The sequence below is a fragment of the Notothenia coriiceps genome, unplaced genomic scaffold (assembly GCF_000735185.1).
Source record: "Notothenia coriiceps isolate Sejong01 unplaced genomic scaffold, NC01 NC01_scaffold00008810, whole genome shotgun sequence".
In the NCBI taxonomy this organism is placed as follows: Eukaryota; Metazoa; Chordata; class Actinopteri; order Perciformes; family Nototheniidae; genus Notothenia; species Notothenia coriiceps.
Window position 1 is genome coordinate 1 of NW_011341511.1, and position 64,180 is coordinate 64,180.

Consider the following 64,180-nt stretch of genomic DNA (forward strand, 5'->3'; position numbering starts at 1 on the left):
CAAACTTTATTTTCACTCAAACAGTACAGGCACATATGATATATTGCACAGCATAAAGAGATCATGTAAATTGTGCATTATGTAAACAACAGACAACTGTTGGCTCCTGTGGGCATGACCTAAATAAGGCAGTTTATTTTGGTTTTAAAATGCTGAGATATTTACTGCAGAACTGTAACCTTCCCTCAACAAAATCGTCAACAATTTTCGGGAGCATGTGGGCAAAGTAGAATGTGCGCAGCCTTATGATATGCCTTCAGACTGTCCATTGCTTTTCCATCTATTGCCATGGATTGAACGAAGTAGGAGCAAATTTTGCTGTACGTTATGCTGGGCCACGTCGTCATGTTATCCTCCCAGTTTTGCACTGAATTCGGGTGGGGGAGAGTAACGCCATCTCCAGTCAAAGAAGTAGAATCGTGTTCCCAAGCTAGCATCACTGTTAGCATCGAAATCGCTGTGTTTACACCAGTGCCCGTCTGACTGTTTACACCGGTTTACACCGACAGACGCTGTGCAAAAGACTTCCGGCGGAAATGAAGTGCATTTGTGTAGGGTTATGGCGCTACCCGTGGTTTGTCGCGTAAACTTGTCTATAGCAACACGTCATGTTTATGTGAAAAGGGGTGGGGTCGATATGACCCGCTGGCGGAAATAGGTAACAACAACAGAGGGTGCTACATAACACATTATCAGGTGTGTGTGTGTGTGTGTGTGTGTGTGTGTGTGTGTGTGTGTGTGTGTGTGTGTGTGTGTGTGTGTGTGTGAGAGAGAGAGAGAGAGACTTGGCTTAATGAAGCGTGCTGTGTGTGTGAGAGACAAGAGACTTTACAGCATGTGTGTGCCCCCCCGTGGTAAATGATTGCCCCCCCATTCGATTTGTTCTGGAGCCGACCCTGTCGTATGTGAGTGTATTTTTATACCGTGTGCAGTGAATTGTTCTGGACTGGCTGCGTTTCCTGGTACATTCTGTAGCTACACAATAGCAGAGAACATCCATTGCAACAGATGCCCGTCCGGCCTCATGTGGACTTCAGATGTTTTGAAGAGAGCTGCTACAAAATAGAGAAATTCCACAGAGTAAAAAACAATAATTCAACAGCAGCAGACACTGCAGCTATGACAGTGTATGGGGCGAGCGCATCAGAGGGAGTCGAATAAGCAGGATATGGCTGAGGTTTGTGTGAAGACACAAACAGCGGGTCACTTCAAATGTGTACAGAGGTTACACTTCTATAGCAAACATGGGATCGGTTTCCAAGAAAAATAAAGATAGATGGTCTTAATTTCAGTTTCCGTCTCCCAGGCTCCACATAGGGCCTTGACATTGGGTTTCTGAGCACAGCATGAAACCGGCTAACACACAAGCATGCACTCCAAATCACTTCTGTATGTTACTTTCATGCTCTGAAGTTGTTGACAGAGAAAAAAAGTTCCCTAAATGTTTTAAAATTAAGAAAAGAAAGATGGTGTACTTACTGTATGGTCTTAAACAACCCTGCAATAATTGAAGCAAATATTGTTCCACATAGTTTTAAACTCTGTTGATATCCCACAGTTTTGTGGGATATCAGGTCATATCCATTACGAGGGGATGCAGTGCAAGCTTTTCCAATCAATCCAGACTTTTAAAAAGTGTCACTGTTTTACGAACATGTATGGAAAACAATGGCTGCCTTGAGAAAAAACATTACAGCATGCAATTAAAACTGCTCAGCAAAAAGTCTAAATTGCATACTTTGTAATAAGTTTAGTTTGTATTGACTACTTGCAAACAGACGGCCATGGTTTCCAAAGCAAAAGGTCTTCTGTTTTTCTTTTTACATGCCATTAACGTGCAACTATCCGTTGAAGGAATGAAAAATGTGACATCTATACAGCACATAGCGCACAAATCAAGCGTGCTGTCTCCAGTAAAGAAGAGGTGTGTGGTGCAGCTGGACTGACAAAACAAGGATTCAGAGCTCCTTGTTTTGGCTGTGAAGCTTTCAGTGGCCCATTAACCCCTGCATGTCCCCTTCCAGAGAGTCACACATGTTGTCCTGACAGTCATTCCTGTTCTGTCTGTCTGCCGCAGCAAGACTGGAGCCTGATTCCAAACACCAGCAGATTGACAGGGGGGGGGGGAATTTTCAGTTGAGAGTAAAAATCAGGAGCAGATTTGGTATGTTTCCCTGAGGCGTTTCATGTGTCAGCAGCTTCCACCGGGGTGGAGTGCTTGTTCACTCATATGATACATGCACATACACATGCTGTCTGGAGCTAAATATATAACACACCTTAGAAGAACAAAATCATTATTGACTCATATGTGGGCATTTCTTTATGACTATATACGGAGTTATGACTTTTTGTATTATCACATCTGGGGCTAGATATCACACACAGCCATTGCCAAAAAAGCAGCACTGTACAGTACTTATCGTGCAAAAACCCCCAAACAATCCCTCAAATTGCCTTACCAGAAGTAAAATGGGAAACAAATTATCTTCACGATAGCAACAGGGCATAGTGAGAGAGCATATTTGGCACCTTAGATCAGTCCGAATCATCAACATCTTAAGTGATTGACTTGCATGCCAATGAATGAAGTTTAATGGTGCAGAAAGGCAGAGTTGAGAAGAAACATTACAAGCTCCATTGAGGTTGTAAAGAGACAACTGGATGCATATTGTAGTTCACAATGCCAGTTGTCACATAATCTGTTTTTCTAGAAAAGTCTTATTTTTCTGCTGTTGCTGCCAGATAATGTCAGGAAGATCATATTTCTGGGAATTGGATCAATTGAACTGACCTTAAGGAATCCTCAAATACAAACCTGAATGAATATATTCCTAAAGGCTTTTTCTGGCTGTATATACCGTTTTATCATCTGGATTTATGACCTGCTGACAAAATATCACATGTCTGAATGCCACTGCCAAGGGTTCACACAATGACATTTACTCACACAAATACACCCACGCTCGTTAATGGCTATGGAGTGGCTATATTGTACACCTGGAGGAGTTAGCTTGGATAATCTTGCTATGTCCACCCAGGGTGCTTCCCTATAACTGTCACTCATCATTTTGTAGTGGGCCTAGAGTGGCTTGCAGCCCGGTAGCAAAATTGAAATATTACGCCTCCTGAGTTTAATACCATCTGCCCTACTGCAAAACTCCTTAGCTGTGACAGGAAATATTTAGACAACAAGAGTAGCTATGTTGAAATCACAGGGCAGTTGGGACCATACAGAGATGAGAACAGAGAAAGAAAGAATAACAGTTTTGCACAGAAGTATGTGAACTGTCCTGTTGTAAAAATCCTACACGTTGGCCAGCTTTGTTCTTTCAATCATTGTATGCCTCTCAAGTTTCCCATTATTCTTTCCTGCAACAAAGAATATGACGAGGCACAAACACTGGGATTTGTGATGTCAGAACAGAGCTTCAGTGATTTAGTATCGCACATCCAAACAGTCAGGACACGGATTTGAGAAAATTACAAAGCTGTTGAAGAAAATGTCATGTTACCCTGGATTTTAAATTAGTCTTGACTAGTATCTTATTGTTTGGCTTGTACATGCAGCTCTCAAACCACATATCCCAGTTCATAAAGCAAGCTTTCTGTTATGGATTTGTGGTCTTTCAACCCAAGCTGAGGTGATATCACTAAGGTTAATTATTTCCCCAAACATTGTAAGTGTTTTTACAGGTTGAGTATTACTTCCATGAAGAGTAAACTGATCTTAATTTGTTCAATTAGTGGAATGTCTCTTTATTTTTTCTGCATTATCGGCTAGTTTTTTTTTTACTGTAAGACGTTTTGGGGCCTCTTTGGAAATCAAAATGACTTTTTCTGGTAATTTATTTTCATCCTGGCAATAATATGAGACTTCAATAATCAGTGTAAAGGAATTAAGCCTGTTTCTACTTCTCCAGAGGGGTCAGGGGCCGGAGCTGATCAACACCGAAAGCTGGTAGACACTTGCTGCGTTGGGCTTCTCAATCACATGCTTTTTATTTGTACTATTGGCCTGTACTGCAGCTGGCCTTACAAAGTATTGTTCTTGCAGGCAGTATTGATCAGAATAACCAGAAAAGTATGCTGACTTGCATCCTGCAAAATGCAACCGGATTCAGTTGGACATCCTGGTATTTCGACTCTGTATCAGGACATCTTAAATCTTTTAAATGTTTCTGGAATACTAAATATCATAGAAATGTATCACTTAAGTGTCATTCAATTTTATGTAAACTTGATTTTGCCTTGGCTCACTATTGCTGTCACTCCCAGGTTTTTTCACACCTTTAATACACAAGACTTGCTACCTTCTGTTAGCATTCGACAGACATTGGGTCAAATTATCATACGGAGGTTACCTGTTTCAATTAATATGTCTATACTTTCCCCCACCATTTCACTAGACGGTATAACTGTAATGTTATCATGCTTTGATTGGCTGTTCCCCTTCCCATCTTTTGGTTTCTTCCCTTTAGGAGTCATGCCATTTTTTTTTAATCCAGGTTCTGATTTCTACACACATTTGTCCAGGGTTAACTGGCCTTCCTGGAAATGGATTGATTCTGTTAAATGCTTTAACTCTTCATTTAATAACATAACTTTGGTTTAAACTTGTAAATTTGTTAATTTCTTACCCGAAGATGAAGTATGGAATTTCCACCTCAATAAATAGTTTGGTAGTATGGTTATAGAAAACAATTGTCAAAACAATGCGTTAGAACCTCAAAATAATCACAAATTTGTCTTTGTCTAAATCAGTTCTTTGAGGAAGGTTTTTCATCAATCTTTTTCTATTTTCTTATGCAGTAATTAGCTTCCTTAATACAACTCTCACTACAAATATCTGGAGATAATTTGAATCAAATGAAACACTTTTTCCTTCTCACACAATATAACATCTACATCAAATCAGTGATGAATTACACAGTATAAATATAGAGTTACATCGTTTGATAAACTGTAATTAATGAACTGGTGCCAGACGAAGAGACACAAAAGCTCACATCTTATTCGGTGCACTCTATCTCGAACGTGGCTCAAGTGTTTCCAGCAGCGCTCGGGTGCACCATTTAAGTGTTCATTATCATCAAGCCCTACGTCAGTGGAATAACAGAGCAGGAGCGTTTATTTTCTCAACTCGCCTCCATTCATCAATCCTCTGTATCCCTGCTACTGCATGTACCCTCACGTCACATGTGTTTAACTGCACGTCCTGTGTGTTTCCTCCGTGTGGAGTAATCAAAGCAGTTGATCCAGACGCTTCAGACAGTGTTTGGGTCCTAATCAGACTGCAGGAACTCCCGCTTTTCTGTGGTAGACGCATAATAATCCCATGTCACTCAGATATGTCTGTGCAAACACTCATGTGATTTCATAAGCCCCCCTCTGCTTTCCACATACATAAACAATCTTGCTTTGATTTCCTCTCTTCTTTTTTGTCTGTCCAACTCTGTCTTATGTCGGCGTACAGTGCAAACACTCTCGCACATACGGGAGCAGAGGCGTGAACCTATTTCCACCTGTTTCTGATTACTGTAATTGGCCAGTGAGGCTGAGGAAATGTGTGACAGCTGAATCTGGGCTAGCAAAACTGACCCTGGTGAAAAACGAGTGGAAAAACTAGGAGAGCACCTAAATGAGAGAAGTCACAGTGGCATTAGGAGTCAGGGTTTGCTCCCTTTGTGTGTGTGCAAGACCGGTGAAGTTTCTTCTGTCTTCTGGTGTGAATCATTCATCTTTAGCACACACGCACAGACGCACGCGCACACACACACACACACACACACACACACACTCTCACACACACAGACACACAGAGAGACACACACACAAACATACATTCACACACACACACACACACACACACACACACACACACACACACACACACACACACACACACACACACACACATACAGATAAATGTAACAGATCCCCAGAGCCTGACTAACTCACGGTGATGCATGCCAAGAGTGAGGCTGGATAAATGGAGCTCAGAGGTGGTGAGTCAAGAAAATATCTCAAGCCAGACAGAATCAATCACACTCCAAGAGCTGGTACCGTTGAAGCCTTTCCAATGATGCCCTTTCACCACAATAAAAACTGTTTGATTTGGTTGTACCAAACATCAATGGAGCTGGGAAAGAGTGGAAGTAGTTATTCAACCACACATAAGGAGACCTAGAAGCTAGGAAATGGAAGTATCTATGACATTATGTGAGGAAGAGATGAATGGTTGTACCAAATTGTATGGCAATCAGTTCAACCATGGTTTAGACATTAAACTCAAAATTACAAAACCTCATGGTTGCACATGAGGAAAAGTCAGAGGAATACCAAAGTGGTTATTATTATTTGTCTGTTCAATGTGAATGTCTGTAGTATTTATGGCGATCAATCCAACAGTTTGTGAGATGTTTCAGTTTTGAAGTAGTAGAAACCCATTGACATGGCCAAGAAGAGCAAATCACCCACTTCCCGCTTCATTGATTTGTATTAAAAGAAGCCTACTCCACCTACAGTACCAGAACATTCAGTAGGTTGTTATCATATATTAACATAGTTGATCTCAGATACAAATACAATAATACGCCAATCCAAAGTGACTGTAGTAGTTAAAAAGGAAAGGTTGATGCCATACCATAAAGAGCAACAAAGACCACTGAACATTTTTTTAAAACCAAATTGTTGCACATTGACTTGTGACAATGTTATTTTTTAACGCCAAACCAAGATTTTCCTTAACCTTACTAAGCAGAATGGATTCCTAATCCTTAAACAAGCGCTTTTGTTTTGATTCCCAACATTAACAGTCTTGGTTTTTCATACTTTAAGTTTCACTTTAGCAATATCTGGGTACGTGCAGTTTTCCCTTTTGAATAATAGTGATAACAACCAATAAAAGCCATCCAACAACTGCTAAAACTTGAAATAGATGTGAACATTTTTTATTTTTACATTTCCTCAGCAACACATTTTGTGAACAGAACTGTTACTGAAATGCCCAAGTTTTACAAGACATCCTATATTATTCTAGATCTTGTCGGTACGGTATTATGCCTCATTGGGCTTGTAGCAGCTTATACTTAATACAAACATATTGCTGCTGATAGACTGGTGACTCACAAAGGCAGACTTTGTACAAGCGCTCAGACATTAATAGCTCTAACATAATATTTAGTGGTGACGAAGAGTGAATCAGATTCTTCAAGTGTTTTCTCCACCTGGGAGGATCAAACCACAGAGATAGAAGATAAGGGAGGCTTCCCTCCAGCAGGATAACAGAGTGGACCTTCGGCCTGGCTGTGTTCCCCGGGAGTCCCCTCTCTGTCTGAGATGGATTCGTCTGTCTGGCCGGCCTGTGCAGGGTCACCTGGGGGTTGTGTAAATACACACTCACTCTGGGTGGGAAGGAAGCTCAGAGGGATTTTCCATGACTCCCCCCGGTGAATGGAGCGTGCCTAGCCAGGCGCATGCATCATCCTCCTTCCCGATCGCTGCCGTTGAGGTAGCATCACCTGGGAGTTGGGAGTGTTCACCTTAGATTTATCTTTGTTGCTTCTGGGAACCCTGGATTTCTGTCACCACACCGACAGCATTGGGTTTCCATATGATGTGGTTGTTTGTTGTGATGGAGATTCTCATACTGATGTCATCTGGAAGAGGGCCAGGGGGAGCGATCTAGTATCTCTGTTTTTGGAATAAATGTCGAAATATAGCATCAAACTTGCCAGAAGCACTTCCTAATCACATTATCATACACAGGATATCTGTGGTTAGAAATGTAAACTACTGACTCTTATGCAATATCATAGCCATTGTTTAGCAGTAATGCCAGGGTATACCCTTAATTAAATATATAAAGCGCTGTCCTCTGACTTTATGATCAGTGTGTTTCATAAAATAGGTTTTCTGATTCCTCTCAGTTACGCAATCCATCAACTTCTGAAGATTCATCTGCAACACTTGCTGTCAAAGTGAATTGCTTATTTTGACAAAACCCTCACACTTCATCTTGCCTTCTGTCACAGTGGGTCCAAAGACAATGTTTCTCTAATGTCTCTCAGCAGGAGATTAATCTCATAAATAACCCTCTGCTTTACTTTGTTTACCCCATCCGCATCTCCTTAGTGACAGGCCTGTTGCCAAATTGTTCCTCTCATAGCCACACTGACGTGAGTGAATATTAATAATGTCATTAGAGTTAATGGACCTTATTTATGGGTTAAGATCTCGACCCAACCCTGAGCTCCAGAAACTTCTGCAGAAGTCGAGATGTGGTTCCTGTAAAAGCTTTACTTTGGAAGATGTTACATTTTGTTCTTCTTCATGTCATGTTGCTTTTTATGACTGGATGAGAAAGTGGTGAAAGATAGACGCTCTTAAAAGATATAAATCTATTTTGCTCCCTCCCGTCCACCTTTTTCCTAAGAAATGCTTCCTTCAACTCATCTTCCCCACTTAATACTTTCCCCCTGCACTAAGCTAAGCTCTCGAGTTAAGGCCACCACATAGGTGGTTACCTTCTGACATGGTAAATACATGACATCATGACCAGCATATGCTCCTGATTGATGTCTGTTTTGGTAGCCTGACACACAAAAAGGCCTTGGTTAGTAAGGGTCATTCTTCGTGACCTTATGTGTGTGGTGGTTTCCCGCATGGACTAATATTTACACCGGAGCCATGGTCAGTTAAATAAAACAACACAATTAAACACACGCAATAAAGTTATCAGCGTATTCAAGAAGCAACTGACCTTTCTTAATTAATCCAACATTATCATCATGTAGTATTCAGTAGTTACGTCAGATTTATCATGAAAACTCAGATATGTTAAGTGTGCAGGCCAAAAGTATTTTCTGTTTGTGATAGTATCAGTTTATAAGGCTTAAGAACTCACCTTAGCGTTGAAACTGAAGCCATTATGCTAGCAAGCCTGCCATCTAGTGTGAGAGTCTGGCACTGCAACTTCTCAGGGTTTGAAAACAAAGCACTAGAAAAATTGACAACAGACACTAAAGCAGTAAGCATATATGTAGAAACTGTAGAGAATTGCTTTATTTTTGCTTTACGGTATCTATGGAGTCTTTGTCTTCCTCTTTTTCTGAAATGGTTTAAACCCCTGTGAGGTCCTAGTGTGTAAAGCAACACACTTATATAAGATCCTGTCTTATACGAGCAGCATGTGGGCTCAGTGGGGACTGGCATGGAGAAAAGGCAAAAGTGGTTTTAATAGTCTTTGCTGTATGGTTTGTTTTCATGTCACAGGTCTGTGGTCAATTAACTTTACTGATCCCATCATTATTAAAGCAGGGATTAGGCAAGGAATTGTTTTGCGGGTGATTTTTTCACATGTTGGAATCAATTATTACTTTTAAGTAAAGTCAAAAGTTAAGACTTTAAATCTGTTTGTTTGTCTTGAGTGCATGCTTGCTTTTTATGTTACAACTCAAAATGTGCTAATGAATAATAAAAGCTTTATTGCCCCTTGAGGGTATTATCTTTACCCAACAAACCCTGTAAAACATCTTTCACATAAAACAGATGCATTGCAATTAAAACAGGAACATGTTTGTTTGTTTTTTAAGGGAAAACAAAAAGGTTCAGAGAGGTCAAAGGTGATTAGAGGAGACCCTAATATTGCTTTACTTCAAAAGTTACAACTTGTCACAGAAAAATTAATTAATAATCAGTAAATAAGTTGTCACACAAAATGAAATATCTCATGGACGGACCACAGTAGGATGAGATCTTAGGAATAACATTCATATTTCATGAAATGTCAGCGACGTCCAACCTGATTACTCTCTGGTGATGACTTGCATGTGTGAGTTCCCTCTGCAGGTCAGCCTGCATTCCTCTGGCTCAGAGTTTCGTGATGTGGCAGAGGAGTAAAATAGTCTTTATATCTCCTCTTATGTTTAACATGCTTTTTGTTCTTGGTACCAAACTCACGTTGCAGTGTTAAACAAGGTCACAATTAAATTGTCTTGAAAAATAAGTACATTAAGGCTTCAGAATAAATCTTATTCCAGCCTTTATGTCTTCAAACAGCTTAAAATGTTACATTTCTGGTACTGAGGAATAACTTATATATGTGTTCTCCTGCCAACTGAACATGAATTATCAATCCATTTTTTTATTCATTTAACACATGGGAAATGACGTTAGTAGAGAATTCATTCATAAACAGTAGGAGGCACTTGGGCTTAGCCAAAGAGGCCTCTAAATATTACAATCCCTTGTCAAGGTATAATTATATTTGCATGAAAAAAACAACTTTGGAAATTGCATCCAGTGCATGTACGTGCTAAAATTACATCATTATCTCTTACATTAAAGGTGGGGTAGTTTTGAGAAACGAGATACACTTTTTGTCATATTCCATGGAATGCTCTTAACATCCCGATAGCAATGAATATCTTAAGTGCTTTGACAATAAATCCATAAAAAAATGTCATCTGTGGAAGCCGTAGTACTGTAAAAAGCACGACCAATCATTTGAGCCGGCCCGGCTAAAATAACTGGATGGCCTACCTGCCTGTCAGCCTTCCATCTGTGCACAAATTTATCTCGTGCCCTCATTGGTCATGTGCGCGTTTGTGTGTGTTGGAGGAGGGGCTCTGTAAGGAAGTGGCAGATTTTTTCCGGCTGTATATTTTCAAATTCAAGCGCACTCGAGCTGGTTTCTCCAAAATGACCTACCCCACCTTTAAATGTAATCTACTTAGACTCTAATAAAAAAAGCGGTGACACCAAGGAAAAGGCCAGGAATGCTGTAGTCGTTCCTGCTGTTGGAGCTGGATAACAGCGGGGAGGACATGGTGATGGTGATTCCCGGCCTACAGCGATCACAGTTTTCTCCACAGAAGAAGCAGGCTTTCATGTTGAGCAGAGCATCTGAGTTGTATGTTCGTGATGCTGTTCTCGCTGTGATACGGAGGAAATTATAATAATATTAAAGATAATCAGTATCTGTGTTCATCATGTGTTTTTTTTTAACTGAAACTCTACTCACTTGGTTCAGAGTAGTCGTAAACCTTCACCATAGCATCCTGCACGCGGGCCACTTTGTATTTTCTGATGAGTGGAAGTATGATGCAAACCTCTGACTTGTTAAGCTGCAAATGGGAAGAGAAAAATGACTGATGTATGGTAAAACACAATACAACATTTACTTATTTTATTCTTGTTATATCTTGTGAACATGTAAAAGTATCTGACATAGGACATCTTTATTCCTTTTTAACTAAAGAAGCTTATGGTGGCAGAAAAGTCAGTTAAAACTGCGTGTAAAAACGCCACATCACACAAGCAAATATAATTAAGCTCAGCTCGGCATAGCTTAGCTTTACCCACTATAGCCATATTGCTCCTGTGTTGACGATATCACATATTAGTACTGATATCCTGTAGCTACTAGCTAGACTGCCTTTTTTTGTTGAATTCAGGGTACTACAGTATCCCTCATGTGAGTTTTCCTTAAGAAAATGTTCAACATTTCCTAACACCTTCAATTGTACTTAAGAAAGCAATGGTCCTTTGCTGACCATTGGGGTGCCCTTATTACAATGGAAACCAAGGTCATCTTGTCGCTAAGAGTACACAAATTACAAGTATTCCGATAAGTATTCCATTAATTAATACAATTTAAGAAAAAGAAAGCGCTTTAAGACACCATAAAACATCATGTTGGAAGAAAAAGAATAATGAGAAAAAAAGAAAGGGAAGAGGATCAATTTATTGATTTAATAATAATAAAGGTTTATATAAAAAAAAACGATTTGGGCTATTCAAACTAATTTCAATAATACTAAAAAATATTTATAGTTTGTTTTGTATTTTTACAAAAATGGTGGAGGTAAAATTGTTGAAGTTCGGGTTTGACTAAATAAAACTACAATGTGGCCCAACTAAACTTTTGGAGTCAGAAATGACAACTTACTGAATCTAGATAGAGGCTGACTTTCTCGGGCAGGATGTCCATCTTTCTGATGAGCTCTGTTGGGGCAGCAGCTCCAGGAGAGAGACTGAAACCACTGAGCATGCCCACGTCCAAAATCACCATGCCAGTATGAGATACCCCCGCATTGTTCTTTAATCTGCAGAAGACCAAAGCAAGGGCTGGTGATTATTTTGCAGAACATTTGACATGGTTTACAACATAACCTAAAACATATTAGAGAAATACAGGCATATTTAGCAACAAAAAATGAATTATTTTGATATGTCTGTCTTACCTCGTACATATGGATAACATCACGTGATTGTGGTCTTTTTCCTCAGAAACATCAACATCTAATGTGAAAGCCTCCTCCTCTTTGGCAAGCTGGAGGATCTGTGAAAAAGCTTTGCTCTCCAGGTTGTAAAATATGTTCATCTGGAAGGATTCAGGGAGATGTTACAAATACTTAGATTTAGTTGCACAGAGCTGAAGTTTGCAATACCGCTTGATGCTCCAGTGTGATATTATATAAATCTGTAATGTAGATGTTTAAGTTGAAATGCCTCAAGGTCAAAAAACAGTATCTGTTATAGAAATCTGCACATTCCATGAAGCAGAAATGAAATAAAGATTGAATCTCTGTTTGTTTTGAAGTACTGAATCAAGGAAGGTTCAAAACAGGATATGTGGACGTATGGAAAAGATGACAACAGGTTGTACTGTTATATAAAACAGAGAAAACATTAACCTTTCACCAACGTCTTCCTGTGTCTGATACTATCTGGAGTCACTAAACGCAGACAGGACGTCCAGCTACAGTATGTGTTCCAGATGTTAATTGCTGGGAGTCCATTTTTATGTTACATTTGCATGTGGCTGTTTTGGTTTAGCATTTACAATGCAGCATATTGTGCCGAGTGAAGCTGAATTGTGCACAGCTGCTATGTTCAATTTATTCTGGTCATGCTTCATTTTCTATGCTGAATAGGTTTGAGGTATGAAAACAAGCCTGCAATGTCGGGGGTTGTTTGGTGGTGATAAATGTTACTTAAGCATGATGGTAGGAAACATTATTATATAAAAGCTGCAAACTCATAAAATCTGTAGGATACTATTCATAAGAATGAGTAAGATTTTTAAACTGTACCTGAAATATTGCAAATCCTCTTCCTTCCATGTATACATTTAGGTTTATATCTGTATCAGTATTCATCTAGAGTAAAAGCAAGCAAACAAAGAATGAAGTGGAGTTAATACAACATCATATAAAACATTCAATGAATCATATCATGTATAAATTAGACAGAAAACATGGTATTACACATAGAGCTGTTACCTCTCGCCTCTGATAGGCCAGATAGGTGGAGGAGTTGATGCTGAATAGTGATGCAAACTGAGACTCTGGGGCGGTTATGTTGAGCCTGAGGTCGATGGCGTTGGCTCCACTGAAGGCAGCGTAACACGCCAGAGCCTGGAGGGCGACTACTGTGTCCTGAGGAAGAGTAAAAACTACATGAATCTGGATTACATCAAATTATGTTTTGTTTGGTGCAGAATAAAGGTATATTATTTGAAAAACTACCACTTTGATACATTGCTTCTCGACAGTTAATTCACAAATTCTATCTGTTTGTTAATGTAAGTAAGAATCTCCTCAAGGTTTAACTCCAGATGCAATTACGCTTCAACAAATAGGAATACAACTAGACAGTCCCCAAAAACTCAAGGCAGATCAGACCAAACTACCCGTCTCCAATTGGGGCTGGGCAATATTATTAACAAAATATCCGATTTCAATATTGCGATCATTTTGTCAAGTTGACCATCAGTGCTTTCACAATTATAATTTTGGATAAATAATCATCAGTAGTGGGGAACTACTGACAAAGTGGGTGAAGGCAAATGAAAAAAAAAAAAAATGAACATCACTTTCCTTTAATTCAGCCTTTAAAACCAGGAAACTGGACACCGATATAATTTTATGATATCGAAAATATTAAACAATAACTAGTCTGATTTCAAAATATTGATATGATATATTGACCAGCGCTAGATCCAATCAGTCTCCATTCTATCTGCCCAAACTCAACAGCAAGCTAAACATCACTTGTAGCAGCTCAACTAATAATATGTTTAGTTTGTAACAGGTATATGATGTTGCAACATGTAAACACTTAGACATAAAGTTGTAAAAACTCTCTTTGTACCTGTGTTGTCCTGTAGCCTCCTATGTGGTTTCTCTGCTTAGTTAACCATATCAAGAGTTGAATGGCCTCCACGAAGCTGCCGTGCTTATAAAGAGCCAGCAGCACATAAGAAGCCATCTCGATCTGTGCTGAGCTCGGCTCCAAGTCATGTGACTCCAGGCTAGCTGAGGAGGTCCACAGCATGACTCCATCTTTGCAACAAAATGACAATCTTCAGAGTCAGCACAATTTAAGAAATATCCTGGAAAAAATGTGTTGTTGTTGTTGTTGCTGCTCCTGTTCTTCTGCAAGAATAATCTAGATTTTAGGAACTTTAAGAACCACACATATTTGAGTGAAATCTCACCCAAACCAAACAAATTCTATCACTTAACAACATCGCATCAGTCAAGATGCAGTAAATATTTATAACTATCAACTTTTTTCTGTTGACTGTATATGCTATATAGATGAATTTCCAAGAAGAAAACACAACGTTTATATTAATGTATTGATGTACTGCTAGGTAAATGTATTAGTTTATGGCCTTTTTGTGGCCGAATTAGTTTCTTACATTTTTTGTGTTGTGATTGTATTAGTCTTGTTCGTCATTGTATTGTGACGTAATTGTGTTTTGTTTGTTCTGCTTTGTCTTTGTTTTCTTGTAACTGACTTGCTGTTTGTAGGACCCCCTTGAAAACGAGATGGTTCATCTCAAGAGGTTTATCCTAAACTAATAAAATGTCAAAATAAATTGTCACAAAAGACCACTACTTTAGTTAAGTACCTTTGTAGTCAGCTCGACTGGTGAGCTCCTCCAGGGCAGGGCCGGCTTCAGGACTATTGGCCAGAGCTAAAGCATAGGCTGTCAGACACAGGCTGTAATTACTGACCCCCCCGCTGGCCACTTTGTTCTCCAGGTAGCTCTGGGCCAAGGACAGATTCCCAGAGTCCTTCAAACACAGGAACCAGACAAAACGTCATTGCTGTCAATTGACTTGTTTCCCTTAATATAGATCTTTAAATCTCCTATTGTAGCTTCCTCTAATGAAATTCCTTTAACTCACCGCGTAGCTCTCGTCCTCCAGCAGTGCCATCAGGACAAAGGCAGTGAGTCCCACCTGACCACTATCCAGTACTTCCTGCATCTCAGTGTGGATTAACTTGCCCACCTCTCTGAACTCTCCCTGGGACCCCTGGTGTTTCAAGAGCCAAGTCACGGCCCTGGTCAGGACACTCTGTTCTATCTGCATGAAGGGCTTAGCCTGGAGGAAGCACTTCAGCACGAAGGCCGTCAACCTGGGACCACAGACAGGAGATTGTGTTGATTGTGTATATATATATATATTGAATATATTTATATATATGATATATAGTACATATTTTATATATATTTGTATTTTTGTATTCGGGAGTGTGGGAAACGGTATTTCGATCTCTCTGTCTGTACACACAAACTGAAAGATTGACAATAAAGATAACTTTGACTTGAGAGGGGACATTAAAGTCCGAGAAATTAAAGCATGTTCCACCTTCTAAACCAACACGAATGATCTTTGACTGGAATAAACTGATTTAAATGTATCCTGTGTACCCGTTTGATCCGCCAATTTTCACAAAAAATATGCAATTAATAAATGCTTCATAGTTGCTGAGTGCCATGAAAAGGCAGCATTCGGGCAGTCAAGAACTTTAACATATGCCATCTGCAATTTGGTCCAGGGTAAAATACCTCATGTGGGAAGAAATTAAAAAGACTACCAGTGGTACAGACACTGTGCCTCTACCAAAAGAACAGCTGACTGAGATTATTCTGAACAGGATACAAGACAATGCATTATACAATTATAGATGTTTGTGCAATTGCTGCTCTCATCAACAATCAGCAACCTGTATCGCCAGAAAAATTGTAATTGGGTCTCTCTTATTGTTGACCTACCATATGCTACCGGAGGTGTCGCTGGATCCGAAAGGGCTGAATGAACCATCCTCTCGTTGGTAGGACAGTTGTTTCTGATATACTACAGCAAGAGAAAAAAAGAAGGACGTTTGCAACTTAATCTAATAAAGCATAATTGAAAAATGCCTTCTTGGATTTAAGGAGAAAATGTCATTACTTTACCCATAGATCGTACTGTATACATTACATTCAGAGACCAGTGTAAAGGTTACCTTCCAACATGTCGCCCAGAGCCCTGCTCCTTATCTCTTCCTCGTCCGGGGTTATTCCTGATTTGTTCAGATACTGGAGAACATAGATATTTGGAGCAAAGTGGATCAGGTTCTGCTCCCCACTATCAAGAGGCATCTGAAGCAGAGAATCCAAGTTCCTGATAGAAAAGCCCAAGATATCTCCTGTGTAAAGCAATGCAGGAGGGAAAGAGATGTTAACTGTTTCACATCATGTTGATTAATGGGCAGAAGCCTGAGAGCTACATGTAGTTCAGGCAGTCAACTCGAGCACCAATGATTTAAGACACTAAATCTGCCGCTCTATTTAAGCTTCCGGATCTGCCTGCCTCTGCATCGCTAATGCTGCTACTGCTACTGCTACTTCCACTTTGCTGCTCCTAGCCAGACCCAGCATCCACCTGTAGGCTTGGGGGATAGTTATTTAGTCATCACCACACAACTCAATGTTCTATATACATCTGTGGAGTGATGAGGCCCGAGCCTAGACGCCAAACTCAAACTATATGCTGCCTCTAATAAACAAAGAAACACGTGAGTTTACTAATTCACTTACAGTAACAGAAGGACGTGTAGAATTGGTAGAAAAGCAACAAAGGTCACTAGTCCGAAAGCACACCTTGGACCAAATTACCCTCATACAATCATTTATGACATATTACCCCCTGCAGTGCAGGATCAGTGAATGCGACAAAACTACTTTGTAAAGTTAAGCAAAATATCTTGATTTAGTTTTAAATAACTATGGAAATAGCTTTACTTGAGATGTATTTGTTATAGATGAGTCAAAATGTACTTCTAGTTTCACACGGGATACAGACAGTGGTTTCCTGCCTATTAAAATGTTACATGTCCTGGCTCGTGGGTGTGTCGATTAGATACAAATTATAGAGCATTACTGTTTGTGTTTAAATATGAACAGTGTATGGAAACAGACTGAACATAATACTAACCCTAACACTATAAGGAAACGTTAAAGTTACACATAATGAAAGAATAGAGACGAAACACCATCACAGGCAGAAAGCTACAGTAGGGACAAACACGTTGTCCATGGCTCGTTGTTTAGTGAAGCTCACTATAACAACAAGAGCAGAAATCCACACATTTGGCTCCGACTGAGGAAAATACTGAGGCTCGCCTTTCTACCATGACAAATGCCCAACATCCCTCAACCTGAATGGAGCCAAGCCAAACAGCCTGACAGATGTTCAGGATCTGCCCGCCATAAACATTCCTGTTAGATGTCCATTTTCCAACATTTAGTACCTAAATGTTTTCAAGACATAAACCCCAACTCATCATCTAAACGCAAAGGGCACATAATACACATGGCTAATGACTGAAAGTAAATATAAAGAGCTTTCAGATGGAACTGCCACTGGCAGAGCAGGGAGGAAGAAAATCGTAGACTTACCAACCAATACCACGTGGGCCCTCTGGCTGCCCGGCACCACATCTGGTGGAAAGGAGAAGGAGATGGATGTCGAGCTGTTCAACTTCAACGGTTCCACCTCCAGGAACAGAGTCTCTGAGAGGGACTGTTTAACTCCCTCAGGCTGCGGGAACATGAACAAAATCCACTCTTATCATAGGATTAGCAGTAGGCCAAGTCGCATTTTTTGATATTACTGCAAAATCACATTCATATGGCTGTTACCCGATGTTTCCATCATACCGCACCTTCACAAGCACTATCCAAACAAGGCTGTCTGAGGCCTCAGCAGATACGGCGTCCACAGATATTTCTATCTCGCCTAGAGCCACGGGCCTTATAGGGAACAGCGCTGAAGCAGACACATGACTCCCTAAGGTGAGTTTCTGGGCATTTACCCCCGACACATCCCCTTTGTCTGCCAAAACAAACTCGTAGGTTTCACTGGTTAGGAGCAGCAGAATGACCTGTAGAGAGGGGACAAAGCAATCATTTAAAGCAAAGAATGTAACATTTACTGTGTGCCATAAATAAAGGAGACATATGCTTTAGGGAGTTTGTTGGAATTGTATCTAAAGAGTTAGGTAATACTTTACAGGTGATATGATTTATCCATCTTATTGAAGCCAGAATACTTCTCAAATTCCATACCTCAATGTCGTGCTCTAAGTGGTTGATGATGTTCACCTCCAGCACAATTTCCTCTCCCCTGATGAGGTATGATGGGACGTCCAGAGACAAGGAGAAATCTTTGGACACGGTCAACTGTGAATAAAAAAACATCAATCAAATCCAAGGTAAATTCAGCTACAGTAACACTCTCTGCAGTGTATACGGTTACAGCCAGACCATATGAATGATTCATTTCACTGGCCAGAATAATTGCAATATTATCTGTATAATCATCAAAATATGCTTAAAACTCTTAAAATGGCATTTAAACATACTGGAATCACTTAACCTTATATCTAGTTGGTTCTTGTATGAAAAACAATGCAACCATTTTGAATAAGCTAAATCAGGCTCTATTTTAAGGGAACAAGTTCCTTTTCTGTACAGACAAAGAGGCTCAACATCCTTTTTAAACAGGAAATAAACAGATTTGTGGTTAATATAAACCCCAAATTAGAGAAACATCACTGCTACAGCCAGAAGGAGCCCACAGTTAGCATGTAGTCACCTTTTGTGGCAGAGGAGTGAAGCCCAAACCCAGGTTGTCTGTCATCACCAGAGCAGCAGCTCGCAAAGACGTGACACCATCTGGCACAGTTATTTTCTCACTTTTCATTGGTTGATCACTGAAAAGGTATTACAAAATAAATATTAAAGTGTGCTCATATATTTGACAACACTGATGACTAATTGTAATCAACAGCAAATGAACCGTTCTGGACTCACCTGATGCTAGTGTCCAACCAAAGCAGGGATTCAGTGGCATCCATCCAACGGCTCCAGAACCTCTCTACCATTTGGGCATCTCCTGAAAATAAGATGGAGAAGAGATCAGAGAAACTGTATAAAAAAATAAAACATGAAGATGAAAAGCAGTGGAAGAAATCAAGGGAGTCATCCTATAATCTAAATGGCCACCAGAGGGAATCTAAAAGAAATGACATGATACATTCAAAGGAATCTCACTGTAATTTGATCATACCATAATCCGGTCCATCAGGCTGCTTTTTCTTATAAAGTCTGGCATTGGTTAGCATCTTAATATTACAATCCTGCGGTGAAAAGACACAAGATATTTCAAATATTATTTTCATTCTTGCCGAAGAAGACAAAAAACACATTCATGTTCACAGATATGAAACAGATTATATTAAATATAAAGGACTGTTTTTTTTTTTTTTTTTTTCGTAATGTCAAAACAAAATAAGATATCTTCAATTTAAGTAAATAAATAATGTAATTAAATAGAAATTGACAGAGATAAAATAAATATGTATACACCATTAAAAGGCATGCAAATTCAACATAAATTTAAGAATGGGAATACAGATATTCCCCATCTTCCGAAACATCGCCTGTTTCCCTGTCAAATACATCAAAAATATGACATAGGTGAACGTGTTTTTGTAGCTAATAGAAATACAGCTATAATGGATTTTTGGATGTAATCCTGCATGAAAGTCTGCTTTGAGAGGTTTACTAACATCATAAATGTAACATAGGTCAGTGAAATATAGGTCAGGTTGTGTAAGGTGTAAACAGTCCCCTCTCTGATGATGCCCGAGGACACCTCGCCTAAAACTGGCCTAATCTGTCCAGACATGATACACTCTGCTTTGGAAATGTGTAAAGGTCATGTTAAGAGGCCCCACTTTGGAGAAGCTTTGATTTTCTCCATCTTGCAACTATCAATAACGCACAGGTCCTGCAGCCAAAACACTAATGTTACCTCAGTCACCTCATAACAAAGCACACGGATGGGTTACATCCAGACCAACCGGTTCAGGGTTCTCACACTGAATGATCATACAGTATCCAACTGGGGAAGTTTGTCTGGGGAAGTGACAGGGATGACTGTTGCTTTGTAATAAAAGTGTGAAATGGACACAAGAGAAATAAAGCAAATCTGACAGCATCTAAACAGCTGACTCTCTAAAAGTGGTTCGCAGGAGTTTAAGTTTCAGAGTTGATATTTGGCTCTTTAAATACACAAACATGGCAAAATGTACCAAGAGGCAGTAACCCATTGGGCTTATTTGAAGGCTTTATCTAGATTGTGTCACAATGTATAGAGAACCTTTCTTTTTTTAAAACCAAAACAGATTGTCATACCTTCTCCACGTTGAAGTCCAGGTCATCCTGCGGACCGTCGTCATGCTCCCCTATCACAACGATTCCTACCTGGGATCCCGGTTGAAGAGCATTCACCGTGAGCCATACCTGCTCTCCTGGCTGGGCTTTATTAAGGTTCCAGCTAACAGAGACCTGAGGGAAGCAGACACAAAAACAATCACAGGCACATCTGGAAATGTTAAACAGCTATTAGAAAAAATGGGATAGAAAACATTAAGTACATAGTTGTTTTTGTTGACGGGTATGAGCGCTGTGTCGCTGGTGACCTCTCCATCAGACAGGACGCAGTAGACAGTGACGAAGGCCTCTGGAGACCAGGACAATGTCAGGGTCAGAGAAAAAGAGGAGGAATTCTTTGTCCCAGCGGCCACCACCTGACCTCCAGAGCTCACCTGGAAGTACAACAATTAAAGCATTACTTATTTGCATTCAAGTCATTAAAATATATGTACATATGATTTTTTGTGGAATATTTAAACATAGCGATACCAAAGGAAAACATTCTTCTGCCTAATCGGTGATTGATTGAATGTAAAAAACGAATTCAAACACATCTACGAATTCAAGCAGATGGAATGAATTTGGTTGGAAGAATGGCATACATTTGTATTCACTGTTCAAATAAAAAATAATCACATTTATACTCAACAGCAGTTTTTGAGGTTGTGTGGATATTGTGTCTTGGGTTGATAAGGGAAAAAGTAGTATTCAGAAGCCACCTGTTTCTCAAATCTACTGGTGTCTAACAATACAGCAATAATAACAAAACGGGCATAATGAATGGAGCTCTTAAATGGATGTATACAGTTTATAATTGGAGAATTGGAGAAATGAATCACCTTCACTGCAAACAACACTGTGACACTAAGGGTATATTACTTCTAAAGCACTGTGTCTGTTATATTCTTTACTCAGACAAGCAATATGTCTTATTGCAGAAAATAAAAAGCCAGGTTATGTTTATTTATTCACAGATTTATTGTTTGTCCAAACATACCACAAAGTGGAGCGCAGTTGGTTGGAAGGTGCTCTTCACTTCGAGCTGAAGAGGCAATCCAATCTGGATATTAAACATGTTGTGTGGATTATGTCTTGGTTTCATAATGACAGTAAAAACATAATTTAGGCATGTTTTGCGGTATTTTGCTAAATATATGTTAAGAGTTACCTGTGCAGGCGAGGTGTTGACCGGTGAGATCTGAATATATGAGCCACTAGGAGAGGGCTGGTTGTTGTAGACAGTCAGAGTATCCTCACTGGTTTGGAATTTTGCCTTGATATAAACACAAAATACAGAATATATTAAAGAAAATAGAAATGTGGCCTACATTAAAGATATGTTTCTGGGTTTCTGATGGATCTTTTCCCCCCTTAGGTTGAGTAAGTAAATCTGTTTTAGAATCTTCGGATGTTCTAATACTCTTCTTATGGTTACAGGTCATTTGGTCATTTTAGATGGCAAGCATGTGTAATCCTTCTGTACTGAAACTACTCATTTTACATAACAACGAAACTGCAGAACACTGCTTCTCCCGGAGGACAAACATTCCAGGTTCTGTTAATCAAAATACTCACCTGAATAAAAAGCATGTCTACTTGATCATGTAATTCAAACTGAATGTGGATGTTCCCATCCTGAGGGACTGGCAGAGACAGAGTTGTCGGTAGAGAGTTCCTCGTGTTTGTACTCTGAGTGACTTCAATAATAACAGAGGGCTTTAGATCCTGTGAGCTGAGCGGATTTCTGTCATATCTGGAGATCTTTAGCTGTGGGGTAAAAGCATAGGAAATAGTTAGCAACAGTTTAAAAATAGATGTCAAATTAACAAAATAATAAGTCACTGACTTTTGTAGAGAAGTGTAGTGATGGCTTTAGTGTAGATGGAAAGTCATGGAATGTTAACTGAAACGTCTTCGTCATGATGTCGACTTCAACTGTTTTGTTCACTTGAAATCCTTGGGTTACAAGAAGTGATATAAGAGAACTATTTGTAGATGCTGATGAGATGTTTACATCAATATAGTTTGAAATATATCTCACCTGTAGGGATGTCAGTAACAAAGGCATCAACTCGGACACGACCGCTAATGCCTTGAAGCTGATCTTTGCTAAAGACAAACCGTGTTGACCCATAAAGCTGAAAAACACATTTGAAAGTGAATCAATGCTGTTTAAGATGCAGGTATGTTCACTACGAATGCTAGCTAAAAGCACAGAGAGTCTACATCTAGTCTCATGTTATGAATGAGATAGAGAGCCAGTAAAACCTCACCAATTTAGTCACAGTGACTGTAGAGGCTGCATTGTGCACATCAGACGCCACAGTGACGGAGATAGTCAGTGTCCCCCGTACAGGCTGTCCACTGGGGTAACTGAAGGACAACAATTAAAGTACAATATGCTTAACATATGTCCACTGTTATATTACTGCTTTGCCTGAGAAAATAGAACTCACAGTGCTCTCACTGATCCTGAGATGTCATCTCCAATGAGGACCTGTGAAGGTGTCTTGAAGAGCATTTCAAAGTGAGGGCGCTCTGCAACAACAGGAAGGAAAATCATTGGAGTGGCAATGGGATGATATGATATGTTCATCATATAAATAAATATGTTGGCATGATGGGAATATCATTAGTGTGTTAGGTTCAAGTTACTAAGACTTGATTTACCATTTTCAAAACCTGGAGTTTGGCATTTTTTGCCAAAGCCATCTTAGATATTTGCTGATCGTATTTGGGCAATATGGGGACCCAGGATAAACATAGCTACATCTTATCCTAATAGTAGAATCACAAATTAGTCACACCCTTAAGCATCGTCTATTTGACTGCAAAAGCAACCAACATTTATAAAAAAAACCTCATGTTGTATTGAAGAAGGCTTGAAAAAAGGGTTTGGGACCATAAACTTAAATAAAAAAAACGTTTACTGAGGTATTAAATAGAATGAGTATAATACTTCTATACATAATGACTTCATTTTGCAACCAGTGTACTGCCAAATGCTGGCCATTAAAATGAATGTAGGTTTTAATAACTTGTGTTACGTGCCGCAGTTGGTGCTTGTGTGTGTGTGCCTCTCTCTCTCCCTCTGATTGTCTCCAGGTGCAGCCTCTCCCCAGGTGCTCCCAATCCCCAATCAGGGCCTCCATAAAGGACCTGAGGAAGGCTGCAGTTGTTCTCTCCTTCTCCTCTGGCTGCATGTGTGCAGCCTGTGTGAGTATAGTGTCTCTGTGTGAGTATAGTGTCTCTGTGTGAGGCCTAGTTTAACCTGTTAAGTTTGTTTTGCAATTTGGCTGGTGAGCCTCTTTACTTTTGTATTAATTAAAACCTCACTTTGTGGCTTCAGCATTCAGTTTCCTCTCCTTTTTCTCTCGGCCGGATATTTTGTGTGTTGTTACTTCCCTTTGTACCCCTAGATTTAGAAGGGAACGTAACACTTGGCATTGGCTTCGTCCTCTTCTTTTATACTTTTTATGTGAAGCCATGAACAAAAGTATTAGATAAATATGAATTCTTACCTGATAGTAGCATTAGAGGAAAAGTCAGCTGATCAAAGTGTTCAGAATGTATTCCCTATGGTCCTTGAATATCTATGTTAAATGTAATTGAAATCCATCTAGTTATTTCAGTATCAATGTACAATGTTCACCTACATTGGTCCAAAGGAAAGTCATGAGATAAACTAAATCAGGAGGATTCATCCTCTGGGGACAAAGAAAGTCTCCAGCAACATTTCATGACGACCCATTCATATTTGTTGAGATATGTTAGTCATGGCCAAAGTGGTGGAACAACCAACCAACCAACCACAAACATGGCAATCAAATAATAATGAAAAGAAACTGATAGATATATTACCATAATGTTCCACAATGAATGCTTTCTCATCAATCAAGCCCTGTCGGAAAGAGAATGGTAGTTTTATTTTTGTGAATCAATTCTAACAGCAGTCTCTAAAACTGCATTCTGCACAAAGGTAAAGAGATGTGCTACGTTTCAATCCTACATTCACTGCAGCTGTGATTGTCCAATGTCCATGAGGAGACGTTGGGGATAAACTGAATTCCCGCAACACAATCCCCAGATTCCCTGTGGACTCCGACCAGTAGACAACATTCTTACTGGGATCCTGCATGTCACAAAAGAAAGTCAGTCAAACTTCCCACCAAAACACAATACCCGTCAAAAAGTCCATTCAACTCCTCTGGCCTACCTGTATAGAGATTTCCACTCTGCCTTTATACGGATGGTTATTCAACTGTACAGACACAACTCTGACTTTGACGGTGTCGCCTGGTAGGTAGCATGATTTGTCGGTTTGAATAACGGTGGAGACATTCCTCGGGCTGAATGTGAGGGTGGTGGTGTTGGTAAAAATGAGATTGTCCTCTCTGTATCCCCTCACCGTCAAGTTTAAGAGGGAATTTGGGGTATATTCAAGAATCTGGAGAGATTGGACAAGCATTTTTAGACACATACACATGGTTAAAACATTTAATTAAAAATAACTAAGAAGAGGGAAGTCATACTCACCGGAGGGAGTGTAAGGACTCTGGTCAAACCTTAAAAACAGAATGATAGTTAAACTTTCTTCAAAACTGTTATTATGCAAATCAACTCTAGAAATCTCAGTTTCACCTCCTTGGAAGGCCTCTGTTTGGGTGAATACCGTTTTGCCATGTTTCACCTCAGCCATCACCCTGACAGGGAAGTCAGCAAGGACGGTGACAGCCAGCGGTGTTGGGGTCCCAGCATGCAACACCTCTGGAACCGAGATCAGAAACAATGTCCTAGTAGAAAGAGGAAGAATGGTTGTTATTGATTGGTGAAAACAGTTGGACTATAAAAGTCAGTAAGTAAGTAAAACTTTATTTATATAGCACCCTTCTCAACACGAATGTACAAAGTGCTTTACAGTACAGTACACAATTCACAGTACAACTATAAAATGTAGAATATAAGGCATAAAACAACAGCAGGTAATACATAGGATAAAACACCAATGAAAGACAGCTACTAACTCACCTCCTCCGGCGACCCAAAGGCCTGTCGGAAAAGGTGGGTCTTTAACTGCCCCTTAAAAATCTCTTGAGGCAGATTGTGATTTTACCCTAACCATATCTCTTACCTGGGTGATTCCTGAGTTGAACCAGGAACAGGAAAAAACACAACTCCCACACACACAACCAGAGTCCAGATGGCATCCATGCTTCTGGTCCCCGCTTGGCAAGTCTGCTTCAGACACCTTACTGACAGCGACCACTTTGTGAAGACACTGTTTAGAAAGCCACACCTCCTGTCTGTCCACCAACGCCCCATGGCATCGCAGTCTCTTGCTCATACACACCGTCACACACACCAGGATGCATATATTCTTTATTACACACAAAGGAGGAAGGGGATCTCAGATACTCTTTACGCCTCTGCCCAGGGGGATGCGTCTCATCTGTCTATTCAGGGTATGATAATTCCCAGTGTTACTGTAAAGAAAATACGTCTCGAATGACACCCCTGCGAGAAATATGTGACACATAGCTACCTACCTGAGAGTTTAATACTTGGCATTTTATCATTAATTTGTTTTGTGAACATTTTACTACTTTACAGCGTCCTAAAAAATAAATCCATATTATTGCAGTCCAGCTATGTGGTCTGATGTTTTAATTAATTTGTGATAGCAGAAACTGGATGTCATATTTTGAACTAAGCAGTAATTATAATTTTCACAAAGGAACATGATGACACAGGCAGAATGAAAAAGCATGCATTTCCTCTTCCTGACCAGCAGGTGGTAGGAGAGTCAAGGCTATCTCTTACTACCCAAAAAAGAACATAAAGCAATATTGACTATGCCAAAAGCCCAATAATACTCCGCCTCAGTCTTTTTATTGCAAGTGTTCCATGTCAAAGTTTTGTTTTTAAGTCACTTGTTTACACAATACCCACACACTGTTTGTTGCTTCATATTAACATTTTATTTCTTTGGTGTAATTCTTCACACTAGTTACATATAAACATGTTTTACAATGCTCCATTTCCACAAGAAAAGTAGTATTCTTTCCAATATTTTAGACATGTACAACTTTGGCAAAAATAACTCGGCTTTGAACTTGTCAAAACAGCACCAGCTCTTCAGTTTCTTAGCCCCGGTGTAGTACGAGGGTGCATCTGTGAGGCTTCAGGTGTGATGCGAGGTGATGTTGCAAGTTTGCGTAAGCCTGTGTAGGCTTGTATTTGTTTATGCTCTATTTAGAACCTGTTATGCAGTTACGTAACATCTGTATTGTACATTATTACATTCAAACACCAACAAGGTGCTGACAAAAGTGCATATTTACAGAGTGCCAGAATAAAAGAAGAATCTTGGCAGAGCATCACAGACAGGAGGCAAAACAAAACATTGGCAGATAAAAAGTGTGCAGTTTTAAGACTGCTTACAGATTTGATGAAGGTACACAATGCGATACACTACTTTTGGGAAGTGAAGTACCAGTGTGGAGACATTGACAGCAACTGTACTTGTACAAATAAATTCCTCATAATTCTATAAAATGTACTCTTGTTTTATTCGTGCCAGTTGATTTCTGGGATTTATTTGCTCTTAATGAAAATGAAATGTAATTGGCAGTCAAGATAACTCTTGGCAAGATAAGATAAAAATATCTTGTCCTCACAGTTCACAAATTGTTAGGAAACATACGTTTTGAGTTTGAAAAACATAAAAAACATGAATATTTAATTATCAAATTAAGATTATTTTTCAGTAATTATGATGATAATATTATTAGTTCTTCAACCTACTGCTTCCTAAAGGTCTTTTAGTGGCATCTCACCGATTCATTGCACATGGCACAACACCTGCTTTTACAAAGTGTAATGGGGGCAAATGATAAACAATCAGCCACACTGATTATTCATTCATTAATCAGTGTTGAATGTTGTTCAATGAGGCCCAATTAGTAATAAATAAGTGTTTTATTAGTCTTTCCCCTCCTTCTCAGTTAAGACATCTACAGTACTTGTACTGTGTCTGAACTCTTGAGACTTCATACTTATGTATTGAAATTTCAGCTGCTTAAGTATATGAATAATATAAGATTGCTTACAAAAGTGACAAGGTATTACTCTCCACTTCAGTGGGACATTTTCAAAACGTTTGACAGAAAACCAAGCAAAATGAACTGTAAGTCATAGCAGCAAAAAAGCAGATTTTTCTTATTTTGTGAGATCAGGTTTTCGTCAGGTATTTTGATGTCAAACTGTAGATTTGAATGTCTTTTTTTGCTAAGAAAATTATTTCAGAAACACAACAAAAGTTATGTTTTCAGGGGGGGCCATCGTTATAAACAAATTATTTTATATCTTCTTAAGAGTTCTTAAGGATCCGCTGTGTTAGAGTTGTCTGTCAGTATCTCCGAGGGTCACATCTCAAAGTGACGGTAGATGCTCTCCACGTAGCTCAGGACCCTTTGCCAGTCAGGACCGCCTCCTCTCAGCATCTCCTCTACCATCTGTGGAGCACAGATTTCAAATACGCTCATAAGCTTAACCTCGCATCTATCATAGGAAAAATGTGATTCTTTATTGATTTGTTTATTCATAAATGCCCCAAGGCTCACCAGGGTTGGTGCAATCCCAACCGTCTCTCCTGTTTTGAATGCCATACTGAGATTCTCCTTCTACAAAGAGAAAAAGGGATTGGTAAGAGGAGTGACATTCAGTAAAGAACCTGTTCCTCTCCATCGCACAGTCCCTACCTTGTTCTCTGGAGTGAGGCTGGTGTAGGGGATGTGTGAGGGGAGGTAGGTGTGGTACACGGCACAGAAGGCCAGACCGTCGGCCCAGCTGCTGCTGAAGTTGGTGATGTCGATATTCTGCATGGAGGGAAAACATTGATAGATTAGGCCAACATATCTTCAGCCGCTCAAATATAAAAATGTCCTGCTTTTCTCGGGCTTATATCATATTAAACTGAATATCTTTTAATTCAATATCTTGTTTTTTTGACAGACAAATCAAAGTGTCACCTTATAACCTTGTGTCCGACTCTGACACCAGCGGAGCAGAGAGTTTCTCTTCGAGCCTCCATGGCGACGCAGCAGCATGTTGAAACCATCCTGGGATCTGACAACAACAAGAGACACGGCGCAGCAGGGCTTATCAGATGGACATTACAAAAACCAAAAGAGAAACCTAATGAACAAATCCATTCAAGTATACAGTAAGAGGTGTTGGGCTACAAAAGAGAGCTTTTCGAGTTCACCAGACAAAGCCACTAATTAGTCTGATTGTGTCCTTGTGGGAATTGTGTGTGTGTCCTTGTGGGAAGTGTGTGTGTGTGTGTGTGTGTGTGTGTGTGTGTGTGTGTGTGTGTGTGTGTGTGTGTGTGTGTGTGTGTGTGTGTGTGTGTGTGTGTAGACGCACTTGGTGGGAGGAAGCTCAGTGAGGGCAGAGTTGTATTTGTTCAGAGACTCCTCACGTCTTCCTGTAAAGACAAGCAACCATATTTACTGAACATCACAATCAAGCCATTATAGATGCTAACATGAACTTTCACTAGTCTTTAGTTAAAGTTTCACTTTCACAATGAATAAACACCACTTATTATAATAATCTTGAAAGTGAAGCTTTATAAAAAGGTGCCCTTTTTCCTGTGTACAAACACAATTAATATAACCTTTCAGTGTTTCCTACTTCCTCTTAAAACTCCCTTGAAGTCTAACAAATATGCTGAATGCATTTCCTTCATTCTATATGCTTTATTAACCTGAATATAATACATATTGCACTGTTCACAATTATGTTTGCTTAAGAGTTGTCTTCTTCTTTATTGGGTTTTTTGGCATATTGCTTCATCTGGTGTAACCACCATCCTTAATCCTTCCTGTGCACATGTACAATACAAACAACCCACTGCTGCTAGTGTTTAAAGACTCTTCTTTAACCATTTTTGGAAGTGAAATAACGCTAAAGCTATACCAAATAACACAAGCATCCTGTGACACACTGTATACAGGCCCTTTGTACACACACACATACACACCTGTGTCGGAGCTTGACCTGCTGTCTTGCCAATCCAGACTTCTTCTGCCTTTTGGTTGCACCGAGTTCTTTCAAACAAACAAAGATTTGAATTTAGACAAAGTCATTAAATGAACATCGAACCATGGACGACAAGCATTTGCTTTTTTGGCCAACCACCAAACTCTAATGAAGGATCTTCCTCGGTGTGGGGGAAACTTCTGTGTAGCAATACAGGAGGAGTCACAGACTCAAAAGGAGACACATGGAGAGCTGGAGCTTTGATGTCAAACACTGATGGTTTATTTAGGAGCTTCGGCAGGAGAATTCACAAAACAAGTCAAAGAGTCAGAGGTTCTGACTTCACGGTAGAGTCGCCACATCAAATCAGAAGAACTCTACCCCAGACCCATGTATTTAGCTAGTTCAGAGAGAATAATCAACATTGTGCATAACAATATAGAAGCATAACACCTCTATCAGCTGACGCCAACAGGCAGGAACAGGGAGACAAAACACAGAGCACAGCAGCCAAGGTTGCAGGTGCGTGTGCTCAGTCAGGAAAGTATGAACTGATAAACTGGGTCAAAGTTATGGGCCTTGGAAAATATTTCCCCAACACTCGGGTCAAAGTATTTCACCTTGTTTGAAGGTCCAAGCGTTGAGGCAGTATTGGGCTGAAGGGTTCCATTCGGCCCGGTGGGGGATACTGAGGGGGCCGGTAATCTGGACAGGCTTCTGCAAACATCAAATCACATTGTAAGGAGAGCAGACCCAATAAACTAAACCAAACGTTTTAAATGGGATTTTTGGACAGCTGTTACACTTGGCTCCAGCTGTAAATGCTGTTTAATCTGTCCTAAAGTGGCCTTGTGAAGACTTGGGTTGAGTACAACTCATTCAAAAGAAACCGCAACCACAGTTCTGCCCAAATAAGGAGATTGTTATCCATTGGTCACTGCTATGTCATAGACAAAAAATGTAAGTATAAACGTATTGTGGTTGCGTTTTTTAAATATCTGACTGTCGAAACACATTAAAGTGCGATCTACAAAAAAATATGTTTTAGTTATATGTTGCAGAAATACTATTTGTTTCCCTGTATTCCCTGAAAAGCACTAGGTCAACACTATCTCACCTTGACCTCTCTGTAGTGACCGTCCTTCGTGTCTCGCTGGTTCGCACCTCCTCTCCACACCTGTCCTCATTGGTCACATTTCTCAGGTAACGCTGAGTCACACCTTTAGAGTCTGTCCTGGCCTCCTCGCTCACAGTATTCTTTGTCATCTCATTCTGACTCCTACTCTCCAACCCCGACCTGAACGCCCCCTTCTCCCTGCCTCTCTGGGTCCCTTCTTTGCTTTCACAGCTGTCGGTTGGTTGTCCATTGGGCCTCTCTGCTTCCTGACATGGAGCCCGGGCGAGAGTGGCCTGTCTCTGCTGGCTCTCCTTTAACTCCCCTCTCAGGGTGACTAGTTGCACATCAGCCTCCTTTAGTCTCTGCTGGGAAGCGGTCAGCTCCCTCTCCACATCTCTGTGCGCTGTTCGGATCGCGGTGAGCTCTTCTTCTGCCTCAGCTCTTAGACGGTCCGCCACTGACACCGCCACCTGTAGGTCTGCCTGGAACTGCAGCCATTCCCCGCGCTCCGTCTGGAAGGGAAAGAGCAGGGGCGTTTATGTTGCGAACACTGGTATTTTGATACGATTGATGGTACTTTACATAAACTAGGGATGGGATGATGTAGAATTGTAAGGGATACACCGATTGGCAGGACGTTGGTATCAGTTGATGTCCACTCTATTTACCACCATCAGTTTCCGATAAAAACGTCTTTGCTGAATCTTTATTGTCCGAGTTAAAAAAAAAGTCGAAAAAGCTGTCTAGTTCAACATCATGGTAGAGAACAAAAAAAAGATTAAAAAATACTGAAATTATCTGGTAAGAAAGAACAGACATTATTTAACTATTTTGTCACATTTTAATTATACAAGTTATAATAATTGAAGATTGATTGATCGTTGGCCAGGATAATAATAATGAACTCATAATGAACTTTTTAAGTCGTCTCATGCCTAATATGAACACGGACTGATACTTGTGTTTTAAAAAATAATAATGGGCTCTGGTTTCAGACAGAGGGTGAACAGAGCTGCTGAAGTATGAGAAAAATAAAGAGCTTTTTGAACATTAAAGCATGTCAACATGTCACAGAGTAGATGCACAAAATACAGATTTAAAGCCGAATGTCTTTTTTAACATAAACGGCATGTCATTTTTATAGGTTTTGTTAAAGATTGCCTGAAAAAGTCCTTCCTACAAACACTAATACTAAATGTATTACTTGTGCAAATCATTTGCTACACCAACTTTATACACAGCATTCAAAGGAAAAAGACTGGATGAGACTGCCAAAAACAAACATAGCTGAACCCTAAGCAGACAGGCTATAATCAAATGAACAATCGATTTCCATTTGGCCCTCATTAGGAGAATACATAGAGCCGAACTGAGCGACAGGCCTCAGCAAGCAGAGAAGAGTAGAGCTGGCAAGTCAACTCTAATGAGGCATAGCTGAAGTTCGAGCAAAAAGGTTTTCTCCCGTCATATAAAAAAAAATAACTACAAAAAAGATTTGCTCTTGAAGAAGAAGAAAAGCCCCTTAAAATAAATCTTGGTCAGACAGAAAACACGATTCAACTTCAGGAGCGTGGCCAAGGTTGCATTGTGAAGTGCATTCTATTTCTAACGACTATCAGCACGGTTGGATGGAAACCTTACATGGGACAGATTCGGTTTCACATTTTTGAGCATGAGGGATGTTGAAAACGTTTTTCATATTATCAGAGTATTCTTGCCTCGCGCGCCTACAAGCACAGCTTGGACATCAAAGGTCGCTCTCTGTGCTATGCTAATGAGGGTAAACGCAATCGCATTAAATAAAATCTAATAACCATCATCATAAAAGAAGAAGAGGATTGAGAAAGACAGAAGGGAGAGAGGAAGGACAATAAAATCATAATGTTAGGACAGTGGAGCAATATAAAGACAGAGAGACAGAGGGAGTGCAGAGGAGCGGAGGAGTTGGGAGGGTTAGTAATTAGATGAAGAATGGATGGAGATGTGGAGGAGGAGGTGATATCTGAGCCAAGTCGCTCCCTCATCTGACCAGTGACTCAAGACCACAGCTGGACCCGATTATACACACACACACACACACACACACACACACACACACACACACACACACACACACACACACACACACACACACTTCCCCTGTTCTCTCCCGCACATTCGTTATTCTTTTACCTCACCACCAAACCACATTGTCAAGATTTCTCACACCCACACATTCAGGGGTAAGTTGGAGCCCTAGTAACATGTTTTTGGAAAAGTTCTATGATTAATAATAGTATAAAACATATTTGGAGTTGAATCCTTCAAGTCTAAATATGTGTTATCTGGATGAAGACACTCCAAATAGAGCAGTCTGTTTGAGGAAACAGGAAGGCGCGCTCCTCATGTTCACACTGAGATAAGGGTGTGGGTTGTAAGTCTCGAGACACACACACACACACGCTCCCTCAAGAGCTGACCTAGTGACCCACTGCAAGTCCAGATGTGGTACCCAGCACACACACACAGATACACTTGCCTGTCTATATTCTTGATGCACATCTGAGTTCCTGACAACGTCCTGGAAAGTGTCCAGCACACTAGGGCATTGTGTCAGTGTGTGTGTGTTCCAACTATCTGTCCCTGTTTTACCTCTACACCCAGTCTGTCTTGTACATACTTGGGGAAACATCCCAACTCTGTACTGGTTCCTCTGTCGTGGCGTATATTTCCAAAAAGTGGTGGAATACACCGTTACGCCTATTATGGGACATTTCATTCCCTTTAAAACAGTCACACATTGACAAAATGGGCAAATTCCCCTGACTGGCACATGAAAATAGCCTGGTAGCGCCTACAAGTCCCATGTATAAATGTCCACACAGACATCAAAGAAAAAAGGGGTGCGAAGTCACCGCCATTTGCTCGGCGCTGCAAATTCAACACAGCATGCACACAAGCCTCCTGTTCCTCCCAAACACACTAAATGTTCCTTTTACATCTGAACAGCCTCCAGATACAAGTCTTTTTTGAGTTAGAAGAAGCCTTTTGAGGAGAAAAGAGAGGGAACATGGAGATCATTCTTGGAAATCTCCAGCAGCGTTCACCTGGAACTGATTCCAAAGCAGGGCTTTAAGATTGACTAAATCTCCAGGAGGGAGTGACCAGCCACCCACACACACACCCACTACCCAGACATGAATGGGGTGTTTTCAATGTTGTTGGTTAAGACAATGGAAGACTGGTGGTGCGTATAAGCATAGACAGATGGTACATTGGATAATATCCTTAGTAGGTTGCTGCACATTGGGTAATCATGTGTCTTCAGAATTCAGTTTACAAGACAAGAACTACATTATGGCTGCGGACAGACAGAAAGAAATACATTAGCATTTGGGAATGCAGGGCTAAAGAACTGCGGAGGAGAGGCCTAGCTCACAGAATGTGACTGGAAGAATAATGGCTACTTAAATTGTACTAAAAAAAAGGTCAAAAAACAAGGAGGTCACAGCTAAAGAAAGAAGTCTTAAGCAACTTGGAGTCAGATTAAAGATGGATGGATGTGAAAGAGCAGAGTTGGAGGCGAGGTAGCGATATAGAGAAGGGGTAGGGGAGAAGAAAGGGACGAGATAGAGAGGAGCATTGCAGCAAATAGTTGGAGGGTAATTTTTCAGAGTTCTTGTTGCTCACAGAGGAGCGGTCAGCTCTCTGATGGAGAAAGAATGAGGGAATGAGAAAAGGCAGGGCCGGGGAAGAGAAGGGGGGGGGGGTTCTATACAAAGCTTAAAACCAATTGCGCAAGCCAAGACTTTCAATGCATCTGTACGTGTTTGTGAGACTTCTGTCTCACGTGGAACACACACACAAAACACATGGTCAGTCAGTCACTGCAGGCCTCGCCCCCACCTCGTCACACGGCGCTAAACAAAACAAGTTTTGTCTCCTGAACAGCCGAATGTGAACCCCCTCCTCCGCACTGCACTCCCCCTACTCTTGCTCACCACAAAAAGCCTCCCAGGACAGCAGAGCAGACAGAGGGTTCATAAAGTCCAGCTTTGGAGGCTTATATTGCCCGACCGAGGGCCCATGTAAACACAGTGTTGGATCGCCCCCCGATTTTTAATACTCAGCTACCTCTCAGTGGTGCACCACAGTCTCTCTGAGGTTTAGCTGGGAAGGCTTATAGGTCCCTTGCAGAGATAAGGGATTGTGGAGGGTAGAGTAGAGATGTGACAAGGAAGCACATGATTGCCATGTGTGTCAGATAAGCACTTCATTTTAATATAATGATTAAATAATTCTGAGAGGAGAGGAGTAAAAAGATGGGGATGAGGGAAGCACACAGTCATATCCAAGCTGTAGTAATCTGTGGCAGATCTGGAGGAAGCTGGGAGCCTCTGGCTACAATCCTCATAAGGGAGGGTCAGGAATTGGAACGAACGACTGACAGGAAATTACAGCAGCATATCGCCATCCTCATAAGACTGTGGAACGCCCCAGCAATAGAACTGAAAAATGCTTGCAGAATTGACATTCTTATTGTACATGGTTTACGTAAGGTTTTGGGATTGGAACCTAATCGTGGGTGAATCCAAAATAAATGGTGAGACCCTACTGGACAAGAGTTTTGAGGAAGTCAAAGGAAGATAAATACATGTGTGTGATGGACTTTAAGACTTACTTTAAGAAAATAAAGAAACAGACTAAAATGTAATACTTATGTTTCAACTGTACAAGCATGAGATACAAACAACTTTGACAGAAGATGATCTCAACGATGTTCCTCTTTTGGGCCTCTCAGGAGAAGCATAGGACAGGAAGACCTCCATTATTAAAGCTGCAGCTCCCAGCGGGGCCCTGTCTAAGGCCTATTGTGATAGTGAGGGGGGTGGAGAGCGACATGGTGTGTTATCTCCTGGATGAGTTCACAAGCACTACTCTGATTTATGTGTAATTACAGTGAGTGACTTCCTGTTTACATGGCTATACTAGGAATGTTGGCAAAAAAAAGAGATAGGAGAAGGTACATCTTACTGGGAAAGCAAAGCAACATTTGGAAATAAACCTGAAAACTACAACCATTAGAACACTGAGGTATTTTTAGTCTCAATTTGGTCCATAATTGACTTTGTTAGCAAAACCTGGTCCTCCTAGTTACCATGGCAGGTTACTTGAATAACTTTAGGAATTCATAGTTCTTTTAAAAAAAGACTGTAGCTAGCGTATTAAGCTTAGCTAAATGACTTTGTTGAAAAGTAAAGATTTAGTTCATTTGTTTTAAAATGAGAAACGACAGTAGTAGACGTAGTGGGAAGCTAGTTAGCAGCTAACAAGCTAACCTATACATTGGAGCAGATTAATCCATGTTTACACTTCTGCACTTGTAGTTCTGCTTTTAAATGGCTAGAAAATGAGATACCATACTCCAAACTGAATATATAATAAATACGGTTCTTTATACAGCTTCATGTAAACCACTAAACTGGACAATTCCTGGGCCTACTTCAAATTGTTTAGGCACTAAGTGCACTTGCTGTTTGGGGTAGGGGCAACGCAAACGGTCAATTACCTTTAGTATGACACAGACCACCCAGACAAAAACTAGATAAGAGAAAAACAGCCAGTATATATTTAAAAACAACAATCATCTCACCTGTAAAGTACCCTTCAAACTCTTCACTTCTGTCAGTAGATGATTCAGTATCCCTGGGTGAAGGATACAGAAATGTCAGAAGACTTCACATGCATATCAAATACATATTAAAAATGTAAAAGAAATGGATTTGCCCTTCTCAAAGTAGGGAAATGTTAGGCCTCCAATGAAATGGCAAGTTTTATTACTCAAACTAAATTCTGCAGTCTATACTTTTTAAGGAGTATATAAAATACACTGTATAAATCTTACCTGCAGTGTTTGTGGCCCCCTCCTGACTGGCAGTGATACCCAGTGTCGTCTTACACTCCCTCAGCAGCTTCTCTAGCTCCTCTCCCTGGCTGTCCACAGGCCCCTGAGCGGGCAGTAAAGACTGACTGGGACCACTGTCTCTTTCCCTCCAGTTAGAGGAGAGACCCCCCACAGGTGAGGCACTACACTGAGAGGAGGTGCTCTTTGTGGGGCTGATGGCAACAGTCTTCGAGACTGGAGGGCGAGTCGTTGAAGTAGGAGGACCCCCATTCCTCCCCAAAGCAGCTTGTCCTCTACCCACAGTACTTCCTGACTTGTTGTGCAGCGGGCTAAATCCAGGGCCAATGGTAGAGCTGTTAGAGCCGACTGGTGGATGAGGCTTCCAATCAGGAGGGGGTCCTGATGATGGTGCTTTCTTCCCACTGGGTGTGAGGACTGGGATTGGAGGTGGAGATGAAACTGGGGCTGCAGGGGAAGGTTGAGATGAAGCAGGGAGGAGTTGGGGGATACCAGGGATGAAATCTGGAGCATCACTCAGTGGAGATGCCCGAGGAGTGTGGAAACTGTCACCAGGGGCCCCTGAAGAAGAAAAACAACTGTATTTTTATATTAAATAACAATGTTACCCCCACCCAGAAATATTTTAAAATATAAAATATGCTTTTAATATTACAGTTATCAGTTGTTATTCAGAAATAATGCAATTCCTTAATGTATATCCTCTGTGTTTGTGCATGTATATCCTCCCCTGTGTGGGTAATGTGTGTAAACAAACATGGAGAAATAAATGTCCCTGGAAAGGATTAATAAAGTATGTCTTCTTCTTCTTCTTAAACAAGACTATATCAAAACTTGTTTCGAGTGCAGTGGGGGCTTTAAAGTTATGAATAATTGTGAGACACACAATAAAAAAAGAACTGAGTCAACTGAGGAACTGAATCATGAACAGAAGGAATGGGAAAAATCCGTTCAGTGGTAAATAGTCTGGCATGTTGACACTGAAAACACCATTCAGTGAGAGGACCAGACCAGAAAACATCCAGGCCATGCCCCTGAAGATGAATGCTTGAATACAGACATTCCTATTGGACTGCTCATCCACAATGTTGTAAGACACTCATTCTCCATATTCAGGAACACACATACAAAGGACAAATGTTGCCCATCCATAGAGCAATTTGCAGCAGTCAGGCGCAAATACGTTTCCAAACTCTTTTACTTTTTGGCTCAGCACTCCTTGTCCGTAACAGCATGCCTCCAATAATAGCTTAAGACGCTATGGGAACCACTACGTGTCTCCTTCATTTATTTTCTCCTTTTCCTTTTCCTTGTTTGGACAAAAGCTTCATTGCAAGCTAAAGTTATGTTTTTTCCTTACATGCTGTACGAGAAGCAGTCAACATACCTATGCACCACCTGCTGAAGGGCCAAATCCCTTGAACAGAATGACAGGATTATCTGATAACTTTCTCATGCCACCCCTGCATTTTATTTCTTCATTCCAAACCTTAATGTGCTCGTCCAACCATGCACACGAGTGGCAGGTTGACTGAATGAGAGTGTGTGTGTGTGTGCATCCATTGAGGTGTGTGTGTGTCACATAGCATTAAGCTTCCTATGATTAATCCGCTGCCCTTGTGCTGAGCCGGGGAATTCTGCTGATTCATCACAGCTGGCCCGGTAGGGCCAGAACGAATCACATAGGGACGCGAGGAGAATGACCACTCACTGTGCAACACACAGGAGGGCTGCCAAGAATCCTGCTGCCGCTCAACACACACACACACACACACACACACACACACACACACACACACACACACACACACACACACACACACACACACACACACACACACACACACACAATGCAGTCATGTAGTGTTATCCAGCTGATTTATTATCCAGTTTTGAACAGAACCAAACGGAAAGCACTTTATGTTCATTATAGACCATGTGGCAAACAAAGCGGTCATATACATCTTAATAATAAACTACAGAAATGCACCAAACCCGATATTCTACAATAAGGGCAATCCAAACACACAATAATTTTAATTTCGCGGAATTTATTTGAGCAAAACCTATATGTATACATAAAATATAATTATATTCTGCCTAACGCCATTGATTTGACATATATTTCCACATAAGCCCGATGTGCATCAAATAATTTGAAAACGCGTTTACAAAAGTAACTTTACTTTTCGCCCACTACGTTAAAACCGACAGTTGTATTCTTAAAAGCAAAACAAAGCGGATACAAACCCTGTAGAGTGGATAAATAACTCCCAGTTACCTTTTGTTTGGAGTTTGGTAAACTCTTCTTCTCCACGCTCTGCTCCTCTCAGCGCCCTCAGCCAAACGCTCTGCCCTGCTGTGTCCTCGCGGAGGGGGAACGGTAACGGCAGAAAAACAAATGAAACTGCATTTCCTCCGAGCAAAGGTCAATCCGAGCTACATGTTGCTGCATGAAACATCTTGATAAGAACATGAATCGTGATTTAAATCCGAACATCCAACCAAAGAGCGGAAAACAAACTCTGGACATCGATGAGCGTCGGCGCCGATAATTCCCGGATGTGCCCACTAGAGGGCACCGGCAGGCCATGTTAGGAAGAACCTGTTGCCTTTGGGATTTGGGGTGGTGGCCCTTCCTCATTTATCTCGGACCTAATATTATTAAGCTGACTTTCAAAGACTGGTGACCCACTGACCCACAGCTCTACCATAAAGCTTTTATTTGTACTGGATTTAATGTATTCAAAAGTGTTGGCTTCCCCATAACACCAATTGTGTTCATGCAGTTGTGATTGCTTCGAACTCCCTCATGAATGACAAAACTTGCTGATTACCTTTTATTAGTGCATTAATGTAACTATTACTAGTTGCAAGGGATAAAACTGGAACATTTATTGAGTTGATTGCCATTGTGCTATTGGCCTGCTGCCTGAAACTCTGCTCTGCTGCATTCCAGATTGAGTTGTGACTTGTAGATTTGATTAGATGTTACTCATTATGAAGTACAAATAGTAAATTCACCTGCTAGGCCTACATATTTTATGCTTACTATGGTGTAACCACAAATCATGATTCCATTGCAGGTTACTTGAATACATCTGGTTGGAGCAGGTATCATGTTTGACACAAACAAAATGAATAAATACAAGCACATATATTTGCACAACATGTACAGTACACTATGAGGGCTGAACTGCACTTTGGATAAACCACTGATTAAGGTAATGATTTAACCTTTTAAACTCCAGAACATCTTCTATATAGATATAACCATATCAGTTATTCTAAAACAATGTAGCTCACTATAAGATCATTGTGATAACTCCAAGTATAGTAATGAGAAATGCCTTACCCATCATGACAAAGATAGCTGGTCATTTAAAACCTGCGGTTTCTATTGTAAATTTTAAACTTCTAGCTAAATTAATCAGTATCCAATGTCATTAAGCCTAATTAGAGCAAACAGTGTGAATCATACTTTGACTAAAAACACAATTATTTCTTTGTGCAAAAATCACAGCCTAACTCACAACACTGTTGAAAGACAATGTGACCCAGAGGTCTGACTAAGTGCAACAGTAGAGCAGCATGTTTGCCAAATGCTTTTATTTCATCAAACTCTTCCAACATCTTTTCATTAAATATAAATCACACAACTAACAGAACAATTCTCGCCTTTATTGGGCACAGCTGAATTTTCAGTTGCAGACTGAAATGAATGAGCACTGATGTGTGACAGACACCCCACAAGCTAACAGATTAATTGTGTTGTATTCCAAAAGCAAACACATTTTCAGATATTCCTTTTTTTTTTGTCAGTGCATTGTATTGGCAGTGCTCCCTCATTCGCAGCACAATGCTTAGTGAAACGGGACATTTGCTCCAGTGAGGCGACATGCACTCCCTCACATTCTGATTGAGATCCATAGGTTTTCACAGTGCTCTGTGCTCACTGTGCACCACTGCAGTATATAAAGAGAATCAATCAGAAGCAGCCAGGTGCATTACAAAGCCTCCAATGCCTGAAAAGGACCATCAAATGCAGTTTGTGCTGGCGTCACAGATACTTTTAGTTTTGGTTTAAAGAACAGGTCAAGATTAATGGAGTCATACAGCACATCTATCTGAATCTGTCTGTCATAAAAGTCCCAATTTACCCTGCATTTTTACTTCAGGTGTATATGGTATCAAAGAGTATCCTGTTGTTTTGAGACCATCAAAATCCCATTATGAAATTGTCAGTTTCTGTCCAGAGCAAGGTGACCAATTGTTCATTCGGTGTCTGATGCCAGTTGGAGCCATTAGCCTCCTCTGGTAAGTGGCTTAAAACCATTTTGTTAGTGACCTACTGTGCTAGGTTTCTGGAGGGCCACTATTGGGGCTCTAAAAGCTCCCAACCTGCCACAACTAGCCGCTGGTCAATTTGGCAGGCGGGCAAGGATGGCTTTTAAACAATGGAGCATTGGATTGCAGGGCCTGGCTGACCTCTAAGGGATGAAACACTTAATTTAATCACCAAGACAAAAAAAATCACCATCCTCCTTATTCGCGATTTCCAGAATCCTTCTTAAAAAATAAAACTCCCCCCTTTGAAAACTTCGCACTGACACCCCCAGCATAACAAACACAAAATCTACATGGGGTAGATTTTCAAATATTCAAATTCACGATAATGACAGTATGAACCTGTGCTCTCCATAAGGCACAGCACGCATTCTCAACCACACTCAGCGTCACGCCAAATCTCAAGTGCCCTTTGCACTACTTCAATTTTGGTGTTAACACAAAAGGAAACACCAATCCTATAATAAATACAGCTAGTATGGCAATGAGAAGAATGGTGGACGCTGCAGGGGGAATGGTACAAAGCTGGGACGCACAGGGACTGTCTGACTTTCACGGGTCATTGTCTCTAATTCCAGATTAGGCTAAAGAGTATGTGTGCCAGGAATGATTTTCCACCTGGGTTAATCCCTGGAGAGAACACAGGCTTATCCAGGAGGAATCATACTGTAGTGCATTGCCTGCCTGCCATCCGCAAGTAAATAAAGTCTCATAATCCAGTAAGGTGTATTTGTGCTGCTGTGAAAGTAATGTTTACATGACAGACTCAGGTATCTCAAATAACTATTTTCAATCCACAAAACTGTGCATCCACTCTTCTATTTTCAATCCACCCTGACCAAACCATTTGGGGGGGATTTCATTTTTCGGAACACAGAAAATCGCTCATTCATGTCCAACACAGCATCTCATGATTGACAGCCCATGGCCAGAACGCGCCAACAAAAGCTGAGGCCTGTTGATGGATGGCACCTGCTTCTCCTCAGAAGAAATAAGTGAAAGACTTGGGCATAGATGGGGTGCCCGAGCACTTACACATGGCTCTCTGCCTGGGGAGTGAAGGGTGGGTGGACACACACGCACGCACGCACACACACACACACACACACACACACACACACACACACACACACACACACATAGATGGAGTTGCCAACCATCTGTGTACAGAGGGCACTGCCAAGCAACAGACTATTTTTACACCAGGCCTCAATAAGACACACAATGTCTTCAAATTAAACATGGTGGCTTCTTCAAGCTACATTCAGTTTTTGGGAAGTTCCAGCATCATTACATATTCGTTCATGCCCTCTCAGTGTATTAAAGACTCTAATATTAGTGAGTAATTGATACCATCAATGTCAACTATTTCTATATTTTGTATTACAGAATTCATCATGACTAGAAGACGTTCAACTTTCCGTAAACATCACGGTTGAGGTCAGGCTAATATCGACACTTGCACTTCGTCAGAGAGCACATGGGCCACACTTGGGGCCAGCATAGCTACAATCTTTCATCGTGCATAAGTGTAGTTACTGGAGCTCAACCTATGACGTTGGTTATTCTATGAAACCTAGCAAGCAAAGGTTATTATTTCAAGAAGACTTTCTGTCCTACAAAGGAGGGAGGTGGGATCTCCTGGCAGGCACCGCCCCGGCGATTGACGTCCAGGAGGGGGATCCTATTGCCCACCATGCTGGCATCAGTGTGGGTACCAACCCACTGCAGCACTCTGGAGGAGGGCCGGTGGTAGAGGGCTAACTGCCTGGCGCTGTAGCCGCACAAGCCGATCCCCACGGCCCCCAGCAGCATCGCCATGCCCGGCATGGACCTCTCAGCGGGGGGTGCCACAGCGACATTATGATAGGCCTGGGTCTGAAAGAGGAGAAAATAGAAGGTGAAATATGATCAGAAGAATGTTGGATTTATTTGGTATTTTTATAATATGAAAGACGAGATCAAAGCAGTTCAGAAATAACATTACTCCTTTTCTAACAATGATGATAAGTTATGATTCGGCATGGATTCAGATCAATGTAAGGCTTATAAAGCAAGGAGGACAACATGCCCGCCAACATTTCTGGGCATAAAATAACTGGGTTCACCTCAGCTCCCTGTCTCATCTAACCCCTACATTAATCCCACAGAGAATAAAAACTCATCTTTTCCCATTTACCAAATTGCGGTCTGTCTCTTTTGACAAACAAATGGTTTGTCTATTTTGCGACATGAGCAATTTCTTCAGTGGTCCCTTGATAATTATGAAGAGCAAATGATAGAAACCTCATTTAGTTTCAAATGAAGCTGTGTCATAGACAGTTAAAAAGCCATTCATGGGGCTCGCTCATCCGGTTACCATTCCCAATTACAATGCAATGGCCTGTCACCAGCTAGGATTTCTCCATTGTTTGTGATAAACACCACAAAAAGGTGATTGTGTTTAGTGAGAAAAAACAAAAGCACACTGGAACAGAAGCCTGGAAGCAACCCGTATTTGTGGATGATGGTTATATGATATGAAAGTAATGCATTTCATCATCTTGTCACAACAATCTGTTGAGACACTCGACTGAAAGAATTGCTGCATAATGGTAACATAAGGCTTAGCGAAACCTACTTACTATGTGCTCTGTCTCCGTCTATAAACTCCTAAACGTGCCCATAAAACCAGCACCTTGAATTCACTTCATTACATCAATGGCTGCTCTCAGAACTGTCAAAGTTATTTCATCTGCCCCTCCTTCTACTCCTCAAGGGCCATTAGAGTCAGAAAACGTCAAGCACCGTGTAAAATCAAAACTCTTAAATCAAAACAAGTTGCTTGGTGCAGAAACACTGTAATAAAGTGCATCCACTTTGCTTCTTAGATCATTGGCAAGCTACTACTGACTCAGCACTTTATGTGACTGCTATCAGGCAATCACTACAGTGTGCATCTTAGAGTAAAAAAATCACAGCACATCAAAACATCCCGTGGGCGGCTATAGTATCTACTTGATCTTTTTCCCCTTTATGACAAAGTTGCATTGAGAGATTCAAAGCAGTGTCAATTTATCTTACGAATAACACTGCTCAAACTCACCTGCAGCAGCCGGATGTAGCCCGGAGTCAATCTGGGGACTCTGAAAAACATTTTGGAGCGTTCCACGATTGTTTTCCTGTCAAATCAGAAATGAGTTGAAAGGGCAGAAAACACTTGGCTCTCTCTTTCTCTGTCAAGCTCCTCTTCCTGGACTCCCAGGACAGGAATCCCACGTATAGTGGGTCTGTCCGGGTGTGTGTGGACACTTCAACCTGTGCTTAGTTATCTGATGCAGGACAGGCTGCTCAGCCCTTATAACGTCTCCTTCCTGTCTTTGCATAACAGGCAGTCTCCACGTGGTGTGTCTAAGGGGATTACAGAAGCTGGCATGAAGAGACAAAGACACTTGTAAACAGAGCGAAGGTTGAAAGGAGTGCTGCCAAATATCAAAGTACACCAACCTTTAGTGCAATCATCCTGAAATCATGTTATACATTATTCTGTCTAACTGATTTACTATTAAGCAATCGGTAATACAAATTGTTGTTGGTAGGATGCACTTATACATTTGCTGTATTGATAAATTGATGATTATCAATACCTAAAATAATTTAAACCTTTTTATAAAGATTTTGATTATTTCAGCCCCCATCATTCATATAAGTGTGTATTAAATATGTATGGACACTCAGAGTAGTGTTAATGTGAGCACTTATAGGGGGATAACACTGTATATTCGGCCAATTTCATTGTTTTTAAATATTTTTCAGCATTTTGATGAATTATTCCCTCCTTATTTCTGTACGTTTGATTCAGATTCTGATTAATTTATCGGCCATTAGATTTGCATTAACATTAAACGTGTCTTTTGCACTGGCCTATTAGGCTAAACAACACACACAACATGAATGCATCTTAAAAACGTAATGGGACCAAATGGCAATAAAAGTGCTGAGTGTTCATCCACTGGTGTGTGTATATGCAGGTGGAGGGTGTAGGTGATTTCTAAGGGGCCGCTCTTATTGAAAATGGCCACAGCTGATGGAATAAAGGATTTCTTGTAATTGTTCCTGGCCATTGGGACTTCTAGTCTGCGGCCTGATGGCTGCAACTGAAGTGCTGAGTCCGAGAAATGGCTGGAACTCTTGTAGATCTCATTGTTGACATGAAAACAAAGTGAGAAATGATGAATGAGGTGTTGACTAATTCAGCTACATTAGCATCAAACATAACTGATTTCTGACTTCAGCACTTCCTTTAAGTGCTTTACACAGGATACCCAAGCCTTCAGAAATGAGAGCCACTCGAACAATTTTGAATCTTCAGAGTGAGTCGATTTTTATGTTTTTTTCTTGCTTTCTAAGGCCATGTCAGCAATTTTTTAGAGCTTTAATATCATCCCCGCCCCAGGGGTCGTGGTCTCAGACTGAGGACTTATAATGAGGTAGCTGTGCTGATAACTTCTCTCTACAGTGAGAGCAGCCAACAATAACCTTCATCTCATCTCTGGTAATAGGACCCAATTCGGCCTCCCAGCTCATGCATCCATGAATACTCCCAAACTGGCATTAATACTGCAAAGTCATGATGTCACTGAAACTTGTGATTCCCTCTGGAGATTTAAAGTAATATAGGAGGGAATTCAAGGCCTTTATAGGAAAAGGCAATGATGTAAAAATAATAATAAGAAAGAAAGTCAAAATTCCATGACAATCCATCAAATGGATGATGATAGTTTTTTAGTCTGGACCAAAGTGGTGGAGTCGGGAATACATGGACCATTAATGATCGTCTTTATATTATGATGTTACATAAGCATATCAAGCAATCTGCTTTTTGCCCTTATTGTCTCCTCTGGCTAATGTCTGCAAAACTAGTCCTTAGCGTCCATCAGACAGCACCTGGTGAGTCCATTGCTAATTGCAGGACACAGGTGGCGGCCCTCAAGTTAATTTGTATTTTTTCTGTACTGTATAACCTGCTGGTGCATCCCAACAAACAACAGAGCTGGTGTGGCAGACAAGTCTCTCTCAGGTCATCACAATGCCACCCCACAGGCGAGATAATTCTCTGCCCTTTTCTTGAACTTGCCTCCTGACTTTCAGAAATGAGTAAATATTCTAGAAATAGATTAACTGAGCTGTGGACGGGTCTGTTGATGCGGAAGGTTTAGCTACTGACACCACGGGTGGTAATGGTTCCCGAGGTCAATCAATTACAGACCAGACTACCAATCTACCTCTGTGCTCTGGTTACGTTAAACTAAAGTAGGACGCAGGACATTTTAACGCAAGCTGTACCTCTTTTTTACACTATAACTGGACAATGTCTGTTATCTGTGCACCTGCTTAAAGTGTCTATTTTTTATCCATACAAATGTCTCACTGAGTCTGCCTGTGTAAATAAAGGATTAGACAAAGACTGTGTTTCTATATTGAGCTTACAGTTAGATAAGGTCAACAAGTAGGTGTTGGGATCAAGCGATGGGACTAATGATCCTTAAGTATCATCAGTTTTGCCTCCCTGAAGACCATTAATTAACCATGTAAAGTAAGTGAAACAGCAGGTTTGAAAAGGCATGAGGAATAACATCTCCAGACATCGATTTGCGGGGAGTGTAGTGCAGATAAATGACAAGCTATTAGGGATAATAGGCTGGGTTTAAATGTCATCAAATCTGTGAGCATCGGCTGACATTTTCTTCTTCTCTGGCGATTAGAAGGTCGGGCGAGGAAGAAGGATGTTAGGTTACTGCGAGTTAAATGTTCGACCACTTTGAGCTACATAAGAAAAGCACCTTAACAAACAAGCAGTAAGTAACTTACTTAAGGTTGGCCTTAGTTTTGCCAAGCTCAGGAATAATGGCTTTGTTTTGCCCGAAAAAGGCACATAACTGGATTAGAAAAAGGCATAGAATAAATGGAAAAATATATTTTATAACAAAATATATTATGCAGCATCACCACAGTGGAAATAATCCTTCAGTGTAGTCTCTTTTGAGTGTGATTTACATCCTCCTGGGTGCATCAGGAGAGAGCTCTGTCTTCTTGTCTCCTTGCATAGGAAGAATGTCTGTGATCCAGTATTGGAACAGTGCAGCGACTGCAGCGGTTTCCTCTAAAACACAAAAGAGGCAAAGAGCAACATTTCAGTTACAGTTGACAACACATTACCAGAGGAACACTTAGTGTTTTCAACAGAGAGACTTGCTGTTGTATCTGCAGCATAATAAATCCAATTCCCCAGCCAGTGTTCAAATGTACTTCCTAAATCTCGAAATGTAGACATTCAACCCAACACGTCTGTCTCCCACCCAAGACAGAATTATTTTTTAAAAGCTAGAATTCCATGTATTCAATCTATTCAGAACATCATATTATACGTTTTAACCACTTATAGAATTAGATTACAGTGGTTGCGTAGAATTGCTTCTGACTTATGTGATAAAAACCTTCAAAAGTAATTTAGAACTTTTGTATTTAATTCCAAAATTCCAAATGTATTGAACAAAGATCATTATATATATTTTTATTCACAAAACATGTTTTTATCTAATAAAATGTTGTGCTTAAGGTCATATTTGTAGGCTTTCGACTTACAAAAACAACTTTTTCCCTTCTCACAGCACTTTACATTTTATTTATACGACAACTTTTTTTTGTTTGACGTCATAAAGTACGACTCAGACATTCAAAGCTTCATTTGATTGTTATCAAATGTAAAAAAAGAATGTTGTTCAGCCATACAAACATCAAACAGTCCTCCCATTGCAGTGATCCAGGAATTTTAAGTAAATTACAGCAAGAGTGCCAATGCCTTTGATTTAAATGCTTACAATGTAAAGCCGAGTTAAATGAATAAATTAAAACAAACTACAAAGAGTCATTCACAAGGAATCCTTCTCTGTTCTATTCGAATGCATCAGCATTTAGAAAGAAAGCATTACTCAAACTAAATTAAAAAATATGGTGGGTGCAGGGGGGTTATAGGAGCTCTCAGGCAGCTGCATGGAGATGACAGGCACAACCAGAACAGGCTATAGAGAACTGCAAACTGCGTTTTACACGTTGTTGTCTTGGCAACACAGACAGGAAGAGTCAAGCGGCACTTAGTGGCCGCCAATGCCCTGAATCTCCTGGCTGGCCTCTCTCTTGCCTCTCCTTCTCTTCCTCACACACATTCACCTGTGTGTGTGACAGCAGCAAAGTCCCTGCTGATCCTATTAAGCAGCAAGCAAGCCAACAATGCAAACACACACAGGCACACGCAGAGGTGAAACGTGTCAGGTGACTCATAAGTTGTTTAGGCTATTGACTAAGTAAAAGGCAAGACGGACAAGTTCCGACATGTTGGTTAACTCATAGTGGAGGTGACCTGATTAATATGGACAAGACCTGATCTATTAGGGCAAATTAAGGGCAGGTGCGTACAAGTAAAGGCTGATGAAGGCAAGTAAGGGCAGGTATACTGGGGCAAACAATAATCATCAAGGTAAGGGCTCGTACAATAGGAGGCAAGTGCGGTCAGACAGAGGCATGTAGCAGCCTGCAGAGGCAGGGCTAAGAGGTGCCTTGGGCAGATCCCTGCAAGCAGAGGCGAAGGGTGAAGCATGGAGCAGAATTAAATCTCCGAAACAAAAGCGGTTTAATCATGCTCCTTTACTCCTCGTTTATTGTTTTTTCTTAGAATACGTTTATAGGTTATAGAAATCAATTGAAGGTAAGACAGTTATCATGCCATAAATCAAATAACATTGAAAAAGAAAGAAAAGTTGGATTTCTCTGATCATTTTATACAGTTCAAAAAAAGGATGTAAAAAATTGAAATGGAAAATGTAACTTATATATATATTATATATGTGACCAAAATGTGACCATTGGTGGCAAAAAAAGGACTCCATATATGTTGAAGTTTTTTTACATTTTTGAAACTCTCTTTACAACCTCTCTTGTGCGGTCCTCTCTGCTCCGTGTAATAAGTATTTGACATACATTTTTGTTTCATATAATTATTTTATTTTTTAAGCTTGAATTGATTAGTTTTTTTTATGTGTTTAGCGGCCGTGGGAAATGTGAAAGTCCAATGATGTATATTTTTATACTTTCTGTCTGTGAACAAATGGTGTAACTTTGTCTTTTTTTACGAAAGCATTTGAAACCCACCACTGTGTAATGCGATTAAGTACAAAGTTCCTAACATTTTCATTTAAAGCCTTTAATGACTTTCCAGAAATAACCCCTGATTCAATTACACAGTTAAAGTATTGAATGATCATTGCATCACCGACCTGCAGACAGAGGAGAAGTGTTGTGGAGCTCCTGCAGGGCTTTTTCCAGTTTGTCTGCCTCCTGCTGCTGGACTAAGGCCTTCAGACTGTAGAGCTGCTTCAGGAGGGAGGTGGGCCGACATCCCCTGGCCACGCTGCTCAGAAGCTCCTCCACCGTCCCAGACAGGAGGGGCAGCTGGTCTAAACGAGAGGAGGCTGCAGGAGCACGGAAGAAAGGAGAGGTGGTCCGTTATTTAAAATGCGCTAACATCTTCATATTATATTTTAACATTGGAGCAGATTTATCCAACTGGAGCTGACAACAACAGTCATAAATTGCACTGAATATAAAGCAATTACATCTTTACCCTCTAACCGTTGCCTCAGCTACACTAAACTGTCTAGACTGTGTTATCAAATTAGAAAAACAAATCACCTAGGATGTGTTTTCTTTTGCAGAGGCAGACTGGGTAAATCTAATGTCAGTGCAGTCTCACCATTTATTATTATTTTTCTATATTTTACGCAGCTGTAGCAGCTACTAATGGCCGAGGCTTTTATTGCCTAATGTCCAGGTTTTGTATTCTCAGTCTGCCCCAAATCCAACTTTAATTTGTAACTTTTATGATATATAGAGCATTGCAACATTTGCTAAAGTCTGTTATTTTTGCTTGGTTTGATTTCAATTAAATGTTAATTAAATCAAAGCTGTTGACAATGATTACACACTGACATTGAGACATAGATACATCTAGCAACACACACTTACGTTTTCATCTAGTTCCTTCTAATGGTACTGCAATTCTAGCTATTACATTTTCATCCTATTACTGATGCTTCGTTTTAGAATACTTTTCTGTGTAATTCATCCTGGCACTGTTAAAAAAGTGCAGATGTACGGTGGCATAAGTGCAATGATTACTGTTTTAATGACCACGTTTTTTTTTATAGCTTTTGGCTGAAGTTAATTATGTGTTTGTAAACTACATCTTAAAAAACCATCAGTGTTGGGCATAATAGCACCTAAAATGATTGGCGTTGTTGGCAGGGTATTCATTTTCCAAATATTACCATAAAATGAGCACAAGCCGTAGCAATGGCTGCGAGATTTATTACAGAGAATGTGTGAGACGATTTGATCCAAAAAAGAAAGCACCCTGGACTCAATACTTACAATCAGACATATAGATTTCCATTGTTGTCCTGAGAAAGTCTGACACCTCGGCTGCTCTCCTTTCATTATCCTCTTCCTCCTCCTCCACATTTTTTTGGTATGTGAACTCCAGAGCAGCTGCTCGGGGCATCAGACCCATGGAGAGCAGCTTCTTTTTGTGCCGTTTCTTCTTCAGCTTCCTTTTCTTGTTCTTGCTCATTTGCTCTCCTGCCTCATCCACATGTGTCTGAATCTGACCTGTGCTGGGCTCACTCACTGAAGCTGCTCCACTTTCCCCAGAGTCTTGATGAAGGGTTGGTTTCCTTTTCCTTCTTCTCTTTCTTCTTCTTCTCTGTTCTTCCTCTTTATCTTGGTCTAGTTCTTCGCTGCTGTCATGGCTGCTCTCCTCTGCAGGAAACAAGATCAAAAACTCTAGATAAATATTATTAAACTTATAAAATACTTGGCTTTCTCCTTATGGACCTCTCAGAACTATGACAGTACGATTTTGGAGTTGATGCCAGCGCAGGGTGAGAGATAGCATATTTTGTAGAGCTAATTCCACAAAATAAACTTTTTGTTTTTGGCTGATTGCATCTAAAAAGAACAATCAGCTTTGTGGCTATTGACTGAAAATAAATATGGCTTCAAATGGAACAAACTTATGACTAAAGGTGGTTTATAAAAGTACAGTAGAGTCAATATTCTGTATGTGTAATGTTATTTAGTACCTCTTGACAGAATAGTACTCAAAAATCATTTTATCATTGATTATATACAATAGTATCTGTATCTCCAACGCCTTGGGTAACAATTCCCCTGATTTTGAATCCAGCACTCCGTTGAAAGTGAAATAAAAACAGGGCCAACGTGCATGTTAACTTGTGCATACACACACACCACATCATTAGAGCTCCTGCAGTTTTATTTCAGTTTCTTTTGCTTTTGAGGTTAGTTGCTGCTAAAATAAATGCTGCCGGAGTAAGAAGTCTCTTCTCTTATGTCTTATTATTTGAACCATTAAATGTAATGTCTGGAGATTGACTGTGAGCCCATGCAGTAACAGCTCCCTCTCTCCGCCTCGCCACACCTCCCCTCTCTTTAACAACTCAAAGAGGCATTGAGGGGTCAAAGAAGTCAGCTCCCATCCAAAAGTTAGTGACCGATTTACGCTAGGGAGCAGTGAATAGGCTTACAGCCGGAACATGATGCAGCGGAGGGAATGGCTGTGCAATAATGACCAGAACTGAAGAGGAAGACCAGAGAACTACACTGTTCAATTTAGTATACAGGACTGTCTCAGAAAAATTGTGATAAAGTTCTTTATTTTCTGTAATGCAATTAAAAAAACAAAAATGTCATACATTCTGGATTCATTACAAATCAACTGAAATATTGCAAGCCTTTTATTATTTTAATATTGCTGATTATGGCATACAGCTTAAGAAAACTCAAATATCCTATCTCTAAATATTAGAATATCATGAAAAAGTATACTAGTAGGGTGTTCAACGAATCACTTGAATCGTCTAATTAACTCGAAACACCTGCAAGGGTTTCCTGAGCCTTGAAAAACACTCAGCTTGGTTCAGTAAACTAAATCACAAGTATGGGGAAGACTGCTGATCTGACTGCTGTCCAGAGGACCGTCATTGACACCCTCCATCAGGAGGGTAAGACACAAAAAGAAATTTCTCAAAGAGCAAGCTGTTCACAGAGTGCAGTTTCAAAGCACATCCACAAAAAGTCTGTTGGAAGGGGGAAATGTGGCAGGAAACGCTGCACAACCAAGAGAGATGACCGCAGCCTTAACAGCATTGTGAAGAAGAGTCGCTTCCAGAATTTGGGGGAGCTTCAAAGACAGTGGACTGAAGCTGGAGTCCAGGTATCAAAAGTCACTGTTCACAGACGTGTCCGGGAAATGGGCTACAATAGCCGTATTCCCATGGTCAAGCCACTTCTGAACTCAAGACAACGGAAGAGGCGTCTGACTTGGGCTAAGGAAAAGAAGCACTGGACAGTTGCACAGTGGTCCAAAGTCCTCTTTTCAGACGAAAGCAAGTTTTGTATTTCATTTGGAAGTCAAGGCGCCAGAGTCTGGAGAAAGGCTGGAGAGGAGCAAAATCCAAGTTGCTTGAAATCCAGTGTGAAGTTCCCACAGTCAGCGATGGTTTGGGGAGCCATGTCAGCTGCTGGTGTTGGTCCACTGTGTTTCATCAAGCCCAGAGTAAATGCAGCTGTGTACCAAGAGATTTTAGAGCACTACATGCTTCCGTCTGCTGAAAAGCTCTATGGAGATGAGGAATTCATTTTCCAGCATGATCTGGCACCTGCCCACAGTGCCAAAACCACCAGTAACTGGTGTACTGACCATGGCATTACTGTCCTCGATTGGCCTGCAAATTCCCCTGACCTGAACCCCATAGAGAATATGTGGGGTATTGTGAAGAAGAAGCTGAAAGACACCAGACCCAACAATGCTAATGAGCTAAAGGCCGCTTGAAGCATCCTGGGCATCCATAACACCTCAGCAATGCCACAGGCTGATTGCCTCCATGCCACGCCGCATTGATGCAGTAATCCGTGCAAAAGGATTCCCAACCAAGTACTGTGTGCCTTGGCAGTCTCAAGTTTGATTGTGTTTTGCTGTTATAAATCTTTTTTTTTTACTTGGTCTGAGGAACTATTCTAATTTTTTGAGATAGGATTTTTGAGTTTTCTTAAGCTGTATGCCATAATCAGCAATATTAAAATAATAAAAGGCTTGCAATATTTCAGTTGATTTGTAATGAATCCAGAATGTATGACATTTTTGTTTTTTTAATTGCATTACAGAAAATAAAGAACTTTATCACAATATTCTAATTTTCTGAGACAGTCCTGTATCATTGATTTTTGGACTGATTTGAAAGGCCATCCTGACAGCGCTTCACCATTTGAAACAGCCATGAGAGTATACAGAGATGCATCATTCCCGGAACATGTACACAAGAAAAAATATTTATGGTAAATTGTACTCATTCTGTCCTTTTGCGGTGGCTTAAAATAAACGAAAGTATCTCTAATCAATGTGTTGCTCAGCATAGAAACAGATAATTGCTTAAAGTCTTGATACATGTGTCTTTAATAGCCACACCTGCCACACATTATATATATCAAAGAATTTAGTAAAAACACAAAAATAGGGATCACTTTAAGACAGAAGTGGACGCTTTGGTAGTCCAGCATTTATTTTTTAATTGGAAGCCCTGTTCAGACCGCACTGGCAAAGTGTAAACACAGTAAGAAGATATATCTGTGATGCATCACAATATAATTTCTACTTGCTAACGATGTACTGTGTCTATAATTATATTGATATGTGAATTCTCTTTATGATGCACAACCCGTGCTGATCTTAAACATGACTTTGATTTCCGATTTCATTTAAGGCTCACTGCCAACTACAAAAAACGCTTGCATTAAGGTGCTGTTAGGAAGACAAGTGCAAATGATCAAACTAAACCTAATATTTTATTCTAGTAATCTAATAATCTCTTCTGTTTCATTGAGGTAATGCAGAAGCCTGTCAGGTGGATGGAGGTCGGCATTAAGTAAGATGAGGAGTACAGAGGCAGGTGTAATGAGTCTGGACTCTTATTAAAGTCTGATTATTCCAGTTGGTTCATGAAGAGACTAGAGTCTAGATGGAGCGCAGACAAAATACTCTGACAAACAATCCATTCAATAGACAGATCAAAGTGAAAATCACCGAAGCACAACCACCATCTGTGTTCAAGCTCGCTTTGTTCGGAAACACAATTGATGTCTGTTTCCCCTAAATTGAGTGGCAGAGACAATCAAGAAGAGTGACTTTATACATGAAAGTCAACCTAGAGAATCCCATGCAGTAAATCTCTCCTAGCTTTATGATGCACAGTACAAGTCCATAAAAGTATGATTATGGCCATCTTACCAGCTGGGTCCTCTGCACTATTTATGCTCTCTAACTGGGAGAGTGTGACGGATTTCTCTGAATCTCGTTTGTAGTCTGCAGGAGGAGGTAAGGCTGTGTACATCCGCCTGCCCGGATTGTCTGCACTCTGTGTCGTCCCTGCATCTGATGAGAAAGACATGAAGAATAAATTAAAGTTAAAAACGCAACTGGTAAGAGCAGCCAAGTGGCAGCAGTTCTCCGCATACCATAATAAAGATTATACATTTTAAGCAGCAATTGAAATGTGATCTTACCAGTGTCCTGTTGAGAGGCTTTGCTCTTCACAGGTTTTTTTTTGGATAGTGCATCGACAATGCTTGGTGGGCTGGGTTCCTTCTGCTGCTTGGGAGCTGCAGGGTAAAGCCTCCTGAGCACTTTCGATTGAAATACTAGGTGAAAAAAGTAAACCAACTGTTAATGTCATACATTGTTATTGTCAAGTACTTGTCTTTGTATGCGAAAAACAATAATCCAAACTAAAAAGAACAGAGGCCAGGTGCTGGGTAAAAGAAAACTAGAGCTGTGTCCAGTTTTAACACATTTAATATTAATTATCAATGTATCAATGTATGTGTTTATATGTATAGTGAGATTTTTGTGTGTGTACGTTTATAGAGTATCTTGGTTTTATTACATTGAAATTGTTTACTTTGACTAGGCTACACTGTACATGTTAAAGTCACACTAGGACAAGAGGAACACATCAATAAATGCAATGTAAATCCGATTATGGGTTGTATATCAAATGTAAGTTTAATGTAAAGCAGGACGAATTTAAAGGAAACACCAGCTCAAAGAGCATCTTTGAAATAGGTCTTATTGAAAGGCCATGTGCATGTTGAATAGATAGTAAGTACTGCAAATGTATCAATGCAAGAACAGTATAGTACTATCAATAATCCTACAACTACGAACTATTAAGACTACTTCTAATAAAGCACATGTTTATATATTTCGTAAGGAACCGATGTTAAAGGACTACATTTTTAATACATATTGTTCAAATTGTGAAATACCCGAAATAACTAACATAAATAGCAACTGTACCGGATTTTAATGGAAAAGTGAAAAGCTTTAATATAAACTCAACGTATGCTACTGTTAACCATAACAATGACTTAGTATTGGACACCAGTATTGACCATAGACTGGTATTGACACACTAGCACTCTGAAAACTGTAGTTAAATCTGACAGTCAAGCACGTGCATTTGTTTACAACACAGCTAGAACGCACTTAACGCGAGATTTAGGCCGCTAGTTGGCTAGCTGGTTGCATGCAATTCAACAGGTTTAAGGTATTTTTCATGTGACTAATAACTTAATTTGCGACACCTGTGCTGCTCACCTTCTTTCCTACTTGCCATATTGACATAGCGTTATATATCCGAGTGGAGAAGAAGAGTGCCTCCACTACAATGTAACAGCAGCTAGCTAGCTAATATGCTACAAGCTAGCTGAGTTAGCAACCCAGCATGCTAGCTTTTAACATTAGCTTGATTCATAATAGATGTTTACGTCACGCAACTATGGAAATGTTGTGCGCTGTAACGGTCCGTGTTAAAGAAGATAATAGAATGGCTAGGGTTAACTATACTTTAAAAATGTACAGTATAAGTGCAATAATGCTCGGTCTACTCCTGCTGCACTGTCCCTCTCCCCAACAAGTCACCAGCTCACAGACGGGTAAGTTAGAGCTCACTTGGTAAAATGGCGCCGATTCACATTCAAAAACATGTCAATTTAATGTAACCATAGTTGCCAGAAAGGACAAGTACCTGTATATCATACTTCAATATATTTTTTTAATCGGACAAACCCACTCTACAAATCGGCATATAAAGCAGCCTTGTTCAGTTCATCTGTAGAACATAATAGCATATTTTGGAGCTGCTCGACCAGTGTGATGAGAAATACATAATAAAATAAAACATTTTTTTACTGAGGCAAATTGCTTCTACAATATTAAATGGGAGACGAATTAAAATGTGACTCTTGTTACTTCAAAATCTCAAACAAATGTCACAAGCGTGTCTCACTGCCCAATAACATAAAGCCACATTTAGTTTTTGAACACTTTACTGTACACTGCCAACTTTCTCTCATTAGGTTTGATGAGTGCCATGCTTCAGACTAGAGCTCCCCATGTGTTTGAATCCTGCAATAACAGCTGTTTGGGGTGTGCGCACACCACGCCAGCTGTAGGACGGGGTGGAAGCGAGATGAGAATACTAAACAGGCACCTCATGGCTCAGCATCAGCACCGGGCTGAGTTAGGATTTGCGCACCCTCCAAACTTGGCTTGGGACCACAGCATGTGAACGGGCTTTTCAGGAAGAGGATCCACCTATGATGTCAGCTCTGAAGAAGGTAAAGCCTCTTCTGTATCTCTTATTGATCTTCTAACAAATATTTAAATCCTAAAATCTGACATGTGCAGGGTTCTGACACTGTTATGTGTCATCTTACAGTAATGAGAAGATGCATGCAGTGGTGAAAAATGGGTGTGTTTAAGCATTTTGGTTGCAGGATTTTCTTAATTGGGTATGGCAAGCAGACTTTTGACAATTGACTTTTTCCTTAAAGATAAAACTGCAAACCCTTCCATAATGATTTAAACTGAATTTAATACAAATATGCACATTTATTGAAATATGTTCAGTCATCACAATAAGAAAAAAATAAACAGCATATGTGTTTTGCATTACCTGCGTGCATGTACATGCCTTTTTTCACAACTCATCTGATTTGCCACATGGATGTAATTCCTGCACTTGAATTTAGCCCTGAGGAAGAGGCTTGGATGAGGAGCAGAAAAAAGCCCACTTAGTACAAGGCTAAATTCTCAAATGGATGTTATGTCTCCCCACACTCCTCCTGGTGTGCAGTGCACTGTCATGTAATACTGTATGTAACATGCCGACTGTAGTCTCTGTGGGTGTACGATCTTCACTGACTAAATGTGTCTACCCAATTGTGCTGGCAATTCTGAATGAGAAGCTTGAATCAGCTATAAAAAGAAAGCATGAGCTGTAGGTTTTGTAAGAAACAAGGGACTACCCAGACCTGTGCAAACATGTTATATAATACCTTGCAGTGGATTAGGCATTGAATAGCATATGCACAATTCCCAAAAGGCTTGTGATTGATAAAGTAATGAGACTTGTACTCCTTTGAATGTGTGATAATTGGTGTATAAATCAAGCCTTTTCTGCTGTTGGAGATGTTGCAAGATAAGAAAAAAAGTTAAGAGTCTGTTTGTGTAAAAAACTTGTCATCAGTTTCAGTTGTTCTCTGACACATCGTGTTGTTTAGGATTCAGTGCAGACGCAAGTATTGATGTCTCAGCTCCAATAGATTCCCATGATTGAGCGACACAAAAAGTAAGGAAGTTGTTTAGTGCCTGTTTCAGCACCGCTGCCGAATCCACAGCAAATCCACAGTGTTCAGCACACACAGTGAGTGACAAAGTGCTGGCTGCCAGCACTCACAAAGTCAGACATCATAATCAGAGGTGCTAAAAATAGGAGACCATATTCATTGCAATGCTTTAGAAGCTGAGCAGAGTTTTTGCTGTTAGCCTGCGTGGATGGAAGTTTTAGCAAGATGCTCCTGTATGTTGTACTCCTTCCTTCTTAATAATGCAAAAAAACTTTAGACAGTATTGGTCCGCCAGCCTTTTTTCAATAACACCCAGATGCTTGGTTGTGCAACTGATGGACTCTTTCACTTAAATACGTGCACTGAGGAGCATACGCAGAAGTGGCATTTTCTGCCATAGGAACAAGCATGTTTAATTCCGGGTCCCATGTTCATTTATTATGCAGGTGGCAAGAAGTGCTAAAGAGCAGTGGTAATAAAAGTGAGATTAGCAGTATCTTTGTGTGTGCAGGTTTATGTGTGTATACATTGCCTATGTGTGCGTGTGCTATATGCATATGAAAGAGAGGGAACCTGTGGGTGGACAAATGCAAGGCGGCGGCAAGCGAGAAATACATGAATCTGTAAGACTTTATGTGACTGAAGAATAAATTACTTGTCACTTACCAGTTTCAGGGGGGAGCCCGCCTTTCACCTCATCCACATCACTCCCTCTGCTTTAAAACTGCTTTCAATCAAAGCCTGATGAATTATACGAGATGAAAAAATCTTTACTCAATGCTACCAGGCAATTTCCTTTCTTGAAAAGAAGCCTATCATAAGCTACCACTTGCGTACAAAGAATAAAGGACAAAAAAACCTAATTGAAAACTGACACCGCATCCCCTCAGAAGAACTTTTAAATAGGTAGCTCGTTTCAGGGTATTTTCAACGCCGCTCTAAAAATTGCTTACATGACCATACAGAGTCTCACAATGTTGTGAATGGGAAGCTTGTGTGGACCTTGCCTTCTAGACAGCAACATGATAAGCCTTTCATAATCTCTTTGAAGATGCATAGAAGACTTGAAAGTAACGCTACATTTGTGCTTGTGGTGATGTCCTTTGGTGTTGGGGGAGAGAGGCAGCAGTGAATGTAGACAAGTTTGACTAAAATAACATGTTTATATCAGGCTCTTTTTTATTCATCCACTCATCGTGACCAATGGTCTTCTCCTCTTTCTCCTCCTTCCAATATTTCTTGCGATAAAATAAATAAACACATTTGACTCAGTTCTCCCTTTCTGCTGCCTCAGAGAAACTTATAAAATACAACACATCTGTTAAATTTGAAAAATACGAGAAAATTATTTCCAAATAATTGTATTGAACACATTGAACTTTGAGCAAAAAGTACCAATAACAAAACAATACATTTATAGTAATACCATTTCTAATACATATTCTTTTAACTTCAGAAACCCCTGGGTGCAGTAGCACAGTCGTTCATAATGTGTTTATACTGTGCTACAAGAGGATATCCCAATCCCATCCCAATAAAAAAAAAAAAAAAAAATTGTTTGCAGCCCTACTTTTTATTCCTGTTCCCTCTCATTTGAATGCATTCTCTTCTCTGCACATACACCTTATCCACCTTCTTTCTTTCCCTCTGTCTCTCTTTTTATGTCTCTATTCCTTCCCTCTTGAATGCCCCCCCTGCTTTAGCAGAGGGATGCAGAGGGAATGCAGGGGAAGGATGGGACAGAGTGTTATGAATCTAATAACGTATGGGAGCCAAGTGTGTGAGCTGTAATATAAAGCGTGTGAGTCTTTGTGTGTGTAGGTATCTATGTGTATACCTGTGCACCAACACTACTCAGATGATCGCCTTTGCACTGTGCTGGGCACCTATCTTCAAGGCAGGTGGGTGTCATTGCACATTCTCCAAGTATTACTCTCACTGAAATAACTCCCACATAGCCCCAAGTCAGATGTGACTCATTACAAGGGCCATTAGCAAGCTGGTATACAATCTGTAACCTTTCCTCTTTATTGTAATTGCTCAGTCATTAATACAGACAGTTTGATCCCAGTTGGAATTATCGTCATTTACGAGGATTTTACTGGGCTGTCATTGTCAGCCAGACAATTACATTTCCATCCAACAGCAGCTGTCTTTGGAAGTTGGCACAGCAAAGAGTGGGCTGCCCATGCCTCTTGACAGCTGTATGCCTTTGAAAGTCTGTGACCTGAAACAAAAGAACATCATCTCCTGGTCTTGAAGGAATTAGAAATGTGTCCCTTACGGGCTTCTCTGTTAACACTGTTAAAATGTTAAATATGATTCCTGTCCAAGTGAAAGATCGTACAACTCCAAGTACTTGATGTCCACCTTGAGTTAAAGTTCTAATACTATTACTGTTGGCGGAAGGCCCAGCTCTTTTAAAACAAAGTCTTTAGAAAATCCTTTAAACAAGTAAAGAACTTGAATAAAGTAGTCCCCTCTAGAGGAGGACATTTGAAGTAGCTCATCTTTTGATCAGTACAGGTCTAAGAGATTTGATTATGCTCCCCGATCAAGCTGTTTAACAAAAAATAAATGTTCCCTACTGGTAATACCTTGTTGATGTAAATCAATGACCCTATACTAAGCATGTATTTTTGGTAAAAGTCATAAATCAGTGGTCATAGATGTATTAGAGACCAACAATGGGTCATTTGCATTATTCCACTTAAACTTCTGGCATATTTGCATATTGCTGAACAGTACGCCATTCATTGGTCCACGATAGGATTTTAGGTAATAGCTTTGAATTACGTCCAAACCTGCGAAACACGCCCCTGCACCTTCCAGATGCACCACTTGCCTCCATGCACGAGCACATGGAGGGGATCTCCACTTCTCTTTGTCCCTTTCATCTACATGCCTACCCATGTCTCAGGTGATGCATGTTCTAAAGGAGTGAAGTTAAGGTCAACACAAACTATGAGTTAGTCATGTGGATTGTGTTTTAATGCTGTAGATTACAAACAAATACCAATGCTGTCATTTCCATCCAGTTAAATATGGCATCCCGATATACCGCGTCAGTTTCATCTTATCCGTGTTAGTTTCCACTCAGCATGTGCATATGTTGTCTTTTCAAAATAAACTTCAGAGGAAAAAAACTGGTTTGGTTGACCAAAGTTCTTGGTTCTGGTTAAAATAAGCACATTTGTGAGATAGTAAAGTAGCTTAAACAACTTGTATACATAACCCAATGTTGACCTTTCGATACACACAAACTTACACAGGCGTCCTAAGTGAAAGTCCATGTGTTTTTGGACCCTCCGTCCACCATGATCCTCTCCCTATGCAACTTTCACACTTTTTATACAGCTTACTTTTTCCTTCATTCCCGCCATGGCCACCGTCACGTAGATTGTCATATTATAGGACATAATTGAATATGTTGTACATGTATGTTCTGTTTGTCCTTTCTCTTTAGCCATTACTGATGGGAGTCGTTACAGTGCAACTCTTATCTGGTGCTTTATCGGCACACCACTACATTTAATAGTTTGCCTGGGCAAGAAGGGAGCAGACAGCGCTTAAGGCCTACAGGATAAGCTTTGAGATGCATTGGAGTGACTCCACTTCCTATCCGTCCTCTCAGATCATTAGATCACCAAGAGTTGCTCTCTAGCTCTCAGCATCAGGCGCCCAGATATCCTATTACACTGCCACTTGTGATAATTGCCTGTATCCAGCAGTTATAGTGTGGGTAGATGGGTAGTGAGTCTGTGTGTCTGCGTGTGGCCGGTATGAAGACAGGTATTTGTGATCATCCTGAAACACCACTGGGACAAGAGTGGTTCCTGTTGACAGGTCACACTAGGCTGTGTTGGCCCGAGTCTCAGATCATGTGCAGAGCCATTACAAATCTGGTGCATTGGAGCCTGACTCGTTTGGAGGCATTAACACAAAAGTCTAGTACAACTCAGTTGACACACCCAGTTCACCACTGGGAGAAAAGGAACAAGCAACAACAAAAAAGACTCCTTTAGATTCTTAATGAGCTTCAGTTTGGGCACAAGTCAAATCAGACTATTTCCGATCCTCCCTGATGAGTAGATAAAAACAATCTCCCAGACAAATGGACTTTCGGGGAAGAGAGCAATCAGTACTTTTGTGTCTGGAGCCATTTTCAGAGAGCTGATATCAGACAGAAAAGTTTCCTCATGGACTTAAATGCTGTGCGACTCACCTGAGTCGGCCCATTTGATTGTTCGTCTCAGTTAATGAGCATGCATTCAGCTCTCTCTCTCCTCGTCCTTTGCTGCAGTCTTTGCCTGTATGTCCCTCTTGAGTGCTTTTAGTACATCTCTGTGAAAGTAGCCCAATAACTCCATTATCCAAAACATGTGACTATGTTTCATCGAAAAGTAAAAAAAAAAGGTTTTCTGTTTGTTCTCAGAAAATCGTCCTAAATAACCTAAATGGATTCTGTTGTGAATTTCCCTCTGCTACCCCCAACTCCAGTCTAGAGGCACTTCTATCTCATTTTTATTTGATGAGTCATTTTAAAAGTGGCTGAATCAGGTGCTATAATGGATGTGATGCCACACTATACTGTAGATTGATAACATGTGTGTGTATATATATATATATATTTTTTTTAAATGATGTTGACGTCTTAAAATATAATATATCTTGGGAATCTAAGAAACATTGTGTTTTGAAGTACACAGAATATCTAAAAGTTTATAATTCTATTATCAGCCTTTCCTTCCATTATTATAAAAGTCTTATGAATCAGAAAACTGTATTTATCCCGGGGGGAATTGGGTTTCTTAAGGACCAAAACGCTATAATATACTGTACTTTTATCCTGTGCATAGCCCACTTTATGCCAGGAGAAGTGTAACAAGGTGATGACTTTAGGAGCAGTTAATGATGTCTCCACTCAATCCTTTGTTCTCACAGCCTTAAAGCCCTGGCCACACGAGGACAATAACGGTCGTATCTGCTACAGTTCTGCCACACGAGGCCGACATGGAAACGCATTAAAACGATAACGATAACGCAGGGCTGCCAACATTTGAGTTCAGCTTGGAGTGAGATTTCTTTTTTGGTGAACCGAAAAAAGAAACGTTCATGTGCACAGTGTTGTGTTACAAATGTATTGAACATGTACAAACTAGGGTTTCCCATTAATGTACCGGGCGCTACATACACAGTGTACCCGCGACTCTTACAATCAAGTGCTATTTTATAAGTGGGGGGGGATCCTCACCTCCTCTAGGGGGATCCGGGGGCATGCTCCCCCTGGAAGATTTTTTTTTAAATATTGAAGTTAAATGCATCAATCTGGTGCACTTTGAGAGCAAAATAATTTATGGATAAATCTCTCAACACCCATATGAAAAATAACTGCACACCGATTTTCTTTTTGGATATTTTACAAATCACTAATAATTTAAACTGTATTCTTGTTTTACTGTCATATAGTATTTCATAACTGTTTTTCATTTATTCTCATAAATGGTGACCAAAACTTTTGAGACCCACTGAGATAACTAGACTAAAGTTAACTATTTAAACAGAGTCCCTTACCTTACCTCACTGAGCTGTAGTTATCTCTCTCAGTCTGACAGCAGAGAGCTCTCCCTCTCCTTGTTTTAGAAACAGCTTCTAATATCCGTTAGCGCAGCTAGCTAACCAGATGCTAACAACAACAATGCAAATAGTGAATTTGGTAGAAATATACTGTAAAGTTATTCAAGATAATCCCATATTTATTGAAGATTTTACATTATAAATATTCCCCAAAATTATTCAAAAGCATATTCTTCCAAACTCCTTGCTGTAGTATGATTACACACCGGAGACTATTGATGTGTGTAGTGAGTTTGGTAGCAATAAGTTCTGTATAATAGTGATTGAATATTATATTCTCTTTTTTCGGAGTTACACTTTGCAGACGGTCCCTGAGCACTCATTTCTTCTCCGACTGCGGATAGAGACCAATGTAATGTGTCCAGCTCGGAGGACGGCGCGTATTGGCTTTTTTTTAATCAAAATGTGATTGTAGTTCGTTGTCAACCCTTACCACGGTACTTAGAAGACGTCATTTGTGTCTGAACAACGTTTTGTTCATGAGTTATGGTGGAATGAGCTCCCTATTGACATCAGGACAGCAGAAGGCTTACACATCTTCCGGCGCAGACTGAAAACTCATCTCTTTCGACTCCACTTCGAGCGATAGAATTATTAAAAAAGCACTTATATACTAATAAAGGACTGGCTTATCTAAAGCCAGTTGAGTAGCACTTGAAATGTTTGGCTCTATGAAACCTGATGTACTTATATGATTCTGTTGTCTTCAAGGTTGTATCTTCCTGGTCGAATGTACTTATTGTAAGTCGCTTTGGATAAAAGC

At 40.4% G+C, this 64,180-nt stretch overlaps 3 protein-coding genes across 3 annotated transcripts; all 3 read right to left on the reverse strand.

The window, feature by feature from the left end:
- Positions 1-10,735: 10,735 nt before the first annotated feature.
- cd109 (CD109 molecule) lies at positions 10,736-25,780 on the reverse strand. The gene is made up of 31 exons (XM_010770356.1): positions 25,701-25,780; positions 25,242-25,362; positions 24,786-25,016; positions 24,579-24,701; positions 24,431-24,470; positions 23,026-23,107; positions 22,843-22,942; positions 22,611-22,707; positions 22,416-22,525; positions 22,145-22,336; positions 21,738-21,842; positions 21,552-21,629; positions 20,791-20,961; positions 20,549-20,701; positions 19,419-19,488; positions 19,163-19,244; positions 18,945-19,062; positions 18,416-18,529; positions 18,013-18,231; positions 17,747-17,888; positions 16,312-16,494; positions 16,079-16,160; positions 15,207-15,438; positions 14,927-15,092; positions 14,161-14,351; positions 13,290-13,445; positions 13,101-13,166; positions 12,249-12,388; positions 11,954-12,110; positions 11,027-11,129; positions 10,736-10,938 (listed from the first exon to the last, which is right to left on the reverse strand). The coding sequence occupies exons 1-31, from the start codon at positions 25,778-25,780 to the stop codon at positions 10,736-10,738; spliced, it is 4,107 nt and encodes a 1,368-aa protein (XP_010768658.1).
- A 747-nt stretch (positions 25,781-26,527) lies between these two features.
- On the reverse strand, positions 26,528-39,992 carry LOC104944782 (cytospin-A-like). The gene is made up of 11 exons (XM_010770357.1): positions 39,989-39,992; positions 36,616-37,194; positions 36,364-36,416; positions 30,732-31,243; positions 30,235-30,331; positions 29,616-29,682; positions 28,997-29,057; positions 28,600-28,696; positions 28,330-28,446; positions 28,192-28,251; positions 26,528-28,083 (listed from the first exon to the last, which is right to left on the reverse strand). Exons 1-11 carry the CDS (start codon positions 39,990-39,992, stop codon positions 27,994-27,996), a joined length of 1,737 nt encoding a protein of 578 aa, XP_010768659.1. The 3' UTR covers positions 26,528-27,993.
- Positions 39,993-46,921: 6,929 nt separating this feature from the next.
- erich1 (glutamate rich 1) lies at positions 46,922-56,083 on the reverse strand. Its single transcript, XM_010770355.1, has 6 exons — positions 55,748-56,083; positions 54,655-54,789; positions 54,380-54,523; positions 50,446-50,832; positions 49,293-49,487; positions 46,922-47,122 (listed from the first exon to the last, which is right to left on the reverse strand). The coding sequence occupies exons 1-6, from the start codon at positions 55,764-55,766 to the stop codon at positions 47,013-47,015; spliced, it is 990 nt and encodes a 329-aa protein (XP_010768657.1). The 5' UTR covers positions 55,767-56,083; the 3' UTR covers positions 46,922-47,012.
- Between the last annotated feature and the right edge of the window lie 8,097 nt (positions 56,084-64,180).

Coding starts and splice junctions, on each gene's coding strand:
- cd109 (XM_010770356.1), bottom strand. CDS start 25,780: ATGGATGCCATCTGGACTCTGGTTGTGTGTGTGGGAGTTGTGTTTTTT. Junction 25,363..25,700: donor TCAACTCAGGAATCACCCAG/GTAAGAGATATG, acceptor TCTTTCTACTAG/GACATTGTTTCTGATCTCGG. Junction 19,063..19,162: donor TGGTTGGACACTAGCATCAG/GTGAGTCCAGAA, acceptor ATACCTTTTCAG/TGATCAACCAATGAAAAGTG.
- LOC104944782 (XM_010770357.1), bottom strand. Junction 31,244..36,363: donor GTTTGAAGGGTACTTTACAG/GTGAGATGATTG, acceptor TTTCCCTTCCAG/ACGGAGCGCGGGGAATGGCT. Junction 28,447..28,599: donor GTCGGACACAAGGTTATAAG/GTGACACTTTGA, acceptor CCCTCCATGCAG/AATATCGACATCACCAACTT.
- erich1 (XM_010770355.1), bottom strand. Junction 49,488..50,445: donor GGAAATCTATATGTCTGATT/GTAAGTATTGAG, acceptor GTGCTCCTGCAG/CCTCCTCTCGTTTAGACCAG. Junction 47,123..49,292: donor CACTTCTCCTCTGTCTGCAG/GTCGGTGATGCA, acceptor TTTGTGTTTTAG/AGGAAACCGCTGCAGTCGCT.